Raw genomic sequence first — 72,089 nt, 5'->3', positions numbered from 1 at the left:
AGTAATGATTGAATAGTTGAGAAGGACCTCCAGAGAATCAACAGCTGAATCTGCAGCTCCTCTCAGCTTTAAGGAGCTCTGATAGTCATAGCATCATTTCATCCAGCAGCACACAGCAAACACACAGTTAGAGACCAGCTGGTGAACAAGCTGGAGTCAGATATTTCCTTCAGGGTTTGTGGAGCCCTTACATTTATCTGGAGCGCAGACACGTGATTCCAAATGAATGAATGGTAATATGTCTGTGTATCTGCTCTGCTGCCTTTCATGATGACTGAAACATCCATCACATTATCTCACCTTATGAGAGCACAGAAACACCCGTCTTCCTACATACCATAACTTAACTCACCACACCACTTTCTTCTATACATCAGGTGCTTAATATCATGCAAGCATTGTATCTCTAATAGTAAATGTCCAGTAATGTCTGAGTGAATTCAGAAGGAGCTTTAATGTAAAAGTTACCAGACCAGGACTATCCTGGCCAAAATAATTGTGATTCATGATATTATTGTGTTAGTTATCAAAATGTTCTTAAAAAGACAAACTTTAAAAGGAAATCGATATAGGACTGTATGTTATCGAGCCAGACAGCTTCTCCAAGTCACTTATGTGAGAATATTCTCAATATTCAGACTCACCATTATCACAATGATGGAACTTCCCCAGAATCAACTAAGCCTGAGAATTTTTATCCCAAACTGGGATAAATCTGATGTCCTCCCATCTCATCTCAAGAGACAGATGAAGGCAGCTGTGTTCCATAACCAGTCAGGGCTCTAGTGTCTGTCCTGTGGACACTAGCTGCTGCTGCTGTCTGAAACTGTCCTGGACCACTGGACCAATCAATCAGCTGGGCTAATATCAGCTGATATAAACTTGCTGCAGAGACGATATGTAATAAGAAATGTCAATACACTTTTTTTTTTTTTTGTTTTTCCACCAGAGAGCATTTAATTTGTCTTTATGTCTTAAACATGTTTCGAGGATCTTGATTAAAAATACTGAATAAACAGCACCAGTCAGGCTCTACTCACAAAATGTACCGTCCTGTTACTCGGATGGTTTCTAATCTGCCTGCAAAATCTATCCTTCGCCTCATTAACTAATGAGAACATAAAGAAAATGTTTTCGTGGAGGAGCTTCGGCTCTTAAGGAAACCAATTTTCAGCCTCCTTTTCGACGTCTCCTCCCAGCCTCAGCTCTGAGCTCCAGCAGAGAAATCTGTTGGTAATAAAGGCGATGTTTGGTGGATGGCGTCTTCCCACACACCACACACAGAGATGACATCTGTCCTTGTCATGTGTGATTGATGCCGGCCCCACGGGGCCCGGCGCCCTTAAGCTGGGACTCCAATTAGGAGCTCCATCAGGCTCAGTGTAAACAAACACATATTTATTCTATTTAGACCCATCTTCAGCCTGCTGTTGTGTGTCGGTGCCTGCGTTATACTTTTTATAGTCACGGAAAGAGCATCCACGCTTTATATAGATAAAATTAAAATAGATTCAACTTAAACGTATCTCAAAAACTGTGTAACATTAAACAACATCCTACTTATCAGCCGTTACGTTTGCCAGTAGAGTGGTAGCTGATAACTGAATTGATGAAAGTAGGAGTTTGGTGGCACATCATATGAGATGCAGGGGTTTAACTAATTGTTTGACCCTAAAGATTAATATACAAGACTAATATCAGGTTTGGCACAGCAGAGGAAGCCTGCAGGTAGACTGTGGCCATGACCCATGCCAACAGGCGTTCACCAGCGGAGCAACAGCCATAAATCTGCTTTACTGTGCTACAATTCTCTGCCTCGCTCCTCTCTGACTGATGGCTTTATGTCGCCATACTCCGTCCCTCCTGCCCCTTTACTGTCAGGCTGTAGGCAGGATACGGTATGCAGAGTACTGTAGAAGGTTCTTGACTCCTCTCTGACCCACGTATTGATGGTTCATGTGATGGCCATGACTGCCCGACAGATGCAGTACACATCATGTATGCTTCTGTTGCTAACACGTTCGGTGTGCACAGCAGGTTTTTATATCAGTCGAGCACATTCCTGTCATTTTTTTGTTCCACTTCCTGAATTATTTCTCCTTTTCATGACTCATGTCAAAACGCTTCCAGAGCCACGTGCACGTCTCTCCCTCTCCCATCTGCTCGCCCGTGATGAGGTGTTCAGTCAGCTTTACGTGCCCCAGATACAGCAGCAGAGAGTTAAAACCATGACCAATGAGATAGAGATGGACCAGAACACACTGTACATACAGGACTGCTCTTATAGCTGCCACTGCTCCAGAGTGTGTTTTCATCTGCCAGCTTTGTCCCCCTCTCTCTCTCCAGGGCAAAGAGCAGAACAAGCCGGAGGTCTCCCCGCTGCACATCCAGAACCCGTTTGAAACCTCTCTGAACGTCAGCAAGAACGTCAACGCCACACAGCTGGGGCGCTTCGTGGCTTTATGTCAGGAGAGCTCCTGGCTGCTCCACCAGAGTGAAACCACCAGGCCCGCAGGTGATACTGCAGGGAACACTCCCAGACCATGGGGACTCGCTGCCCTCCTCCAGCCCTCCCAGGTCGCAGAGATCAAAAGTCGCCATAAAAGGAGACGGGAGCCAGCAAGTGAGAGGATCAGGAGCCTGCTGGAGTCTTTGAAGAATAACAAACAGCCAAAGAAAAGCTAGGACTCTTGGGAAATCTCGGAAATCAGCTCCATCCTCGTACTCTTACTTTAGCTGTTTCATTGGAGGAAAGTCTCACTGAGGAGGCGAGGAGCAGCTTCTGCACTGGACTTTAGTTCCAAACATGGACACTGGAGGGTGTTACTGAGGCCTGTATGTGCATATGTCTGGGACCTAAAATAAGGGATTGATTACTGTGTTCTCCACTGTAGACTTCCCTACCCTGTTGTGATTAAAGTCAGTACTGTGGAAACTGCCAGATGCTCATGCAGGAGCTGAGAGTGAAGATCTGTCTGTTCATCTGATTCAGAATCTGTACATGGATATTATCATTTACACTGATTACCAACATCATGTGTTTACATCTCAAACAACATCACTTTGTATATATGTTTTGTATGAACGGTATAATACGGATGGAATAATCAAGATTGTATTGCAAACACTGCATTTGGTTATTATTGCACCTCAAAACTGACAAAAGGCACTAAAAGGCTATCACATACATCAAGAATCAATACAGTACTATTAGTTAAAAGTGAGGAGTCTGGAGAGAAAGTGGTAAAGAACGTTAAAATCTCTCCTTTACCTCCAATAACTTGATAGATTTAATTAAAACCTTATTTATTTTACTCCTCTGTTTGTCTCTGACTCATTTTATTTTGAACTCCTCATGTGACATCAAACTGTAGTGCCACTGTGCCAACAGTTAGCACTGGCTTCAGTGTTTCGGGTGTAGGGCCTCACACTAACAGACCATTCACTAACCCTCTGTCTTCATAATGTTATCAATCTGTGTCATACATTAACGATTAGAAAAAACTTCTCTGGGCGCTCCTCGTTTTCAAAGCTAGCTAATATCGTCAATGTTAGCTTGCGGGCTAAAATGTATTTGCTGCTGTTACCAGATTTTATACAGTAATGCTACAATAGGCTAGCATAAAGTATGGATGGGCAACATGACCTGCAGTGGTTGGTTAAGTTTAGCTAAGTTTTAGCTCTAAGCTAAGTACAGTAGCCTAGATAGCTGAAAAGCTGTCTGTGTTTCAACAATCACTTCCTGTTCTGATCTGATGCAGGTCTAAACATGAGTCAGATCTGGTGTTCAACCTCAAGTGCTTCTTGGGGAAAATAGAGAAACTGCGGTGAGATGGAAAAACTTCAGGAACTCGAGTAACGTTAGCTTAAATAGCTTAAAATGAGCAACTGAGAGATACAGTTTGAATTTATTTGCTCAATGTATTGGTGTGAAAGGAAAACTATAAAGCCTTATATTTGTTTATACATTGCATATGAACTATTTAACTAATAGTACTCTATTGTAAAAGTATTCACTCATATCTTTGACTTGGTCTGTTAACCTTTAACTACCTTTTGTTGTTTTTTTTTAAAAACAAATGACGGTAAAATGTTAAGCCTACATCTGGATTAAAGTTTGGAGAAGCAAATGATATAAAACAATGACATAATGGTGGTAGCATGTGTTAAATTGATCTAGAAGCAGACAGCACATCAGTTTGGTCACCAGTCTGTTGGAGTCAAAGTGAGCCAGCGCTGTGGTGAAGTCTGTAGAATGAATTGACCTCACTGGAAACCCACTGGTTGATATGTCATGCTAAATATGTGGAAAGAGAAATGTCACTTCAACTCTTCCTCAGTCAGTTTCCAGCTCATAATGCCTCATAATGTCCACTAATCACACTGTCTGAAATGTGGTTCAAGAAGGAAGCCGGTAACAAGTCAAAACGCCAAAGAGGTCATTAACATCCATTTTTTTTTCATAGTTACATAGCCTGAATGATGTATGCGTCTATGAGACAGAGGAAAGAGAGAAGACCTGAGGGTGCATGTGTTCAGAGTGCATGTGCAGGTTCACGTCCTCTGAGTGTGTCTGAGTGTTTGTCTCAGGCCCATGGGACAGTGTTTGAGGAGCAGGGAGTGTGCAGCCCACAGCTGCTTTTCCCCTTATTGCTGTGGGAGGTCAGAAGGGTGAGAGGATCAAACTTTTAACTACCTCCCCCTCCCATCCTACCCTCCGCCACAGGGCCGGGAGGACAGCAGCGAGGCAGAAGAGCCTCACACCCCCTGCTTTTGAACTTCACCCGGTGTCCCTGCCTCCTCTCTTCTCGCTTCCATTCCTCTTTCAAATTCATCGTGCCTCTCTCTCTATCTCTGGCATCTCTTTCCTCTCCCCTCAGAGTGGTAGCGTTCTTTGAGGTTTGCGGGGTTTGTTTATTTCCATGAGTGAGTTTCTGACTGGATGTGCGCTGGTGGAGCCACAGAGTGGTTATGAAACGCGGTGGTTAGAGAAGCACTGGGTGGGGAAATCAACACCTCGGGAGAATTTGATGAAATAGGACTGCTGAGTGTTGTAGGGTTCATTTGAAGGAGCTAGACGTCAGCGCTGTGGATCTTCTGATTTGTATTTGGTGGTTTAGAATGTGCTGTGCTGTTTTTCTAAATTTATAGACCCCTCTTTGATGGCACTCTCCATTTATTGAGCACTTTTATGGGGTAATTACAGGCATAGATAGAAACCGTGGCCACTTGCCAAAAGGTGCCACAAGTCAATGTCAAGGTTAATCAAATTTTTTTGTAGCTCGTGCCAACCCTTGCAGTGTTTTTATGTGACCATCTCCAAGTAAAGTTCTAAAAGCACCAAGGTTGTGTTTGGTTAACCTGCCCAGCAGTGACCTTTCTCCAGAGTGTTTGCAGGCGGCACACTGCGGGCTCTGATTTATTAGGAAAACTGTTGAAAAGTCCAAGATGGATTGGCCCTCTCTCAGGAAGTCCAGAGGTTTTAGCGGGCCTGTGGCCAGAGTTTATGTTGCTGCCTTTTTTCTGGCTCCTAATGCGCCTTCAGAGCCTGAAAGAATGTAAAAGGGTGGCCTGAGGGTTTGACAAACACGAGAGGGATTTGAGGAAACACGTTGAGGGAGGAAAGGTAGGAAAAAACAACAAGAAATGAAAAAGACCTCAGCATGCATGTTAGGTTGAATGCCCCTGAAAAATGTGAAAGTCTGGAGCAGAGGCTGTTGTTAGAACTCGAGGAAAAGGCTCGAGCTTCTGGGGCACGTGGTGTTTGATGAAAGTGCTTATCAGTTGGAGCACTTTCAGAAGTTATTTTATCAAGCCATCCGATCACCCCGCCACTCCTTCTACTTACCTCCACAAAGACCTGAGAGCAGTGTGGAGAACATAATCTCAAAGCACTTCCCCCCCACAGTTCCATGAATTGTCCCCAGAACATTGTGAGAGGTCGTTACGCTGGTTTCCATAGTTGAGCGACAAGCGTCCTGGCGTCCCCTGGGGAACCCAAACTTCCCTTTTCTCCCAGGCGTCCCACCCATCAACACCAGGGTTTGCTCGGAGGGAGCAGGGAGCGCTGGAGGCCACATGTTATCACTCTGTGTATCTCTGGCTGCAGACTCACTGCAGAGGTGTGTACTGGCTGAAACGTGTGGTTATTGACAGATTCATTCAAGTGACCCCAGTGAACATGCAGCAGACTGTGCGACGTGTCTCCACGTCTCTCTACGATGAAAACATGAGGTAAACTATTGGCGACCAACTAGATGAGCTAAGCCGATGTGTTTATGCTATGGGACTGCCTGGGACTTACTGTACCCACCAACAGTGCCATTGTTTCAGTGGAGGATGCATGGCTGCCTAATTGGAGCCTGGCACAGAGTTAATAGCAACCGAGGCGTCCGAGCGTCAACAAGCGCCGTGCTTTGCACATTCTTCCTCTCACTGGACAGTAGAGAGGCTACCTCCATTCAGCGCAGGCCAGATCGAGCCGCCGTCACATGGATACACCACACACAAGCACACATGACCACCGGGACATGGGTGTGTATCCATGGAAACGCACCCCGCTCATCTGCAGCACTCCACCAAGCTCTCCTGGGTGCCTTTGGAGAATGCATGTGCGATGCCACGTATATACATGTGACACAGTCCCAAAGCTCCGGCTGCTGCGTTTATACCATCACATGTGCTTTGTTGTTGTGTCAAAGCTGCCATGAAGAGGCTGACACCCCTTTGATGTACACTGTCTTCACATAGGAGCTGAGTTCAGTTCTTGCTTGATCTAAACATAATCAGGGTGAGGATTTATTTTACAGGTTTGCATTTTGATCGTTCGAAGATCAAGGTGATTTATTCATCATTATACAACTCAAGGTAACATCCTGCAATAAAGGCTTGTAAACTCACTTCATGCTACACAAACAGAGCATATATACAGTTATTTATGTAAACACAAAGGGATGTGCATTTTTTAAATCTGCGTCCGGGTGAATGTAAACAGCAGCAACAAGATGGTGATAATACAGTGGTCAGCATCCTCACAATAAAAGTTTGACGTCTGGTTAACACTCGTGTAAGCATCAAGCATCAATGATGTAAACACAGAGTCCACCTCTCCTCGTCCAGCTTTAGTCCTGCACTCTGTCCATTCAGAACATGCCTGATCCAGGATATTATGGTGGAGACAGGTCTCTGTAAAGATGTGGACACAGCAGTCTCTGATTTCCTGTTCCTGAGTCCCATTTGTCCATTTCATTTTCCCGTGAGGAAAATTTGTAGAACAAAGTTCCTCATTACAAAGACGTCCTTCATCTATACCCAAGGATCATTCAGGGTTGAAGGGGCTTAAGACTGTCCCAGCTCTCCTTGGACAAAACAAAGAACAACTTTAAATGTCTTTATCTCTCAATATCATAACTTCGAACGCATTTACAATTTTATTCCTCAAGTCAAAGATTTTTTTTTCATCCCAAGAGTGGCAACACTACCATGTTGTATTTGCAGCCAATGAGCTGTCGTAGAAAGTCGGTATCATCACAGTTCTGAATTATAATTGCAATGTGAACACAGCTCTTAAAGACAGAATTTTAACTAATTTTCATCTACACACTTATCTGTGCAAAACATTTGAAAGCATATTCATGAAAATGAACTGATACGATAAGCCTCTGTCAGCTCAGCCCAGTGTGCAGGATGTGGACCCTGCACTGATCAGCAGGCCTGTGTCCAGGACGTTTGGCCATCTGTGGGCGTCCCCTAAAGGAGGGTATAGACAAGGCTGTTCCAGGGACAGTGTTGGGCTGCGGAGATAATAATGTTGCCGGGGGGGTTGATCACTAACATCCCCCTCTCCCTCCTCATGAGCCAGATTTCTCCTCCCTTTTCTATAAGAGCTTAATCTACAGTCTGCACTGCAGCCAGAGAGGGCCTTATCAGCTGTGTGAGAGCCGGCACGTCAGCTCCAGCCTTGGCTCCCCTCACTGAACTGAGGAGATACACACTCACTCTTATGGATTCACATGTGCACAGCCACAAGACTAGCTGAAGTTCACACTCGGCTGTGAGAGGACAACGGCAGTGTTTAAGGGGGAATAGGTGTGAAGGCTGCAGAATATAAAACAGTATGAGATTACTGAGTAGTTTACAGCTGTTAGTCTGCTGCTTCAGAAATACCTCAGTAACTTGGTGGATGGATTGCCATGAAATTGGTGCAGACGTTCATGTTTCCCTCAGAATGACCTTTTCCAGTAGCTCCATAATCAGGTCAGAATTTCGCTTTGTCCAGATACCTGCAGAACTAATAGCATTCTCATCTGCCCCAGCTGTACTTTGGGTTTTATGTTAATAAGACATTTTGAAAAAAAAAATCACTTCACATCCCCCACAGTTACACACATTCACACCTGGAGCAGTCAAGGTAATGACCTTGGTCAAGGGCACCTCAGTGGTGGGAATGAGGAAAGGGCAACGCCGCTTTTTTTTTTCACTTTCCCCACCCAGGTTTATCCTGTCGGCCCAGGGATCGCTCACCTTTAGGCCACCACTGTTAGCTTGCTAACTTGCTTAACCATGATGGGGAACATGGTAACATGTAAGCATGTTCTCTGTGAGCATGTTACCATGCTGAAATTAGCATTTAGCTTTTAAAAAAGTACAGCCCCAGAGCCCACACCAAGCTCCAGGAAGCGCGCCAGGCTTTGAAGCCAACTTTCATAGCGGTTAAACCGTATTATGTCTCGTGATGCACTGCGGCCCAGAAATACTTTTTCCCAAAAGTTTACATTGTGAAAGAAGTGTCTATAAAACGGTGGATACATTTTTTTTTAAATGAAAGACTCGTGTCACTGTCAGAATTTGATCCATTCGGTCCAGTAAAATTTGGAAAGTCTAGAAGAGCCGCACGATTAAATTATTTTAAGTTAGCTGAGCGCTAAACCGGAAGTTAGCCAGCTCGGTTGGCAGAAGTCTCTAGTGCCCACGCGCTATGGGCCGCCAACACAGAAGATCCAGGTAATTTCGAGGGAAAGTCGAGTTTTTTAAGCTTCATGCAGCACTGAGCAGCTTTCAGGAATGAATGGGGCTCCGCCTCAAACGCTGTGTCCAGATTTAATGCGTATGCCTTTACTGTCCACTGTCTAATGGCTGTAGTGTGAAATCACAAAATAAAACTTTGTATTTTACATTAAAGTATCTTGTTTGTTTGGTTATCTAAGTCACGTCATGATTAGTGAGTTAGCCAGCTGGTCCGCCACACACAGCTGCTCCCTCCTGAACCGTGCTGATCTGTTGGTCGACAGTTGTTTTGCTCCAGGTGGCCATGTCACCGGAAACTATTCATATATTGCATGATCGATGAAAAATGACTCGACTTTAGTCATTTGCTTGCTTTCCTCACTTTTCTCACCGTTTCTCTCGTCTGGTACTGATTCACCTACACAGCGCTCAGCCTGGCCGACGGACGCCGTGTGTCGGGGCCCTCACAGGACTGTGAGCGTGGCTGTGCTGTCGACTCTTCACTGTGTTTTCTCTGTAGCTCTGTGGGTATTGATGATTTTTGCATGACTTAGCACTGAAAGAAAGGTGTATTATTGCAGTCAGTAAAACTAGACTATAAAGTGAAATGGTGTGACACCTCATCTGAACATCTTATGGCTACAACAGTTCTGTCAGAGTGATATATCCTGCTGATGGTCATTAAATGGTTCTCTCCATTTCCTCGTTTTCACACATTTCAGTGCAAATTCAAGAACGCTGAACTGAGTTGTAGCAGAGTAATAACGCATGTGCATATGTTAAAATTGGCAGCATACCCCTTTAGCATTTTTTCAGTCCAGACTCTCTTCTGTGTTTGGGTTCCTTTGGCTCCACTCCATTTAGACATAATGGCATTCATTCCAGGAAATCATAAAGATACAATTCAGAGACTGTTTTTATAATCAGGAACCAGGGGCTCCTCTTTTTTCTATTATTTTTCCAATCAAAGCCGCAGTATTTCATTCCCCCTCAGTATAAAAGATTGTTTTCCTTCAGCCGTATTGCTCATGCAATGTAGACTGCGACCTCCACGCGTTTCACTTGTACGGAAAACATTTTCCTCCCTCTGCTCCTCCATGCACAATTAATTTCAGATGTCACTTGTAGGTGGCTGGTGAATTCCTGAAATACTGGAGTGTTTTCCTTTCTCCGCCTCACTGTATTCCAGTAAGTACAAATTGGAGATCTGTGCATCAGAGGGAGCGACGGAAATGAAAGGAGACAGACTGAAAACAAGCCTTGTGCTGCTGGTGCCCTACAGAGAGGGACTTATTCAAAATGCCACGCTCAACTTGGAGCTACTTCTGACATTATTTTGGTTGCCTCCCCGTCCTGAGCTACTAGGACAGGGCGATCAGATGTTAGTAAAGGCAGACACAGAGAATCCAAAGTTTTCAGGCTAACCCTAACCTGGAGGATGTAATGCCTTGATTTCATGTCTTTACAGCACAAAGTCATAAACCTGCGGAAACACTTGGAACACGGAATATGAAGAGAAAACAGGGTTAGCTGGTTTTGTTGGTTCATGTTTTAATGTTTTAAACAACCATATACAGGGCCAAAATTGTACATATTGCTCCTTTAATGTTGAGCATTTGGAAATGGTGTGTGTGGTAGAACAACATTGTGTAATCTTAATTATTTGTCACATATTTGGTGGTTAGAACAGGCTGTTAGACCTTCATCTGTAGACTATAAATGTAGGACAATTGCAAGCAGGAACGAGACAGAAGAATGAAACTCATAATGCACATGGTCTGTGATCATCCCTCGCTGCCTGCCAAAGGACAAACTCATGTCTCATACTTGTCCAAGTTTTTCCTGCCAAGACTCATTTTAAAAGATATGAAAGTAATTCTTTTCATCTCCCTCATACTGTCTCAACCTTTAATGTCCATGAATAACTCCGTGTTACAGTTGTCCCTGACACAATCAAAATGGTGTCCAGCTTTGTAACAACATCAACATTCTTCTAATGATTTAAGAATGTGTTTTGTGTTCAGTTCAAAAGCCTCTGTACTCTATGATGTATTTTGTGTCCAGTGTTCAAGTTTCTTGCCTGTTAACCTGATGACAGGTTCAGTTCCCACCAAGAGCCAATTTCTCATGCTTACGAAATCTATCTACAGCTACCTCCAGCTACAGCTTCTACACTTCCAACATGCTGTTTTTTTAAATGAATCATACATTTCTATTGATATCTTAGAGGTGCAACATGTAAATACTGACCATTTTTAAATTCATACTGAAAACGAAGAGGGGGCAGTGCATTGTTGGTGTAACAGCTAACTGCTGATGACTGTAGCTGCTGTTAATTAGCTCAGTTAACCATGAAGCTAGCAGTCCATACTGGGAGTACAGAGAACCAGGGGAGTGTTTGTGTTTACACCACTAGCACAGTTAGAGTTTTAGACTGGGACGGGTCAGGGCTATCTGATAAGCATGTTCAGTATATATCTCTGATGTCAGAACTGTTATTTACTTTCTGCTGATAATCTTAGTTAATTTTTGAAAATGTTCAACATATTGCAACTTTAACAAAATGTCGACTAATTGCTGCATTTCGGTTTTGTAAGGCCGCGGGAATCAGTGCTTCTCTCCTGTAGATCTGGAAGGTGGAGATGCTCCAAGGGAGGGACGGAAACAAGCCCTTCACTTGGTGGGCTCGGTTCAGGACAATATGGATGTGAGGGTGGAAGCCACAAAGGCAGCTCTGTGTTTCACCATGAGCTCCGAGTGGCTCTGCTGGCAAGCACACATAGATCAGTATTGTCTGTAATCCATGGGACCCAGTGTTTCGGTCACACCCCCACAGTGTCACATGAACTCATCCAGATGTGTTGAGCGTGCATCACAAGAGGGGAATCACATTTTTACTCAAAGAAAAACGCAAAAATAGGCAGTAGTACTCTCTCTCTGTTATCTCAGCTTCACTACCGGTGTGTTGTCACAAGGAACCAGGCCTACACCTCATATTTATCTCTGCAGCTAAAACTGGCAGTGCTACTCCTGTATCACCTCTTGCACCCTGACATGAAAAATCTACACTGAGAGGTTGGATAAATATAGACCCTGAACTAACTATGGAGGTATCCATACTTAGAATCAACCCAAATTCCTAAAACATCTGAAAAGTACCTCCCAAGCCTGCTTCTGTCAAACATCACAACTCGTCGCCTCTAACAGCTCCTGATGCCTGCCATCGGCACAACAGGATTGAGGTTAGCTGTGGAGGAATGAGAGAAAGGGAACAAACATAAACTCGTCCTCAGGAGTATTATCCTATTTTTGTGGCACATTTCTATTTATCTCTCCCTTCGCCTCCACCTCTGATTTCCTCAAGATCAGGGAGAATAGTAGAAAAGGCAGAGATGAAACGCTGTCTGCCGCCTCTCCTTTCTGCTCGCCCCCTCTCCCACCAACTCCCAATTAAACTGGCCCTGGTTCCTCTTGCGTAATAAACCCTAATAAAAGCCCCTATCGGCTTCCTGTGCAGGTTCATGGTGTGGTTAATGAAGCTGCTATCAGCTCACAGAGCGGGACAAGGTCTTATTAGAGCCAGTGGAATGTGGCGAGGCCCACTGGATCAGAGGCTCCCAGCTCATTAGAAGGCATCTGTAGTGGCCCACTTACTGTACATGGGAGACTGACTACATGATTGGCTGATAGACTGGCTCACCAGACTGACTGACCTGTAGTTTTTTTATTCATTTTTTTTTTTTTTAATGTATCAACATGCATCAAGAGAAACGGAAGCAAACAAGACACATGGAGAGAGCTCCATGTGTCTTGTTTACTTCCGTTTCTTTGGTGATGTCAGTCGGGGGCCAAAACAATTAACTAGTTAGGTTGTTAGTCAAAAGTCCACAAAGGTTCCTTTTTAAAAAAAACTTTATTAAAAGGCCTCTTGTGTAGAACTTTAGTTAAATATAGCTTCTCTGTTAGATCAAATAGATTTCAGTTGTCAAAACAGAGATCATAACTTACGCTTGGAAACAGCTGAAATAAGAAACGAGCAAATCCTACAAATACATTAGCCAGTAAAATTCAAAATGGTCTCTGACATATTTTACATATTAAATATAGGCTGCATTACTGTTTCCACTGCTGGGGACTTCATCAAACATCTTATTACCTTATAAAGCTGATGTGGCAAGAAATAGTTTCCCTTTTACCAAAACTTTCACTCTCCCTTTAGCTCTGTTTAGGTTTCCACCACCTCCTGAGGGAAAGCTGTGGCTGATAACTGTTTCATCATGCCGGTCGCTAACTTTTACTGTCCACCAATTACCAAATGACACTGCGTAGGTCGAGTGCAGTGGATTTATTAGAGACTTTTCAATAAAAACAGGTGCCTGCTGCAGCTGGAGACGCTGATTAGGATGGTTAAAGTCATGGGCCATAAAACCAAAACAATGAGCTGAAAGCCACTAAAATGCTCCATACAGCTGAAGGGGACGGCAGAGTCATGATGCCACAGTGTGCAACCCCTCATATGAAGTATTGAGTACAGTATCTGGCAAATGGACCACTGCCCTGTTTGGACAGGTCAAACCTTAGTGTCCATCAGTCTACAGCTTCTTTGCTCCACTTTGTGTCTCATGTGTCATCATTAAGTTCTTTGAAAGAAAGAAGCCTGACAATCTTTGAGAACCCGGAAAAGTGTTTCACTTACTTGCTTCCTTTTTGAAGACCTTTCCAGATATGTCACAGATTCTTCAAAAAAAATAGTCTGTAAGCTTCATGATTATACAGATTTATTATCCCATTGTCCACCTATAATTCCTAATCTAAACGAAGATGATAGTTGGAAAAAAACATTTTCACAAGACCAATACTAGAATCGCACTTAGTAGAGTGCATACCTCGGCCAAGGCCAAAAAGACCCCTTGCATATTCACTCAGACACCAGTCACAAAAAAAATACGCCTCATTTTTTAAAGCAACATTATGGAGAAATGATCATGTTGTGTGATGAGTGCGACACCACTGTGGTAAATACAAATCCCAGGTGTGTAACAGTTTGTCACATGTAATGTAGTTGCTAACTACAAACAAAACGCATGACAACATCACAGTGTGATGTGTTGAGACACAATCTATGTTAAGGTGAGGTTATATCTTAGGACCCAAATGCAGACACACACACACACACACACACACACACAGGAGGCAGGAAATGGGGGGGGGGGGGGGGCAGGGGGAACAACAGCGAGCTTTATTACCAAAAGCTGACTAAATACAAAAACCAAGGGATCCTAGACCAACAAGCAAACAAGACAAAATGCAAAGTAGCAACTTAAAGGCTCAAAAAACAAAGTGCAAAGAAAAAGCAAAGTTCAAATCAAAACGAGAAGTAGGAAACCAAAAACATACCAAATGGGAGACACAAGGAACGACATACCAAGACAGGGTAACCAGGAACAGACAGAGTAATGGGGGACATCACAAACAGAGGCTGACGGATGAACTGACAAGAGGGAGGACAAAGACTATATACAGACACACTAATGACAAGACGAGGAACAGGTGAGGAGAGTGAGGAGGGAAGAGGACAGGTGAGGTAACGACAGAGGGAAGAACACACAGGAGAAATTGAAAAGGAAGAAGAGACACACCAGGGCCTGATTTCAAAATAAAACACAACAAAAAGACACTAAATCATAACAATCTACCATCAACATGACTAGTTTAAGTAGAGATAGGTAGAAAGATAGTTTAAGGTCAAATGTTTTCCAGTGCAGGAAAAGTGAGAGCGGTGCCAATCACTCCAAATATGTCTTGTGACTCCATATTCTGCAGAGCACAGTGCAGACTGGAAGGCAGCACCAGTGGAGACATTGATACCTGCCTCTTTGATGGATTAACAACTGTTGAACACTGTAACAGTTTTTAAGAAAAGTGAATTATTCCTTTAACTCCCTGAGGTGGGTGATGCTGCCCTGTAATAACCAACGGTTCGGGGAGGCAGTGCAGGAACATTGCTCTTTAAAGATTATGCCTCAGCAATGAATCACTCAGTGAATCACTCAGTATTTTATGTGCTTCTAAACCTTTAAATATGGCGGTAATATCACGATACTTAAATATTTCACTTCATGCGCTGCTGTGTTTAATAGTAGCAATCAATCTCATGCGTTATTTGGCCTTGCATGCTCCCCTCAAGCAATGTCAGTAGGTCACATGGAGAAAGGTTATGAGGGTCAGGCTCTCATGTCAAGCAAACCTATTAACTGGCCCATTATAGTTCATTTCAGTCCTTGGCTTTACGTTATGTTTATGTTTTGCATGTCTAATACCTTTTAGCCCGGTAGCCCTTTGCATGAGGAAGCATCCCTTCATCCCATCATCCGTCCGACGGGGCCCCTGACACAGAGCGTCATTGTCTGAGTTCGGAAGAGGCCAAAGTTGGTTAAGACTTTGCATTTCCTCTGCTGCCGGGGTGGAGTTCATTAGAGGTCTTCTCTCAGCAGAAATGGACAGAGAGGCGCTGGAAAAAAGGGAATGAGAAGAAAAGAAGACAAGAAGTGAGAGGGGGGATTGAAGCCTGACTGGGGGCCTGGGAGAGACTTTCCTCTACGGGGATTCATTATGGTAACACGATAGCCCTGTCTAGGATAATGGAGCGGAGGGGAGAGGAAGAGGCCATGCGGGCGAGAGCAGCGTGATGTTGATGCTTTTTTCCTGGACGGAGGCCGTTCTCCGCAAAAATCCAGCCTCAAATACCCTGTAACAAGAGCTGTGTTGTGGTTCGGAGAAGGCCCCAAAAGCTTTTGTGTTGAGGATGGAGGGTTTTTATGAATTCAGCTGATGTGGAGGCAGATAGGAGTCCTTGGAAAGCAGTCAGTCTCTGGATGTCGGAGTGCACTGAAAGCTCAATTGATCCACTCATACCTAAACAATGGATGGGTTAAAGTCCTGTGCCTGTTTGACCTAACAATCCGTCCTCCTCCACCTTCCTACGCGGACTTGTCGTTCCTTGTGCTGCCTCACCTGACATCCTCCTTTGCGCTTTAGTAATTACTACGGCCACTAGAGGTCACGCTGAGGCAGATAAAATATTTGCACCAAAATAGATTTTTTATTTTAATTTTTTTTTGCCGTATTTCATCCTTCTACTTGCATGGATGTGGAACAAAAACAATTCTGTGCAGCTATTCATTCAAAACTGTCTTCGACAAGAATGTGAGTCAAGAGCCATATTTTCATTCGGGTTCATTTTGTCAAAGTGAATGCAGGAGCCGCGTGCAGGGCGTGCCTTCCCCTGCTGTGTTTAGGTAGCTGGCGTGGGGGTAAAGAAGCCTCCACTCTCCAACAGCAGGTTTCAATTCTCCACCAGCGAGGCAGGTTAACTTATTCAGACACCAATATGTGAATTTGGCCAGGTTTATTTTCTTTTGATTAAATAGGTATTTGGTGCATGTGCAGGCGGGCTCGAGCCTCCATAATGCCTTTATTCTCCTGGCCCTCTCTGCGGGGAGGGGAGGGGTGGGGAAAGCTGCAGTGAAGGAAGACGTGGTAGTAGCCTCCTCTCTGACATCTTCACCCTCTTCTCCATCGCCCTCTCTCCCATGTCAAAAGCTCTGGCATTAAATTCCACACATGCCTTTAATTTGGAAACGAGGCAACTCAGGAGCGAAGTTATCTTACTGCTGTGGAATTTTCCACTCTTGCCTCTGACGTGAGCCCAGAAGCAATTAAGCAAAAAAAAAAGAAAAAGTGGAGTGGGGTGTATTATGGGGTTGAAAAAGCGGGGCGACGGCCGCCTGTGAATGAAAGCACATGCAGCTCTCGCTTCTGTTTGTCGGGGCCAGTGTTTACCGGAGAGCGTGAGCGAGAGTGGCAGGATGGAGAGATAACGACGAGGGGGTGAGAGGTGACAGAGGGATAAATACTGCAGTCCTCTCCGGGGTCCACGAGCACCGAGGACGAATTGAAAGAGGATGGATGTAGGAATATTTATCCGAACCCAGATGACCCCCGCTCGTTATCTCACTTTCCCTCCTCACTCATTCAGAAAATGTTTGCCCATCGCTCCTTGATGGTGAGCCGAATCTCTACTGAGTCATGCCTTTTAATAGGCTTCAGCCCCGACAGAGTAATGACCGCTGTTATATAAAAACGGAGAAAGACAACATTTTCTACATCCCACAAAACAGCTCCTCTTCCGTCTCAGCCGTCCTCCTCTGGGGAATCTGCGAGCCATGAGTAACCCAATCACTGGCTGCATGATGGATCTGTTGGATATGTTAGATCTGTGGCTCTGCGTTTGACCGCCTGGCCTGCTTTTGTGCTCACGTCCTTGGTTTGGTTTTTCCGCTCCTTTTGTCTGACTGCTGACGAGAAAGCCGAGTTATAAAAAGACCAGTGATGGAAGGCCTTTGAAGTTTTCTGCGAGAAATTGCGGAGAGGAGTGGGGAAACAGTTAGGTCCCTTCTACTTGAAATAGTAATTATGCTAACGCTTTGATATTTTGGATACTGGGAGCACACGTACAAGCCTCCTATTCTCAGAGCTGTAATAGAGAGAACATGTTCCCATTCTCCTGAATAATAACCACATTGATGTTCAGAAAAGATCTTTATTCCAAAGCGGCTTCGGAGGCGTGCGCTGCTTTTTGTCTCTCGCGAAAATCTGAGAGAAAAATTCCTTTTCAAGCGCTAATTGAAATGGAATCTAATGACCAGCTTCTTCTCCTCTCTGTCCGCTAATGGCACTACGCCTGCTGCACAGCTAAAAAGAGAATTCACAAATCAGCATCATAAGAAATATAGGCTACGCTCAGGCCCTGCTCTACTTTCTGTTTGTCCAGGTCAGAATCTTAAAACAGCTCTCCATTCAAAGGGATTCTATCTTGACTGATATATGTTAGAAGCAGGAAGGGGATCCTCGGGGTGCAACGACACTCTGGCGCTCAGTCATCTCCTCTGTCATCTGTGGTCAGGAGAACGTACAACTGTGCTGCAATGAGCTATTAGCAGGAAGTGGAGAGAGTACGACTCCGAGCCCTTTGCACCAGTTTCAGTTACATGAAACCACCCCTGCTGTCTGTCTGGCCAGCTCCGGCTCTCCGCCCTGTGCTGCGAATGAAAACATGGGTGTGTGCCGGAGAAGGAGGAAGGAAGGAAGAAAATATCCCTCTTTTTTTCTGAAATCTCTCTTTCTTCGTCTGGCTCTCGAGGATATCCACAGAATTAAAAAGAAACCTGACAGAGTAGTGTGACGACAAGCCAGTTTTCATCATGGAGACAGAGAATGAGATGACAGTATGAAAGGAAGACAGTAAGAGGCTGAATGAAAGCGAGACAGAACAAGAGCCAGCAGACGTTGAGAGTAAAGAGAGTCTTTTCACAGAGGAGAGGTGAGCAGTTGTGCAGTGGTTTGTCTGCTCCGGCCCAGCAGATCACTGAGAGTCTTTGTCCTCTGCCTGAACTCAGACACAAGGAGGTGACGCCGCCTTCTGCCTCTCAACAGTCAATATCAATAACCACATTGGACGTGACTGGAGGATGAACTGAGGTGGAAGGAGTGGATGCTCTTTATGGGTGTGAAACCTTCACTTTCTCCATTCTGGTCATGTTGTGAAAAGGAGGTTTATCGGTGGGTCAAACCGGTTGGTCCAAAATGAGAAAAATGGTCTTTTAGAGACGCTTAACAACAACCAGCAACTGTTAAGTTCATTAGACAAGCACGCCACTGTTAGCATGGAGTCCTGGATGAGGAGGACACATTCAGAAAATAATAGCACATTTGTTTCGTTCGAGAGGTGGATCGTTTATTAATATTTATTTGTTTATTTTTATTTAAATTGTGATTTCTGCCAGCAGCCACAATCCACTGTGTTGTCTTTGTATGGGTGCAGTGATCAAGACCAGTGCTTCGGCCATACAAGCTCCTTCACTGACTCTCAAATACAATTTCACTGGTAAATTGTCAACAATGCTATTTGAGCGTTTGTGGTGCACATGGTTCATTTCCCTTCATAGAGTTATTCTATTAAAGTGTGTCAAACATTTTTCCTTGTCTACTTTCACTGTGTCGTGCCAAAATGGCTCTTTTCCCATTACCAGTAGAAGAGTTTACCTGTGGTCTTTGTTTGTCTGGTGTGGCATGTTCAACAGTGGAGAGCAGCTGATCATTCACCTCATCAGACATTAAACTTGTTTTAGTCTTCATCAATAACATTCTGCATTAGACACATCGTTTCTCCAGGGTTGATGATGGAAGGAGATAAGGAGACATCTCATGTGTTTCTCTGTGTATCTTTTCTGAGAGGTGCACATGTGCACTACTGATCTGGTTCTGACCTGGTACTGATCTGATACTGATCTGGTACTGATCTAGTACTGATCTGGTACTGATCTGGTACTGATCTAGTACTGACCTGGTTCACTGAAGGCCAGTGATGATGCTACAGTGGTGACTTTTATAATATCTTTAACTAACCCTCTTTGAAACTGAGTGCTGACGGAATGATGTTCCAGTGCTGCTTGAAAGGAGACAGATGGAAATATATGTTAAAAAAGCAGTGAGAGTTACGTATTGTAAAACCAAAACAATGAGCTGAAAGACACTAAACCGCTCTGTTGTTCTGAGGTGAGCAGCAGAGTAGAGGTGACAGTTCTCTCTTGATTCATCAACTCTCACATTACACAGTCATTTGATCCATTGTTAAAATAAAAAGTTTGATTAGTGCTGCTTTAATGTGGACGACACCTGGGTCAAAACCAGAACAGTGGAAGTGGATGCTCAGGTCTCTCAAGACTCTGCTGTCCACTTACATCTAAGGAGAAAAATCATCCCTTTGAGGACAACAATGTAAACATCTTGGCCAGAAAAGACAGGTGGTTTGAAAGAGGAGTAAAAGAATCTATCTATGTTAAACTGGAATGACCGTTTTGAACAGAGTAGGTGGCCTAAGACATTACTTATCATCCACCTACAATGCAGTACTGAGTTCCCTCCCCAGACAGCTTAACAACCATTCACACCTGGGCTCACCTAGCCCTAACAACCCACATGAAGGCCGGTTGGGTCAACGACCCACAAGTGGCCCTAATGACTCTGAAACTCAGAGCTCAAATGTGTCCTTAACGACTCTGTAAGGACACTCCCACTCAGAGTTTAAAAGTCTGCAGCTCCGCTCCAGGTAGTTAGAACTGAAGAAGCCTCTTGGATGAGAGCTGAAACGTCTTCAACAAACTGAAACAAGTCCAGCTGCCTACAATACAGCACTTAGAATTGTATTATATTATTTTATATCATGTAACATACATACTATATATGGTGGTATAATGTACCATTTGACAATAGAGCTGACAGACTACATTAGACAACATTACTACACTACTCTCATATACCAGTAGGACTGATAAAAGCAATTTTCTAACTTTAAAGATAATATCTTGCAGCAGGGTTTATGCTAATGCGAGTAAATGACAGAATTCTTCTTTTTCATTGCAAAATAGGTTACCTGACCAGTCCGGGGCACGCCACCCCAAAAGAAAATCTAGCACATTTTAAAGTTAAAGGCAATCTGGTGCACTTTGAGAGATCTCATACTATCTCCACAATATATATATACAATAAGTGCATCTGACTGAAGGTCTGTTGGCTAGACTGTGTTGTTTAGACTGAGACTGTTTTCCTAAAAGGAGAAATGTCACTCTGCTCACCTTTAACATTTAAATGTTCATTAGACTCTGGCAGAGGGACACAGTGATATGTATACGAGGGTTCGAGCTCTGGAGAAACGGCAGGTTTTAGTGGAAGCATGTGGTTTTGGGAGTGAGGGACTTACACACATAAATATCTCCAGGCGCTTTTAAAACCAACACATCAGAACTGAAGTCTTTCGGCACTCAGGCTCACTGAACTGTACCATTCATCTTGCCATGTGGCGTCCATCCAGATTCTGGCCCGTGACCCGTTTCAGGGCCCGGACTGAAGTTGAAGAAGTACTCCGCCACCAGCAAAATGGAGATGGCCATCGTTGTTGATTTTGGAGTCAGGAGTTACCCAGTGTGAACTTCACTGGTTCAGTCCAGACCGGGCCTGCTGATCCGTGCTCTGGCTGCCTCACCAGACCCTCACTGCTCGCTAACTCGCTCGCCTGCCTGCTGGGCTTCCTGTGCCGGGGAAAGAGAGTAAGAGCGGGAGGCGGGTGGCAGGCAGCCAGCAGCCAGGAGCATGTGTGAGCAATCTGTAGAGGCAGAGCAGCCGAGGATGGTGTGTGTGTGTGTGTGTGTGTGTGTGTGTGTGTGTGGAGGCTGGGGCTGCTGTGTGTTTGTGAGGGAGGGGAGTGGTTGCCATACCTGCTCTTTGACATCACGTCTTAATCATACCTTCCCATGTCGCTCCGCACTCAGCTGCCTACACGTAATCTTCCAGTGGAGAGTTGGTGATGAGAGGTTTCACTCTGCTGCTTTTTCTCTTATCTGCATGGGGAAAGAGTCTCCCTGAAATCTCATTTGATTTTCATGTAGAACACAAAATGTACAAAAGGCGGATTTCTCTGCGGAGGACCTGCTTGTTTGTTTTCCTAATGCCCAGATTAGTGTAAAGAGCGCTATTGCGCAAGCACGCAAACCAGTGACCCTGATCCCTCAGTGTCCATCCCCACCACCACCAGCCCCGCGGCCTGGAGAGCCTCTGAGCTCTGACCCATGAAAGTGACCGCCCGCCCCTATGGGATTAACCCCTGACCTCTACCTTCACTAATGTTTGACCCTCGTCTAGCCCCCACAGAGACACAACAGAGCCCCATTCAGATGACGGACTCCCCGGCTGCTCGTTAGACACACACACACTGTGGGCTCGTGTTGGGCCTAGACCAAACACTGCACTTCAGATTGCTACCCTGAGATGCACTTTACGGTTAACTCAAGCATGTACGAGCTGCAGCGTTAGAGACATGACTCGGCTTTGTTTGTCCCACAGCAATTTATTAGTATAATTTCCTCTCCACCTCTGGGACAACAAACTCCCTTCATTTCATAACTTAGAGAAGCTGATCCAGTTCTCCCCATAAATAAGGAGCACCGACAGCCTGTTTGTGGTGGACGGTTCTCTGAGAGACAGAGGGGCCTGTCAGGGACTGGTACGTTGTTTTTACGGAGATGCTTTTTTCATCAGGAGGACGCTGGATGTAGCGTACGGTTGCCAACTTGGCCTTGGCTCATAGCTTGAACTCCTGAAGGCAGTCTGTGTTTCAGTAATGTGTGGAGGTGTACTGCTAGAAAGTTGATTACCGGATCAGCCTAAAACATCACCTCCCTCCTCCGACCTACATGGAAGCCCATTAAACTGACATGACAAATGGAATTTCTTCGCTCTACAAATAATCAGCATGTGGGTGTAAACTTAAAAGCTCACGCTATAATTATGATGGATGCCTTTTGTTGCCGTACTTCTTCAGAGTTACTGTCAGTGGAGCGCTGGAAGGCAAAAAACTGCTTCTTGATGGAATCAAGCCGTCTTGTATGAAGTCTTGTATTTATAGTGTGTTATCAGGTTTGTTTTGGAGTACTAACACAAAGTTGTGCTATCGGCTCTCCCATGCTGTTTATCTCGTGGAATGTTGATTGTCACTGGCTGGTTTCCCACAGAGACGGAATGGGTGCGTCTCCCAGCGGAGACACTGTCCAGAGCGAGTGAGGACGCTGCAGACATCTCAGTTTCTCTGGAAATCAAGAGGGGGCATTGACATGTGGCTGTAGAGGCTGACTCCACTCAGTGTGAGAGATAAAGAGGGGAGGAAGGACTCACTGCAGAGATGAATTCATCTGTAATTAAACCGCATTCTCAAATTGAATTACAGACACTGTGGCAACTGAGTGTATCATCAGTGTGCGATGCTCAGAGCATTCTATGAAAAACATTCAATAATTCAAACCTATTAGTAGCCGGGGTGGAGGGAAAACACAACCACCACCCCCTGCAGACAAACACCAAGCAGGTGGTTACATTTCTGTTGAATGTTTCCACATTTAATTCATACAGAAGATCAAACATAATTTTTTAATACATTTTATCATTATTAAAAGCAGTAATGCAGAATAACCCTGCATGTCTAACTGCTGCTTTCTGAGAGCACTCAATATTATCTAACTGTTATGTTATTATCTATCTATCAGCCTCTGATGATAGCACTGTGTGTGAAAAACATGCCTGAATTCATTTCTTGTCCTTGTTGGAGTGTAACAAACCATAAACTCTAGTCATCTCTAAACATCAACATGTTATCACCTCACTGTGGCAAAAAAAGTTCCCTCTTCACATTATCTAGGACACACAGAGAAAAGTCAGGAGTTGTTGAAAGTGTTTGTGTCCATGTGATTTACATAAGCCAAATAGTTACCGTCATTTTAGCTCTGATCTTGATCCAATCAGCTTCTGTGGGAAATAACCGGCTCTTTACCTGCTAAATGCTCCACTATGTCCAGCCAACCTTGTCGGCAGTTTAAATGTTGGCGATGTATGTTTCCCCAAACCACAGATGTGGAAACTTGGAGATCTTCATGTCAAAAATACCTGGATTTTGTTGCCACAAACAAAAAACCTGAAGTTTTCCCAAGGTCTCCCTAAAAATATCCATTAGTGTCACACTTACAAATGTTGAAACACAATCCTGATCTGTGGTAAATGGCTTGGCAGCCTTCTCGCCTGTAACTCCACCACCATCCCCTCCACCTTTGGACATGAAGGTCAGGTCATAAACATGTAATGTGAACATGATATGACACGTTTTGTAGAAATGTCAGTATGTTACGTAGCTTTTGACATGTACAAGTGCGCCGGTTCGCTAGCTAGTCTGAAATATGTCAACGATAGCTGATAAGAGCAATGACACTGAATCAAAACAAAACAACTGTAAAACAAAACAAGGAGCTGAAAGACCCTAAAACTCAGGGGATGGACAGGGTCTGCAGAGTTGGTTTGTCTGGAGTGACATCTTAAACATAACCTAACATAACTTCATCATAGACTTCTCTACTTATATTGGTTAGTCCAGCTTTAATTTGTATGTAATGTCAGCTACTCCTCACGATGCTAAAACCCCCCAAATTCCTAGAAGAAAGATCTGAGCGTGGGGGAGATGGTTTTTCCAGGTGAGAGCTGTAATTCTTACTCAAAGCAACATGTGTTGTGCATTGCATCATGGCCACAGCTGTTAGGAGAAGTGGGATCGCTCCCTCTTCTCCAGTGGATTTCGCCCTTTGTGATTACTGACCTTTGGTGTTAAATGATGACTCAACAAAGAGGATCTTTGACTTTGATTCATTTAAATTTGATGAAATCAGATTGGGCACAGACGTGGACATGGGTCACCAACAACTGCTTCTAACAGCAGCAAAGTGTTTAATGGAGGAATCCTGCTTTGAATCTATTGTTTAACCTGCAGGTGTCCAAACATTCATCACTGGTCCACATTTAAAAACAAAACAGCTCATTAATCTGCAGGAAGCAGCGTTATCATAAAATCCACCTCACTGCCGACCGCGACATCAAACCACTTGGGTCAATATTTTCATAGTTGTCTTTTACCTTGTCTCATTTCCGCAGACATCAGCGAGGATGATGCGGCCAGAAGGTAAAACTCTGTTATACCCACTAACTGAGCGAGGGTGGGGAGGCGGGAGAAAGCGACCACTAAACGGGCCTCACTACGTTGGTGGTCCTCCCCGCCTCACATTTTATGGTACAGTCTAGGCAGTGCTTTCAGGGCTTTCTTGGACGGCAGAAGGGGGCACGTTGAAGTGGAATGCAGTAATGTATTACATGTGGGGTCGATTCCTCTTCTCTTAAACAATGATGGCACTGGAGCTGACTGTAAAGCTGACACAGGGCCAGTAGTTGTGGGAAGTGAAATTAATTCCGTTTTCTAAAGGTGAAGAAGAAGAAAACCAAGAATAGGATGAGGAGGAAAATGTGTTGATAATGATAATGCTGAATAAGCTGAGACAGATTGGGTAGCCGTCACATTATACACAATCTCATCTCCCCTCGCTACAGTGTCGAGGCTCCACGGCCGCCTCGCGTCCCTGACTCCCACCACTGTCCCTGAGCTGCAGCTGGACTGCACATTACTGTTGTTTACAGAGGAAGAGGGAGGTGGTGGAGGTGGCTGCTTAGATAGTTGGTTGCTGGCTTCACATCACAGGTTGTGTGCGTATAAAAAACCCTCAGAGCAAAACAGGCCGTGCCAGGCAGCCCCAGATCTGCCCTGCAACATGACCGGGGCTCCTAACCTGCACTGCTCCATTCATGCTGTCACCGGCACACACATCACTGCATGTATGAGCGCAGGGTCGCTGGCTCACGACCAGAGGAGCAGGTGAAAACGTGAAAAATGGGGAAAAAAATGTAATTACTTTACAATGAAAGCATATTTTTAAAAAAGCAATTCTTACCATTCTGCAAGCTTGAGTTGCAGTTCAAGCATCACATTAATCACCAGTTAGTAATGAAACATTTCATCTTTGATACCCATTAAATGTATTTTATTGTATTTTCCCATGCAGCACATTTAATTGATTTCAAATGAAAAATTCATGAGCACTAAGTATGTATTCAGTATGTATGACCTCTCCATGCAGATGCACGCTGTAATGCAATCTCCTGCACTAAATTTAGATTGCCCGCACTCAAACGTGATGGTGCCACTGCTAAAATGTTGTTTAGTGGTAGCCCTCTGCACATGCATCCCCACTGCATTGGTGGGCTAACCTCATTCAAACCAATCAGAGGGGCAGGGTGTTTTAACGCTGGGCTACAGTTGTTCTCAGCATTGCCTTTCTGCAGCATCCCACCTCCTTCTCAGGCATGTTTGGACTGGCTGGGGCTAGACCAGGCATGTCTGTAACAACTGCAGGACACAGAGCAATGGACAGTGTAATTTAGACAGAAGGTTACACTTATTTTGGCACGCAGCTATCTAAAATATTCTATATTTCCTTAATTAGAAGTCAATCAAATGCCTCTCACTCAAACTGGCTGACCTTGCAATGACTGGTGTTTTTAATCAGACTGAAACCAGCACAAAAGGCACAGACACATCTCACTCTGGTTCCCATTAAAATGAATGGGGAGTGACCGTGGCTTAATCATAATCTTCAACTTGAAATAGGAAGGAGCCAAATGCACAAACACAAGATCATTTCTTGGATATTGACAGAGAAACACTGTTCATTCATCAACAGATATCAGGTACTAAACATTATATAAAAAGGAGAGACATACACTGCAGATACAACCCTAAAAACATTAATTGGACGCTAGACATCAAGCTCATCTAACGACTGAATGTAGATACAGCTGATTCACAATAAGTGCACTGTATTTAGTGTGAGTCAATACATTTGTGTATTTGTTCTGCGTCAGTTAACACAGCCTCTCCTTCTGGTAGCTCCCTCCGCCATGATACATTATGTAACACGGCACTCTGTGCCTGTCGAAGAACAGTAAGAACAAAGTACAGTGTGGTGCACGCTCACCCTATAGAGCAGATTAAGTGATTAGATACTGAAGCACCTAGATGCATACATTTGCATACTAATGAAAGCACTGTGTCCTCTTAATGCTTTAAGATCCATTCATATTAATAGTGGCTGTGCACTAATAATTGCATTAATTTGCTGAATTAATGACCTCTGGCACTACAGATTCTGTTAAATATATCATGGTGATTAGAATGGGGACGGTATGCTGCTCAAGTGCCTCTACATTCTATTGTGGAGCTGAATATTTTAACACAAATTTCAGGCCTCCCAATTAAGTTGTGCATAGATAATACTGTACACGCACCTTAAAAAGCTCAAAGTGAAGAGTTCAGCTGGAGACGGAGCAGGTTGGGCAGCAGTAATTCACTACCGCTACATATCTGTATTCAGCAGCTTCACTCCTATGACTCTGAGTAAACTCTGGAAGACTGATTCAGTGGTGATGCACTGTGTCTGACCGTGCGTGCTGCCTCCAGTCTGCGTGGATGGACTCACAGTGAACCGGGCAATTGCTGATAATGTTAATAAATGAGTTGCTGGAAGTCAGTGGAACGTGACGAGCGCTGTGTGCATATGCAGCTGCGTCGTACAGGCTCGACGCGATGATGATTGGAAGCAGAGCTAATCGGGCGGGGCTCGCAGCACAATGGAGCATCCATATTTAGTCCCAGAGCTTCCTGTTGTCCTCTGTTATGTTGTTTACATGAACACAAACTTGTTAGATGCAGATGCATCGAGCTCGAAAGAAAGGAATCTGTCTGTCTGGATGTGACTCACGTATCCCAAGAACTGTTCATCCGATCTACTTCACACTTCACACGTTTGCTGCTGATGGCACAGGGAAGTGCAGTGTTGAATTTGGTGCAATTTGGACACGCAACATGTTCAATTTTCTCGTGTGATCTCATGGGGAAGCAGACGTAAACAAAATGGAGATAAGCATGGTGCAACGACTTGCTGTACTGTGTTGCTGTGAGAAAAAGAAAACAAAAGCAGAAGGTTAAACGAGTCTGAATGAGTGGGGAGAACGGTCAGCACTATTCTTCAGTGAGAACTGGATGTGAGATTTTATGTGTCTGTCAACAGCAGTGTGCTAGCAAACGTTAACCTCAAGTGCTAGAATGTTTACTGTTGCTTGGCAGTACGTACTGTTCGCTGTTCCAGGATGCCTCTCTCATTGGTTGTTGTGGTCCGGCTTGGAAGGTACAGATGTTTTACATCGAAATATCAAACATGTTTGATATTATCAGGGCAGCTCCAATGAGTGTAAATCAGTTCAGGAGGCTTAAAGGAGACATATTCTCACAATTTTATTTTACTACTAGAACAGGTTTGCATGCTTTGATGTTTTCTCATACTGTCTAGTGCTGCAACACTGTACATTCCCTCCAACTAAAATGCTTAGTTATAGCTCCTGTCTCTTTAAGACCCCCCTCCTGAATACCCAGTCCTCTCTGATTGGTCAGCTCACACATGCCCGAGCCAGTACCGCTAACAGAGCAGTTGTGCTTATTCCATTCTTATGTCAAACTAGCTGCTGGGAATAAAAAATGAATAAAAATAAACAAATGTGGGTGTGTAATGCAGTGTGATGTCATAATGTCACGAAATTAAAGGCAGGACTACTGACAGGAGCAGTGTTTTCTGTTAATGCAGACTTTGATCTTTGTAATTTTCAAGATCTTCCACATGAACAAGAACATGTAAAACAGTGAAGGAAAGGAAACAAACAAAAAAACATTATAGGCAGGGCCGGCTCTAGCCATTTTGGTGCCCTAAGTGAGATTAGGCTTTGGGAGCCCTGATGATAGGGCTCCTTTAAGACTGTACACCTCTCACATTCCCAGATAATCTGTGCTGAACAACATGTTTTGAATGGGCACTTCACTAGTGAATTTATAAATCTGACACAGAAGACACCTTCACCAGCTCCATCCTCATGCCAGAACTAAAATAGTGAGGCAGCGACCGGTCCCTTGAGAGTTGTGAACTGAGCCTTTAGCTTCATCCTTGAGCGACTCCTCGCCGCAGACCTCCAGCGTTGCACAGAACAACACAGAGAGGTTAGATTCCACTCAGGATCAACATGCTGAACAACAACAAACGCTTTCAGTCCTCTTGGCTCAACTTCTACACTCAGTCTTTACCTCTCATGAGCGCTTGCATTGGAGCTCAACAAAAATAACACTGTGTCATATTTCCCTCTCCCAAAGTGATTTAATGTTCAATTGAGCTTGAAAAAGGCGGGTGGTTTTGTTTGGATACACTCACGACACACCTCTCCCACTTACTACTTTCCCCACGCTGCACCTCTCTGTGTCTTTCCGCTTGTTTCTTTTTCTTTCTATTTTCTCTCTTGGCTCACTTTCTCTCAGATTTCTGCATCAGATCAGGCAACATTTGCCAAGAACTCCAAATAATGTTCCTCGGAGGAGAACACACGCAGGTAAGCCTTTTAAAGTGCAGTGGGACTTACGTATTGTTATCGGAAGTGCTTCTCATGCCATGGGCTCCCACTCCACTCCCACAGAACCCAGCCATTAAAATAAAGTAAGGAGTTCGTAAGAAATATGAGTTGTTTCCTGCATCTAGTAAGAGGAAAGTTTTTTTCCTGCTATAGGCGAAGGCCAGGGAGTGTGTGGAACAGCTGGGTGTAGGAATGGGTGCAGATAGGCTGACACTGTAATTAGTCACTGGAAGGGTTCTGTGAAAAGCTAACAGTGGCTGCTGTGAGTCCTCAGGGTGGAGGAAGAGAGTTTCTTGAACCCTGAACAACATGTCAAGAGAGGGAGGGAACCTGCGGAGGAATCTCAACCATGTCTACTCTCTGTGCATGTGTGTGTGTGTGTGTGCGCACTCTCCATCAACCTTTGTCGTTCATCCATCTCTCACGCCTGTTTGCCCCCACCGAGCGAATCATACTGCTAATGTCTCTTCTGGGAAGGATGGATGTCGTTCTGTGTGTTGCTGAGCCGAGCTGTGTGACCGAGTGATAATGGAGATTCTGGCGTGTGCTCGGGAGTAAATCATAACTTTTGCAGATATACCATGAAAAGGGTTGCAGGTTTTAGCTCAATAAACATGTTATCATCACCCTCAGCTATTTTGGAATTCCATTTTAGTTTTGATAGGAAAGACTTTACAGACATTCTGCAATCCTGTGGTTTTGGTCAGTTTCAATGTTCCCTCTCAGCCTCTTGTTAACTGAACCACTGCTCTGCTTTCACACTAGCAGAACAGTGGTTTTCAGACTACACGGAGAGTTTTCTCAGAGTATAAGCCGACTCAATCTGATTTTTTAATTTCTGCCTCGAGCTGAAGTGAAATGGGAACTTAAGAGTTTTATTATAGAAGTTTAAAAAAGAAAAAAACAAATCACACTGACCTTCGACACATGCATATGACTAAAAATCATTACCCAACACTCACTAACTCACTAAAGGACAACATACTTGCCAAGGTCTATGATGTGGTTCCAGGTTTAAATCTAGATAAGAAAAAAAGTTCTTATTCCTGTCTTTTTCCTCTCATAATTACCAGCCTGTAACAAACACCGCTTGACAAAAGCCCAAGACCTTCTGGGAAATGTCACCAGATCTGCTGAAGAGGTGAGTCAAGTGGCCTCGGCCTGGCCAGATATGCCTGTAACAACAGCCAAGACAGAGAGGGCCAAACAGTCAGGGTTGCCAGGTCTGTGTGACAAAATCTGCCCAATGTTCAATAAAACAAGCTGAACACCATAATGTCTCAAGTCAACTCAAGTCTGTAGCTTCCACGTCGAGTGTCGAGTAAAGTTGCAAGTCAGTGACAGTGACTTGAGTCAATACTTTTTAAAAAATAAGTAAAAAATGAGTCAAGGCCACACCTCTGCAGCAACATGTTTACATTTTTTCAGAAATACAGTAAAAGATTTGGACTTGGATGGATTACATCAGCCTGGAACAGCTGCTGGCCTGAGGGACATCAGGACTATGGCGGTCTGAATGGAATTTGGGTCATAGTGCTTAAAGCATGGAAAACTCACATTTACAATTTCTTGGTTACTCTGGAACACAAGAACCATTTTTATAGAATTTTTTCAGTAGATAATGTTTCTAATGAAAACCGTTGGCTGCTGGATTATTGTGACATTCCCTGGAAAGACACACTGCTGTTGATTTTTTTTTTTTACAATAAAAATACAAAATAACAAGGACACACAGGAGTTAAGTGAGAAAACGTGGGTTTTTGTAAGACGCTGTGAACAACCCCTTTAAACCTCAGCAGTAGCCTTCATACCATCCAGCACTTGGCCCTGAAATAATGCACTTTCACTGCATTGTCAGACTGATAATTACACTGGCTGTGGTGTAATTATGCATTACTGCAAACCTACAAAAACTTTTTGCAGATTGGAAACACTGGGCCGTCTACACGATAAGCCTGTATTTTCCCTCTGGCGCTCTTCCGTCCTTCTTCCCTCACTTTTCCATGTCTGGCTCACAGGGCTGTCTGAGTGTCTGCTGTACTCAGTCACATCCCAGGAGAAATCGGGGACAGCCTGTATTCCTCTGACCATGTGTGTGTGTCTTTGTGTGTGTGTGTGTGTGTGTGACTGGGGTTGTGTGTTTTGCCATATAACAGGCCAGTGATACTTAGAAGAGCAAGGAGGAGTGCAAACAACACACTGGGACGGCAAAATACACACTGAGTGATTCACTGAGTCGTCTACCAAGTCTGGCAAGCATTTTCCAAAGGAGTGATCTGTCTCGGTGAACACACTATGAGTCGATCTGTCATCATAATGATATGTGTGGTGAAATGAATTAATCATTATGATTAATGAACTGTTTCAGTATCCTTGCCACAGAGGGTTAATGTGACTCTATCACCGCAGTATATTTGGTCTGGAAAAGCGCAGAGGACGACAGCCGTCAGTCACACCGACTTTCTCATGCGTCGCCCTTCTGCAAAGTGTACTGATGTCATCTCTGGCATGAACAGTCGCGAGGTGGACATATCAAATTAGCCACGGTGTCCGCATGAAAGCACTTATCTGTATGACTCATATACCAAACAGAGGTCAAATATCTGGCCCGTAGGCACCTCATGTCCTGGCTTCACAGAACATCTATATCTTATCCAAGTGAGATAATGGAAGACATTCTTTTGCATTCTAACAGTGTGACGTGTCACAGGGGGAGCAGCCCTGTGCTTCGTCACTTCTCCCTGGGTTGCAAGTTTGATCAGATGTGTCTTCCCTGTTGTGCAAAGAAATCACCCTCAAGGAAATCACCTTGAGCCTCAACAGAAGGCTCAAATGTGAAACGAAGACAGAAAGTTTACATCAAGTGGGGTCTTGTGACCTTGCAGGCTCCTTAAGGAGATCTCAGGCTGGCAACAGCAGAATGAGGGGTGGATTAATTTCATTTACCAATTAGCGCGAAGACAGAATGGGTGTATCATTACTTCATTGGTTCCACTCCCACCAATTATTTCACCACTTTTGAACACGTAGCTTAAACCAGATTAAATGAAATCTTAGTACAGCAAAGAGGAGAGGCTGATGAGGTCCGCAGCCATATGGCTCACTATTTTGCAGTGCTTGGCTAAATATCCGAGAACCGCTGAAACGAGCAATTAACTACAAGGGTTGTATTGATGCAAACTGCTTCCTCAGTGCACTGCTGTCTTTTTCCCAGTCATGCTCAAAGGTCTGTCCATTGACAGAAAGCTGCTTAATGGAATTTCTTTAAAAAAACACTGGAACAAATGTAGAAACAGCTTTGGTAGGGAAGAGTAACTGCATTCTTGACGGAGCACTTTCTCCACCCATAGAAGCAGAAATTAGACCACAGTGAAATGTAGCTACATGTCATGCTAAAGTCACTTTTTGTCAGATAGAAAATAGTTATTGCCACTCTACTACTCTTCTCCCTGTTAAAAATGCTGTTCTGTTGAACTGATGTTATCTAACGCAAACATGAGGTATAACCCTTCTCCATACAAGGTACAGTGATCCTATCCAAGTTTAGGCTTGATCTCTTTCAACTGCACTCCTACACCTTGGGAGTAGTAGAGGCTCAGCATTTGAACCATTTGTCCGTTGATTTTAGATATCTACTTCTCTGCTCACTCAGTCGCAGTGTGAGGTGTGAAGGTGTTGGTCAGAGGTGTGTCCTTTGAAGTCTGCCTATTGTTACTGACAGTTCATTGTTTACTGTGACAATTAGAGCCAATGAATCCGCGGAGCCAATAAACTGATATTAGCTGGTCTGGTTAGGTTTAAGCAAAAGAAAGAAATCATCTTGTCTTGCCCTGCATGGATATGTCACCACAAATATGACGGGAAATTGCCAGGATGTCTCCTTAAAAAATATCTGGGCTTCTGTTGCAAATTGTCCCAACATCTTGTCAAAAATATCTAGTTTTGTCGGCTGGAAAATGTCTCAATGTCTCATTAAAAGTATCCAGTGGTTTCTTACTTACATGTTGGAACAGCTGTTAAACATCCAGGGCTTTAGTGCTTACAAATGTAGAAACGTTGTCTCAAACGGTTGTCTCTTGCTTGGCAGCCATCCCACCGGGCTGTAACGCCGCCGCCGTCCCATGCTCCTCCATATACATGTAATCTGAACATGATATGACATGTATCGTAGAAATGTTAATATGAGATGTATGAACCGATTTCTTTTGTATGAACAAATTTAACATATGTGTGATTTAAAGAAAGCATAATGTAAACATTTTATTCTGGCAAGTGGGCTGAATGGGAAGAGCCTTTGTGCCTTCTGATTTATACCTCACTGTTATTAATTATTTCACAATCTTTAATATTTTAGTTGATGATTTACTCCCATACCGCACATTTAAAAATAAACAATGCATTTAATTAGTTTATAAACAGCTAAGGGAACATGGGGCTCCATCGGGGCCCATAGCTCACTACTTGCCCCATGGCCCTGCAGTGGGTTAATCCGGCCCTGGTGGGAGAATATTTCATCTAAACAGGTAGATCACAAAAACAGGTAGATGAACATGCAATTTCCAAAAGCAACTCCCTCACAGAACATGAACACAGTTGTCTTCATGAATGTGGATCAAGGTGGATCAAAGTGAATCTCTGCATCAACACGAGGCAGCTGTTCACACTGTGGGTTCAGAGGTGAGGGGGCTTTACATGATCCTCATGTGTTGAGAGTGGCCTGCGTGCCCTCTTCCCCACAGATCTCTTACCTTACAACAATAACCACAGTCCACGACCGGACCAAAACACAGAAAAATCCCCGGTCGGTACCTCAGATCTCCTGAGCAGATGCCTGTGGGTGGTGCGATACGGCCGTGGAGGCTCAGACCTCTTACAGTCAGGCCCTCTCCACATCTGTCCTGAGTTACAGTAGGCACTTTACTCCGTCAAAACCCAGCTGTTTAGGGATTTACTTTGTTGTTTGCAGAGCTGGTTTGATCACGGCTGTGTTACATGGGAAGAGGCCTTAAAATCATATTAGAGAAAGATTGGCTGCTTCTGTGTGAGTGAGTGTGATCAGTATGTGTTTGTTAATGCGTTCAGTATCATCGCTTTCCCCCAAAACTTCTCCCTGCTGTTTCAGCGAGTTGCTGACCAGATCCTTGGAAAATAAACACTTTCCACAGGAAGAAACTGAGTAGATTAGATAACCAATGTTAGGATATGATGTAATGAGCTCACTCCTCAGTGTATTTGAAAAGTAATCATCCCGGAGCATGTGATGGCTGAGTAACATGTTTTGTTTTCAAATGACTTGTCTTATTCAGACAGACAGACAGACGGACAGACAACAGTGTTAGTGAGCAGTAAACAGGGAGCACATGTTCATAATCACTGCCCAACAATAGCCCAAATGTTGACAATGGTTTCCTGCTGTTGATTCACAGTTTCATTGGAGGCGGTGGTGACGGACAGAAGAATGTAACACAGAATCAATTTTGTGTTTACGTTGGACTGTGGCGCAATTGTTTGGGCTCAGGGCAGCTCCTGTGGCTCTGTGAGATAGATTCAGAGGATGCAGTGACCACTGGATACCCTGGCGTTCCTAAAATAATCCTAATTATAGGTCTGCAGATGGATTCTGATGGGAAATGGACAATTTCGGTCCACAAGGCCCACAAATGTGCAGTTATTATAGCCGAGCCAAGTTTAGCACATTCTTTCTGTAGGAAAGAGAATCCAACTTCTGAAATCAGCTCGATAGACTGGAAGCATTCTCTTTGAGAGCGAGCCACCAAGGTGATGTTAAATCAAATCCATCTGGAAACTGTTTCACATCCCCTCAATGGTTCAAATGGCCTGGTTCAAATGGTTTTCTTTTTTGGTTTACAAGAACAAAGTTGAAATCATCATCAGTTATTTCTCAGAAGAGAACTCAAAACAAATGCTGGGCCTGAGAGCCAGCTCCTGCTTGGGTGACCAGTAGCTGTAAATTACAGCGATCACAGAGAGGATGGTGTTTGCCAGGTGGCACCGTAGCACCCTGATGGTAATCTGTCTGGCCCATGCCAAGCTTTAAAAGGTGGCCACGCTCGCTACATTAGGACCGCTACAATTACAGCCTTCCAAAGCCCATTACCTGCTGATCTATTTAGAGCTACTGTAGCAAGCCTCTTTCCCGCGGCCGCCTTTCATGTGAACCTCACCTCAGCAGGTAACTTTCACAACACACCAATACACTGATTGAACATAATGATAGGGACGTGCAGACTTCTCACGCAGGGCTGTTGTTAGAGTCATTCTCCTCTATCTGACTTTCTATTTTTCCTGCAATTTGGGAATTCTAGCTCCCTGCAGTGGGAGTTTACGTTCTTAAATTATGTTTTTTAAGGCTCCCTTCAGTAGATTTCAGACTCAGTATCTTTAAATTTGACTGCTTATTTGAGGCCTAATAAGTAGTGATGTGCAGATGGATATGAAAATATTGATACTTCAGATCCCAAATGTTTCTGTTTTAGGATGGATTCACATGAAAATATTGATATCTAAACCTTCTATTTGATCATCACAATAGAAAGTAACTACGCTGTCACCAGGAGTACGATGAGGTAACGCAGCCATTACACAGAGTAACAGTATGGTATTGTATTGGCAATACAAGCCTGGTTACTTGGTTTCAGATAAGAAATCAGTGGTATCAGACATTACTAAAAAGTTCCACAGCATTGAGTGGGGAAATAACTTAAAAATAATGTTAAAGCTAAGTTATTAAAATTAATAGACAGAATAAATCTACCTAACGACCTAAGTATCTGCAACATCCTGGTTATGGCCCTGTAGTCAGACATAAAGTGTCTACTTATGAACAGAGTAGTTGTGTGCAAGGTGAAAAGGTTGATACAACTCTGTTCTGTTGTTCTCTCTGCTGGTTCAATATGAAGCTAGGGGATGGTTAGCTGAGCTTGGCATAAAGACTAGAAACAGCTAGCCTGCATCTGTCTGAAGGTAGCAAAACTTGCCTACCAGCACCTCCAAATCTGGTATGTTTAATGTGAACAAAAATATAATGTGTAAAAACAGCTGTTGTGGTTTAATGTGCTGGACGTCGGCCGTTGTCGAGGACATCAGTGAGCGTCTGTGGCTCTGGTTCTTCCACACCATTGGCACTAGTCAGCCCTTGTCTGAGACCTTTTTAGCGGACTGAGCACATTGAATCTGAGGCGGAGCCTGTTGGTGAGAAAACGCACTACCATTGGCTGTTCGGCTAAGCGAATCAGTGCATTAGAAGAGAAAGAGAAAAATAAAGGGAAAGTCCCTTGAGCCTGTCGCTGTCGCATCTTAGATTTCACCCATTCAGCACAGTTTCTCCACATTTAACCTCTGCCTCTTCACCACTGCTATGTGTAACTTTTTATCATAACAGCGGTTGGTATAGTCACAGTTTTCTGGTTTCTCTTTTTGATCGACGAGTACAGACTACCGCCACTTGTTTGTATGAACAAGTATTTCCTCTCACGCAGGTGCAGAACGCATGAGCTTGTCTGTGTTGGCTGTAGTCTTTGCGGTGCATTTGAGTGCAGCTTCTTGGCCCCAGCAACAGTCAGCCTTCAACGTGGCCGGTTCTTGGATCTTGATTTGGTGTGTGTCGGCCCTCAGACGTATGCTGTGTTTTACCTCCACCGACGGGGCTAACTGCTTCCCTGCTTTCAGTCTTTGTGCTAAGAGAGCACACACGAGAGTCGTAGCGGTATTCTCATCCAACTTTGAGGAAAAAAAGCAAAAAAGCACATTTCCCTAAACAAAGTCCTTTTAAACTGCGGCCTACCAATCACAAAGGAGGAGGTACACATGTCAACAAACACAGAGGAGTTAGAGGAGGTTTTTGAACCTTGAAACAATTCAAATGCGGTTTTTGCAAAACTGACTGCAACTCTATCAAGATGTCCCAGATTTAGTTTTCATGCATATAAAATGTAGCTACGTATCAAAAAAATTGCCTAGACTGTAATATCCTGCTCTGTAAGAAATCCAGCTACTGCCCTTACTCTTAAGATTCATGAATTCATGCTACCCCCCCGCACACACACACACACACACACACACACACACACACACACACACACACACACACACCTACAGAGTCAAGATGTTAGCCCAGAGTTCTGCAGCAGCCCACAGCGGGCAGCACTGCTCACCCAGCTCACAAACGCTCAAACTCTAAACCACAACTGGCAAACAGTGACATCAGCGTATCTGCACCACATTTTCAGTGCATTGCATATGAGCTGCATATGTAGAACGGCACAATTGGAAACAGACGAGGGGAGATAGTGGGTGCAGTGCAGCTACTCTCTCTGAGCACAGGCAGCCGTGTTGACCTTCAGTGAGACGCAGCAGAAGCCGAGAAAGTCACAGGCCAAATGAAATGATATGCTGTTTCAGACTACTGTAACACAGCAGTTACAGTGTCTCATATCACTCCCATTGTTCTTGTCAGGTTCCTTTCACTTTTCCCAGTTTCTCCATGCCTTAACATGTCGTGCAGTCCAAAGTCATAACATCTACTATCTAAATGCTTCATTCTATTGGACAAAGTGTGTAAAAACGCCACAGGGAACTGCAACACCACTGTCTGTTTGACTCCATTAAGTCATTATACATGTTTTTCTCCATGTACCAGTGGCCAGAGGATATGTAAAGTCAACAACTGGAACAATGGCTAGCTTTACAGGAAAGGAGATAATGATCGAGGAGGTAATTCAAAGTTAAGCTCACTTAATGTAAATAGGTCATTATTGTTGCAGCTATTGTCGGGGGGACACGTTTCCAGCCTCCATCAGCCAAAGTGGACAGTGACAGATGAAGCTGCGGACGTATTTCACTGCTCACTCAAATGATTTCCACAGTGGGAATACACAAGCCAGGCCGACACAAGCCTACCAGCCTCCATCACTTTCAGGGGAATTCACTTATATGCAACACCTGTGTCAATATTTTGGAGGTTTCCGGGTCCTCTGTTTTGTTTTTTTTCTTACGAGCTGGGAAGGGTGTACAAGCTTCAGCTCTGAAGGCCTGGAGCCAGATGAGCGTAAAGTAGGTTTTGGCAAACCTTACAGGAGAACCAACACAAAGGAATTGGAGCAAAATTTGATTAACTGCTGTAAATAATGTTTTATAATAACAATGTTATAGCTCTGAGAAGCAGTTTATAACAGATACATGTATAGTTCAACTTCACTTTAATCTTTAAGGGCTGAACTAACAATTTGTTTCATTACTAATGAATCTATTGGTTCTCTTTTCAACAAATACATCGTTTGCTCTATAAAACATCAGAAAACATCACATCACAATTTGCCAATAATATTTATATTTGGGAATGACAATAATATATCTGGTGATAGTCTTATACACACAGAATATATACTGTACATAAAATCACGTTTGGCTTCAAATGTGGTTATCAAATATATATAATATCATCGATCATCAGTCCGCCTCAACAAATGTTGATCTGACCAAACACAGTCCAGAGCCGAAAGATATGTAGTTTATTATGATGCAAGAAGAGGAAAAGCAGCAGCATGTCACAATTGAGAGCAACAAACAACCAGAGAACATTTTTTTTGGTTCTAAAAATGATTTAGATGATTAATCAATTAATGATCAGACTGTTGAAGCTCTGCATATGTAAACGTCTTGGAGAGCGGAACAATACATCATCACTGTATTTATATAGGCAACTTGTCAAAATGCACACACACGGTACACAACATCATGATTACATCTTATATGCAAGTCATTGACTTACATCACTCACTGTGATTATCACAGTAATTACTGTTTGTACATCATGTAACAATTACATTCATCTGCTAATAAACAGTCAATGAATCAGCAGGCAGACAGACAGACAGACAGATGATAGACAGACAGACAGACAGACAGGCAGGCAGGCAGGCAGAGAGAGAGACAGACAGACGATAGACAGACAGATGATAGACAGACAGACAGGCAGAGAGAGAGAGAGAGACAGACAGACAGACAGACAGACAGGCAGACAGACAGACAGATGATAGACAGACAGACAGACAGGCAGACAGACAGACAGACAGATGATAGACAGACAGACAGACAGGCAGGCAGATGATAGACAGACAGACAGACAGACAGACAGACAGATGATAGACAGACAGACAGACAGACAGATAGATAGATAGATAGACAGATAGATAGATAGATAGATAGACAGACAGATAGATAGATAGATAGATAGATAGACAGACAGATAGATAGATAGATAGATAGATAGATAGATAGATAGATGTAAATATAGAACAGAGAGTTTGATGCCTATGTGTTGAAGCTGGCTGTGCAGTGACCTTGTGTGTCCAGCTGCCTGCCTCCTGTTGGTGTTGGAGCAGAGGGATGTCTCCTGCTCTGTGCTGTGAGCTGTGTGCTCTGTGCTGTAGAGGGGCTGTTCCCTCACAGATCTCAGCTCAGTCCGTCCAGAGCAGCGGCGGGGATGAGCGCTGGGGACTAGGCGGCAACGCAACGACGCATTGAACAGGTAAGAGCGGCTCCAGGTCGAGCTGTAACCCGCCTGGCACCCAGCCGTCCGTCGGGACTTGTGTTTTCCTACATTTCACGACACATGCGGTCGTCAGAGGAGGCTGAGAGCAGCTGCTGCGAGTCGCACACAGAGGTGGACAGTCGCATCTGCTCTGCCTTCAACATTTCCAGCCGTCCCTCAACTTGAAGCCCAGCCAGCTGCCTCGGCTGTCCGGCTGCCTCTGCCTCCTGTGGCGGGATCAGAGCGCCGAGGAGCGGGCTGTGGCGCCGCGAGGACGCGGCATCAGAAGGTGAAGCGGTGGGAGGATGGAGGTCTTCATGGCTTCACTTGAAGCGAGTGTGCGGTGTGACTGCCACTGTTTGCGGACGCGCTCCTATCAGCTGAAGGTTAAAGACTGCTGATGGAGCTAGCTGGGCTAGCGTTAGCCCCGTGTCTGCTGAGGAAGAGAGGCCAAACTCCGTCCAAAAACGCAGTTTTAATTGTCCGAGCTCACCAGCAGAGGTTTCTGCCGAGAGGAGCGCTGATTCAGGACTGAAGGGGAAACACTGCGACCCGGGCTTGTGTTCGGTAACATTCTGTGTCACTCCAAACACCTATTACTTGTATACTGTTATAAGTTAGAGAATTGCTTCCCCTTCAGTCTCCTCAGCAGTATTTCTCCCACAGTGTGCCGTGATGGGCGATACTTGCAGCTGGAGTTATAAAACAGAGACTGTCTCATTGAAATACAGTCTGTATAGTGGGTCATTCATCCGCCGAATTTACCCGAGCACCTCTTACTGATCCGTAGGAGGTCTCCGGGCTTCACTCAGGTATGCATCTGCTCACTACTGCAACGAAACCTTAAACGGACAGATGTTTGAACGGAATTTGGCGTGCTTTCTGCTCGCATCTGTGAACTGCGCGCATTTGGGGGGGGCTGCTAGGCTAGTATGCTACGGCAGCAACCTGCAACGGAACCAGCGGGGCTAACGTCACGCCGAGCCTGTCAATCATTTCATAAGGACTCGGTGACAACGGTCGGGTCCAGTCCCGCAGCTCTCGGTCCCGGTCGGTGCTCAGGAGCACCAAATGGCGATGAAAAACGAGCTGCGAACAGCTCTTGGCAAATGGTTCGCTAAGTTTAGATTGCTTTGATGTGTGCGTGTTGTCACTCTGTCACACCTGCTGTTCGCATGATGATGATGATGATGATGATGATGGCTGCTGCTCGACCTCTCTTCTCCTTCCTCACGCAGCCTCCTGACCTCAACTGTGAACAGCCATCCTGCTGTCAGTGGCCTGAACCTGGTCGACGAGCTTTATATTGTGTTAATATTGAAGGAGCTGGAGCTAAACAGGGTTTTTACAGTGTGGTAATATTTAAAGAGTGGACGGATGAGACAGTGGCTGCAGCTCTTTGCTCATACCCCTCATTATGTCACAGTGTTAGCAAAACGCCTGATGACTTTAATTTTAGAAGCTCTTGTCCATGATTTGTTTCTGTCACACAGGGACCTCTAGAGGCCACATTATCAAAGATTTCACCTGCTCTGTTCAACTTACAGATGATACTGTGTAGTGTTTATGTGATCTGATTGTTTTGGTAGTGTCACTTATTATGGAAGCACTGTCGGAAGTAACATTGCCTGGACGTGATCTGCTCCTTCCTGCCAAGACCTTTCAGAGCTGGGTGAGCTTGCATCAGAAGCTGTTAGTGAAATGTCAGTAAAGGAGAGGAAGAACTTGCAGATAACAGCAGCTGACGAGTTGAAAAGGCTGCAAAACAGAGCCCAGATCAGCTCCGGCTAATGTGCATTTTCACAGGGAAACGTACGAAGGATCTTAAGTGTGTTATGCATTAGGTCTTTCACACATCCTTGAAAATGGGATGGTGTGTGAACACAAGGCCCTGCTAGATGCCCTGAGGGGGGGTGGGGTATGGCGGGACGGGGAGTGTATTAAGAAGGGAAGCAGCTCATTAATTCCTTCCAGCAGCAGAGGAAAGGGTTGGTCAGCGAAACTGGAGGGGCCCTCCACGGTCCACATGAGATGAGTCATACCAGTTCAACTTTCAGGAGTGGTCCACACAGCCAGCGATAAGTGTGGGCTCGGATGGCTTCCTGGTGTTGCAGGCAGCCTGGTAATCCCGGGGCTAGACTTTCCCTTTCCAGTAATCATGTGTGTGCATGAGTTGTTTTCGGCACGCATGACAGTCTTCCTCTCTCTGTCCACTCCGCCTGTCTTCAGCTTCATTTTCTAGGCCATCAAGAAAATGAGTTTCTCTGCCATTGGGTAGCTATAAGCAAAGCCTTTGAAAGTCATCTGATGTTTGCCCGGCTACAGGGATCCCCTCGGAGGTCCTGTGTGATGTCACATGTGATGTCAGAGCAGAGGTGACGCAGGCAGGAGGAAGGAGGCTGGTAGATGAAGCCAGCCAGAAACGTGTGAAAGCTACTGACATCTGCCAGTGTGGCTCTCAGAGTGAGAACGCAGGGCAGTGAATCTGAGGCCTGAAATGCACGTTAGTCTTATATATTGTTGAATAGCCGGTGGATGTTCACATGTCAGGCAGATGGCTGCCTGCTTTGTGATGTCTTTGTGTCAGGTTTATGTCAGTGCTCTGATGGAGCCCTTCAGAAAGCCCTCGTGTTTACATAGCCCTTTTCCAAATTCATCAGGCCATCTTTCATGACAATGTTTCATTCCACCTGTAATCTGCATCACAGCCATCTGTTGGCATAATTCCTTGTTACATCATATATATTTATATTAGAGGTGTGGAATTTCTCGGTTATAAGATGCATCGCCATGGGGACGCGGAAGATTCTGCATCGATGCAGTGACAGAGCATGAACTGGGGATAGCAGCCTATGTTGATTGTTGATTTTTCGGCCTTGCGTGGACAATGAAGTTGTAAAGTTCTGCTGCAGCATTGCTCTGATACGTTAACTTGTGGACGAGGAGAAATCACGGAGGGAGGCAGACATCAGCAGCAAATGACAACAAAAGCACCCAGTATTTTGAAAGCGGACATCCAGACATATATGATGTTGTGAACTAGGTGAGCCCAGAACTGGATGAGACACACTGTGTAAAATCTGCGTCACAAAAATAACCGACCATGTTTCACCCAGAGCTAACGTCTGCAACCATGAAGAATTACAGTGAGCCCTGCTAATCAGCCAAGAACTGAGGAGGCACTGTCGACTTTGCTGTCCAACTCTGATACCCTTTTCACACTGGACAAAAACCTAACAGCCATTGACTTCTGGCTTTTGTCTTCAGTGTGAATGTGTACAATCTGCATTTAATCCTGCGTCAATCGACTCTGCAGTAGTCACGGGTTTATCAGCTCCGGCTCCGATTGGCTGTGACGGAAACAAAACACCTGGGTAAGGCCGCTGGCTTATACTTTCAAATCCGCCTCTGTTCAAGCAGCGCTCGACCATCGTTCTGTCGGCACTGAGATTGAAAGAGAGACTGAGTGAAAGATATTAAATAAGTAACCACAGTTAGTGGCAGTAAGTGGCTTTCGAGATGTCTCACTCCTTAGCAACTTCTGTTATCAGCTCCAGAAAAAAATGATGTGTCTAATTCAAAAATGTTTTAAAATGTCTCCTGGATGTAGTCTCACGAGCTTTGTGATCTGCTGCTTCTACTGTTCCCTGACAAAAACTAAACAGAAAGGCAAACTCAAACTCTTACACTGGCAATAGAAAAGGAGTCAAGCGCCTATTTTTAGCGGCTGTACCTGCTTTTAAAAAAACCTCCATATACAAGCTAATTTTGGTGTAAAAGGTGTATAAGACAGGTGCGTGCAGCAGAGTCATGTTTGTGATGTTTGCCATAGTCTAAGATCTGCGATGTTCAAACAATACTTTTGTAGATTTTAGAGCTCGCTTGGTGCACTGCAGACAGATTGTTGTGCTTCATGTTATGTTTATGTGTTGCGGTGGGTCACATGCACACTGGCATTGGGATTGTGATTATGAAGATGCCATACATTGATGCAGCAAGGATGATTTGTCATTCTAATCACTGTCAGGTGAATCATAATCAAATTGAATCATGGCCAGTGGAGATTCACACCTCTAATATATATACATTATTTATACATGACAGCTTCAGATATCTTGATGAAGCACAGCATCTTGGATTTTGTCTCGCTGTGTTTATGGTGGATTCTACCTTTCCTTCTATAAGACTGTACAGGAGGCATGCAGAGTCCATCTGATTAGCAGAGAGCCAGCGTGTGCTAACCCTTTGATCACTGTGTTTCTAGCTGATAAAGCGTGCCACTGTCATCTCTAGCAAGCCCTGGACCTTGATAGACACTAATTACCATGAAGCCAGTTTGGCATGCTCAGAAACAGCATGGCTTGGGAATAGTTCAGTGCAGGTGAAGCCTACTGTGCTTCATAACAGTGCCTCCTAATAACCTCTGCTTTATGTTTTTTTTTCTTCCTTAATGATAAGGTAATTGTCAAATGCTGGCAGTAGCTGTGCTGTTTGAATCTTCCTCCACATGCGAGAGTTGGATGCATTCAGTCGAAGGAGATCTCATGACGTCAAATTTCAGCTGACGTGAGTTAAGCCTGCTATACAATGGAAAATGAGTCCGTTGATATAATTACCCTCATTGTCAGTGTCTTACTGGTTGCTGCACGTCGTCGCCTTGTGCATTAATGAGCTATTAGCTGTACTGTTCTGGTGCGTAAGCTCGTTTGTTATTGAACATTTTCCTTCAAACACTGATACTGCATGGGATAAATGTTTGGCTGGACTACTTTGCGACAGTCTGAAATGAATAAGAACCAGACCGTACTGTTCGAGACTGTGATGTGTTGGAATATGGTGGAATAAAAACAACACCCCAACACCACAGCACCCCCACCCTGTCCCATCCTGCCTTTGATTTAGCTGCCAGCAGAGTCTGCCTGTAATAAGTTTTGGACTGAGGCAATGCAGCGGGAATATCTCAGCGGCCCACATGCTATTGTCTGTGAGCTGCCATTCACAAAAGCAAAACAACTGTTGCCATGGGATACGCTCAACAAAATAACGTAAGTGGGTGTTTTTTGGCTAAACCTTTCCACATGAGCTAATTGACTCACAATGCACGGGCCCAGCCTGTCGCTACTCTCCACCAGGAGGGCGTGGATGCTTGGGAAAGCACATGGTTTGCAACGTGGTGATGAGCTCTCTTCAGTGAAATCTTTTGTTGTTTGTATCATGCAAGCAGATGTTCACGTGATAGTTTACAAACCTGATTTTAAACCTCCATTTTCCATCGTCATAATAGTGATTTAATTGCCTTAAACTGCATGGCTCCTAAGCCCAGTGGGATTTTTCTGATGGATGGTGGGTGTCCAGAGGGCATATAGCTCCCTAGATAATATGCCTACACTTTATGTTGCTGAGTTACAGTCTACCTGAAGTGGAGAACATTGTGCTTCCTAGAGGTCAGTGTGTGGTAAAATATGGCCTGAGGTGTGGAGCTGTTCATTCCTCTGGCCTCTAACGTCTTTCCTCAGGACAAACGGAGAGCCTGATTGGAAACATTTGCGACACTGTCGGCTCTCCTCCGTCCCCGCAACGACGCACTTCCTCAGGAAGAGAGACGGCACAGTGATGTCACATAGATAAACAATGTGCGGACCATTGCTGCTTGCTGAATGTGATGGGCTGTCATCCCTGAGAAACCCCTGTGCGTGCACAGTCCTAACAGATGCGGGCCAGAGACTAGCCAAGCACACGCCCACTTGGGTCAGTTGTTATAGATCCAAGGTGACTGGGAACAATGTGGCGGCGAGGTGCGGCTCTTGTGGAATATTTTTGGAAGCAGGCTAATCGTCTTTTAGGTTCCAGGCTCTGGTGTATGAGATTTCTTTTGTTGTGGTGTTTTTATGCTGGAGCCTGTTAAATCCAGATTTGTTTTTGTCTTCACTTTTCGGAGGGATGTGCTATTTTAACACATCTGTGTCTTCTTCAGGACAACATTAATCACTGTTACTCACTTTGTTTTGACCACAGGGCAAAAAAATCTGTTCTTCTACTTTTTGCTTCTTTTTACACGGACCTTCACCACTACTGACTATTTATAAAGTTTATTAAAATAGCCTGTAACCCATGCTTGCAATCTGGACTATATACTAACACCCTGTAACTCTGCAGTTCTGTCCTCCCTGAGGCCTGATCTAGGTTTCTGTCCTGCATTGTCTGCCATCCATGCTGTCCCTCTGCTTCCTTTCCTCCCCACCTCCCAACTATGCCCTCATCTCAGTTGGGCCATGAATAAGGAGCTGACACCAAACTGTCAACCTGCAAGCTGTCATGCCCCTGCAGCCTGCCGCTGGTGTAACCCCCCCCCCCCAACAAAAAAACCTGCAAAAAATGCTTGTACCTGTTTTTAATAAACAAGGCCTTGACAAAAGTTCACTTGACCTCAAAGGCAGTGGCCTTGCATGTGTGACTAGGTATTAAATGTAAATGATATTACACTAGTAGTGTAGAGTGGCTGATTGGAGAAAATGCGGAGGCTGGTGTGAGGGTCGTCTGTAGGGAACCGACAGCCCTCATGTGGTTCTATTTATTTTTAGCTTACTTTGCAGCATAAGTTATCCATAAACTGTATCATTAATTTCTCTCTTTGAGTGAGCCATGTCATTAAAATGCAGCAGATCTGCCCTTTTTTTCCAGTTGCCAAATTCAAGAGCCTGTAATGCCAGTCTTTTGCACACAAGAAAGCATTGTAGCGAAACACAATGTTGTTGTGTTTGGGGGGATGAAAGCCGGCCATTGTTGCATACCGTTGCTTGAATCCGAGGTTTTATTTGATATAAAATGGGTAATTCCATTGCGTAACGGCATTAGCAGTATTTAAACCGAGCTTGTCATGGGAAGGAAGGAGCGGGGCTGGGTTATGGGTGGGGGACTGAATGAGGGCAGGTCACTTTACCGGAGGAAATCCTCACTTTTACTGACGATGGATATAATCCTCATTTAGTGATGACACCAAGAGAAATTGCCTCAGATTAAGGGTTTAGCTAGATTAGATAGCATATGGATGTGCAGTTAAGACAGGTTAATGTGCAGCTATCATAACGAAAGTGAATTATCATATTAATAAACATAACCCTTGACCTCAGGCTCACTTAATTAAGCCTTTGCCTGACTGGAGGGATAGTCTTCATCTACAGGAAGGAAAGGTGATAATGCCAATCTGACTGATCTTTCAGTATGATACTGGCTTCTGGTGTTGGTTCTTCATTTAAAATATCAAAGATGTTTCTATTGTAGAGAAAAATCTTTATCAGGTGGCTTTGGTTGAATAATCTGTAGTGACAAATGGCCACAAATATTATCATCTTTACTTCCATTTTGCTTGCTTTTACAGATTTTAAGGGACACTACATGACATATTGAACATGGTCACTGGCCTGCTGCCCAGCTCAAGTTCAACCACAGTTCATGGAGTAACACTCAATGAAAAACTGTATGTCCCAGGTCCACATGCTCATCTGGAAGCAAATGACGTAAACTGAAAACCCCCTTTTTTTGGCATCGACATTGTTCACAAGAACCCTTCTTTCAAACGCAGAATTAGCCTCTCCTTGAGGAGATTACTCAAAACGCAAATGGAAAGAGTTAAACTCAACAAAAGTATTAACTGGGTAAGCGCCAAGAGTCAATCCTCCAAAACTAACAGGTTTAAGGTTTTAAATGAAAAAGATAATCGTATTAGAGAGCCAGACATACAAAGAGAGCGGCATTTCACGGTCTTGGATCCCGTTAATCACCTGGTAGGCTATCCTAGGGTTCAGGTACAAGGAGGAGGGGGGATGGGAGGAAAGGAGGGAGGGAGCAGGAGGAAATAAAGTGGGGTAGTGATTCTGCCCTCTGAGTCAGGACTCCTTTCCTAGATGGATTTTTTCATCTCTATGGGACTATCATGGCAAAACAAACGCTAAGAAGCTAAACAAATGCAAATCTGTTTGCAGCTGAATACATTTTGGTGAGGCTGTGTTGGCCGTCTGTTTTTCAGAACTGAAAACAAGCAATTTGGCTCTGCCATTCAACAATCATAGTGTGATTGGCTTTTAAACTGTCTGAACAGCATTTGATTCTGGCAATGAGTCTCACGCTGCTGTTCCTGAATGCCATTTCTTATTAAGGACAGCCAGGTTGTTGGCAGTCTGTTTCAGTGGAGAGTATTGAATGAGTGGGCTGCAGCAGCATCTGTCCTGTCGACAAGGCAGCAAGCATGACTTCATCAAGGGCATTACATCATGAGCAGATGCACCCCGGGTACCATCAATTCGATTCCTCACCAGTCCTTGATACTAACACTAACAGTCATTTCTTGGGAAGAAAGCAAAAGTCATAATGCTAATTTACCTTTAAATCACTGTAGAATATGTAATTGCAGTGTTCCTTGCTCTACTGCTTTGTGGGAAGCTTTGTCAAAATTGGTGCCTGTAAAGAAAACACATAAAAACTGCTATTGTTTAAATTATTGATTCGTTTTGTTAATTATTTTCTTGATTAATTGTGAACTCGAAAATGTGAGAAAATAGTGACAAATTTTCATCACAGTTTCCCAGAGCCCAAGGTGACTTCTGTACGTTTTGTCCAACAAACTGTCGAAGCCCTGAATATACTCAGTTGGCTATCATAGAGGATTAAGGAAACCACCTGAATATGCAAGAAATATGCAAACCCTTATCCAAGACGGAATTTTTTTAGGGCATATAGCTGAGAAAAAAAAAAAATCATCCTCATCCTTTTAGACTCTAACCATAACATACTTTTGAGATGAGCAGAAGATGTCGAGAGAGAGGATGTGGAGGTGAGCAGAGAGGAATACAATCCCCCAGCTGCCTCATTGATGCAAAACATGAGCAGTGCTTGGCTGCGAACAGCTACCTTACAGCCACTGTATGGAAGTCTACAGGGAGCCCACTGTAAACAGTGACATTTCACTGCAGCACCAGCAGCCTTCTGAAAGTCTTGTCGCCACTGATCATCATGCTATTGACGGTTGCTTTTGAGGGTGTTTTGTTTACCTCCCAGTCCTCCTCAGTACTGGACATGGATGGGTTTGGTGCCGGTGATCGGAGATGGAAAGAAGGTTGTTGCTAGGAGGACTAGGGCAGACAGTTAGGAAGGCGGGTGATCTCGGTTTTGTCGTCGCGGCTTAGAATTTGGGTTTGGGGTCCTTTTTTGTTTAGTCCTCTCAACTGTCTATATGGGTTGGGACCCTTGACTGGACACGGGTAGCGGGGATAATGGTTTTATCGTCACCTTCTTTTCTCTGTCTCTCTTCCTGTCTCTTCATGTCGTCCCCCTCTGTCTTTTTTTCCCAGTGATGGCCTCAGCTGCGCAGCTGTGCCGGTGATCCTGCCGCTGCATGTAGGGAAGAAGCAGAGACGCCTTGACAACCGACCTACCTTCCTCTCTCTCTCAAAAAAAAAAAAAAAAAACGTAGAGAAAGGAAAAAAAGAAAACACACCAGCATAAACAAATGCGACCATGTACAGCGTGGAGGACCTCCTCATCTCTCATGGATACAAGCTGCCCAAGCATACCACCTCCTCCTCCACCCCTACCCCAGCCCCAGCATCCTCATCCCGCCAGGCTCCCTCGTCCTCACCGCCGTCCTACAGCAAACACCATGAAATCCTGGAGAACATGCCCGGCCCCAGGACAGTGAACGGCTATGAAAGAGGGCCCATGGTGCCCTATAGGAATGGTGGCGGAACCAGGCAGCCACAAGCGTATGGCGGTGGCTGTCCCAACAACAACAACGAACCCAGGGACAGGAGCCAGTCCAGGCGGGAGGGGGAGAACCGGAGCCAAATTGACACCCACTCGTTGGGAGAGTCGCTAACCTCAGACAGCGGGTAAGACACAGTCTGGGCTGCACCTTGAGAACAGTGATGTGCTCCAGTGTGATCGACCCTTTTGCATGTTCTGTCCTGGTTATGGTAGCCCTCACCCTTTATTGATAAATGACACAGTCATTCATTGTTATGGTGCTTTGATGGAGCAGATTAATGAAATTAGATAAATCATCAAAGAGTTTTGCATGGGGATTTTGCAACTACCCAATACTGCCGCTCAGCCCCTTTTGCCATCTTTCTCTCTTTCCCCTTGTGTATAACTTCCTCTAATTTCATCGCTATTTCCCTCTGTCCTCCTCTTCTCAGTCAAGTCTTGTTTAGAGGAGGAGGGATAATGTGTGTTGGAGTCTTAATCTGCCACACGGGACCGTGGAGTTGTAATCAAAACAGCTTTTCGGCAGCCCTGTGTGCCCCATTTTAGTATGCCCAGTTCAACACATACAAGTTGACAGATATGTGAGGATACCCTTTTCCCCATTGTACCCCCAAACATAAGCAATATGCATAACCAGCTTCCACTGTATCACAAGCATTATACCTACTTATATAAGGCATACCCCATCAATAATACAGGATTCTTATATGGTTTATTTAAATATGTATATGGAGGATAGGCTATATTTAGCTTAGTCTGGAGTTATGCAATTGAAACCCTCTCGGGTAGGGACTGTTAGAACGTATGATGCTTCCAGAGATAGCGTCAGGCTGCAGCCGATTTATTTTTTCCTGAAAATAGGAATGTTTAGTTTGCCTATTTGCACCAGTTCAGGGGGTTAGTGTGCTGTAACTGAGACAAAGTCAATACAGCTGTTCCCATGTCCACACAATTAGGCAGGCTTGTCAGATTTTTTCCCTTTTTCTTTACATTTTGTTTGGCTGACTTTCTTTTTTTTCCTCTAATCCCTTTTGCCACCAGCCAGTGACAGAGCAACTGAAAATAATCAAATGACCTTGAATAATGTCAGTGGTTGTGACAGTGTTTTTTCACTTTTGGGTTTTATTCTTTGAGACCAGTAATCCGCATTTTCATGTCGCTGCTCTGCCAGTGCTATCAGAGCATTCTATTGGGAGTGTGGGAATTGCTAAGACATATGTTCTGTGATTTCAGTCTGTTGTTTGTTCATCCCTCTTTTTTCCTCTGATCCAAATCCGTTTTGCCTGGCAGCTTGAGTTTAGATAAGGAACAGGCCTATCTTGGCATTCCCATTAGGCAGTGCTACTTAGACCCAATTAGACTAATGATGGTAACCCATCTTACATGAGATGTCCTTAAATTTAGAGGATTGGTATTGCTACCCCCCCTTCCTCCAGCAAACATCTCTGGCCAGTGATGATCATGGATGGAAATGTCAAGGACACTCAGTGGCCTTGGCCTCGAGGGGTAGTACACATGTGCATGCGTCTCGTTTGCATTGTCAGTCAGTCAGTCACTCCACAAATAGCCTGAAATGAACAGGCTGTATGCAGAGACCCATTGCGTCTTGTTGTCAGGTCTGCTATCAAACATCTTCTCAAAGACACGGCAGGAGCTTTCCCTACATAGGTTTTGTGAAATGCTTCTCATTTTCTCAGATTTGAAGCTAAAGAACAGTGCAATAGAGAGATTGTCAATGAAATGTCCTCTAAATTGCTGATCTGTCTTGGAGGACATCCGGGACTAACAGCCACAGTGTGTCATTGTGTAATGTGTTCATTATGTCCCATAGGAAATCACAATTACCAGACACTGCACTGCTACTCATGATCATCTGTCTCCATCTAGTGGGAGATTTTTTTAATCTGTCCACATTGTAGTCCACATCAGTGATTATTTTGCCTCTTATTCTTTGAAAGGTACATAATTGTTTGCATTTAGTAAATGTGAAAAATATTAAAAGTGCTTAGCTTCACATTGCACATTGCATTGGCTCATCTTTGAACCAACAAAAAAAACCCTCAAAGGATCTTAAAGGTCAGGTTATGTTCCAAACGATCTAGTTAATTCAAAACATATTTGATGGATACTTGATTGATGGTAAAAGTGTAATGGCTGTTTTGAATGGCTATACACCGAGGCTGGCTGAACTGCTTGCCATCATCGATCAAATACGAGGATAGCTGCAGACAGTTTTGAGCAGTCTTTCATGGATAGAATTCATTGTTTTGAACATGAAAAGGGACAAATGTAACAGAAGTAACAATAAAAAATTAAATTAAAAACATTTAAATAAAAAAGCCTTAAGCCAGTTCTGACATTGGAAAGGTGTATAGAGGAATGGGGTTTGAGACACTATTTGACCATCCAACAGGCGCTTAGATTGAAGTGTACCAACAACTTTATTTGTGTGTGTTTCCTCACAGATTCTGTGATGGCACCAGAGGTCCTCAGTCACAGTCCAAGGACGTGTCGTACTGGAGGAGGAGAGGCCAGGACTTCACTGTGTTGCTGGACTATGCTGACTTCAGAGAGCCCCATGGAAGTGGGCAGGGGGTTTATTGTAGGCCTGAGGGGTCTCAACAAGCAAGAGGCCAAGAATTGTCTGCAGAGGAGCGTCAGAGGGCGGCTCAGGAGAGGCAGCGCTGGGCAGCCCAGGCCCAGGCTCAGGCGCAGGCTCAAGCGCAGGTCCAGGCTCAGGTACGCTCTAGAGAGAGGGAAGCTGCCCTCCATCAGTGGAGGATGGTGGCTGAGAGGAAGTGCCAGAGCCTGGGGACAGATGAGTGGCGTCCAGCTGTGAGCTTTGGCCGCCAGCTGTCACAGAGTGAGGGTGAGCGTTGGGCACAGGAGCAGCAGCGGCTCCATGCCAGGACACCAGAGGGCATGGTAGTCCACCCCAGGACCAAAGCCAAATCCCAGTCCCTGCCCAGGATGCTGCAGCCTGAGAGCCTGCAATATGTGGACATAGCCTCCTCCGGACAGGAACTGTACAGGCGGGTCAATGGCCACCCACTGTCACACCACGACCTGTACAGGGCGCCCCGCTGTCCGGAGAATGGCAGGCCGGCTAGTGCCAACCAACTCTCAATGACACCAAAGCCCCGTTTCACCCGACCCCCAAGACCTCCGTCCTATGAGATGCACCAGCAGATCAGGGGAAGCTGTGAGGTGTTGTCTGGGAGAGACTCAGTGATTTCCCAGTCCAGGGACAGAACGCCTCTTCCCATATCAAGGACAGTTGACCCCCAGTTGGACTATTTTGCACAGGACTCTGGACCTCCAGGATACATCCCTCCTCCATCATATAAAAGAGCTCCAATAATGGGAGGGGGGCGCCGGGGATATGGGGAAATTGCTGTTGACTACAGGTAAACCGCTGTTTTCTTTGTGTTAAGTTGATGTAAGAAATGTGATAGCTCTGGGAGTACAGATTATTCAGATATATCTACCATTTCAAGACAAAGGAATGCTTTAAAGGGACTACTTTTTTTATATATATATCAGGCCCAATCCAGATTGGGATGTATCTCTCCAATTGGGGTTTGTGTTATCCAGTAACAACAGGGAGGCTCAAAGCTTCTCTAGATAATTTACTGTTATAAGTTCTCTGGGGATATCTGTTAGAGGTGGGTGCAATTCATCGATGTGGCGATGCATCGCGATGCTTCACGTGACGATTCGGCATCGATTAATTAACGTCGATGCTTTGCTAGGTCTGCACATTTAGACAGAAGGCGGCAAATTGGCGGTCTGTTTTGGTCTGCCAACTTGACGCCTCTGAGGGTACACTTACTACCACCTCCATTGCTATCTAAATCCGAGGCGTCAATGTGCCGGCAATTGCGGGACATGGGCGGAGGTGTCGATAGCGTGCACTGTTGTGCGACCCGCAGCCGGGAGTTTTAAAACCAGGAAACAGCTGATCACAGCAGTCAGTTCATCACTTCATCCGCGGATGTCAAGATGAGCAACTGGAAAGCCGCTGAGATCCGGGAGATGCTACCGTCTCCTCGGTCTCTGTAGCTGACAGCTAGCGGACACAACCAAACAGCTAGTAGCTGCTGACTGTCAGCTGTTGTGTAGCGGCAAGCTACGAACGGTCGCTACTTTCAAATTAAAAGCCCCCCGCTAAGAACCCAGCTCTAAAATCCAAGGGGGTGCAATGTAAAGCTCTTATTTTGAAGACAACTTTGTTGTCACTGATCACTGCCCAACTTCGTGCTTCACGCCACGTCACGTCACATGTTTACGCCTCATTAAATCCAGGGCTTGACTGTTTTCAGTGTTTTCCGCCCATAGAGGGGGCTCTCCTGCAAGTGGAGCTTTCCCTGGTCAAAGTTAAGTAGGTCAAAGTGCAAATGTTTACATAGTCATAAAATAAAATATTTTGTGTCTTTGAAAAATACAAGTCAAATGTTCAAAAAACCTTGTTATTTACTTTATGAGTGTAGTTTTAGAGGAACTGAGTTAATTGATAGGCTATTTATTTACAAATATAGCCACAGATGAAGACAAAATCAATCTTGTATGGAAAAAAGCATTAAAAATTGCAATAATCGAAGAATCGTGGCCAATAATCGAATCGAAGCTCCCATAATCAAAATCGAATCGAATCGTGAGGTACCCTTGTTGGAACACCCCTAATATCTGTTGATATTTATATCTCCTGTGCAATGAAGGTATACCCTGTGTTGTATTCAGGAAATAAGCTCCAATTCTATTGAGTCCATTTGCTAAAGTAGTTGCCAACTTGCTAAACAGATACTGGAGTATATAAGTAAAATTTGCTTTATTAACATCACTTAAATCTTTTCTTTAAGCCCTCACTCTTTATGTATTCCCTTTGTGTTGTTGAAGTCACTGCTGCTTAGATAAAGTGCAACTGTGCTGTTTTTACATAGGTACAGAGGGGATGTGTACCAGCAGATACATGTGGCTCCAGATGGATCACACTGGTTCGCCAGACATCCAGCTGGCTCCTGGCCTGATCCCCAGAGAGAGAGGAACATGCCTGGGCAGAAGCAGCTTTACCCGGTGTATACAACCCAGGAGCACCCTGGTGGAGGGATCCAGTATATCCCCTTTGATGACCCCCGCATTCGCCATATTTCCTCAGCCCTGGGTGGCAACTCCCTGACGGACGCTGACAAGATCCGCCACATCCGCAACGAGCTTCCCAGCGTCACCGTGTCGGAACCTGTATCCGACGACAGTGCCTTTTTGCCCCCGCCATTGGGGCCTTTCATCGCTGCCAAACTGGCCAATGATCCTAACCAGACGTCTTCTAGCAACTTCGACAATGACAATAACAGGTGGCACAGTGATTTGCACAAAGAGACTGTCGATAACTTCCCAGCAACTGACCAAAACTGCAACAACAGATATCCCAAAAACCAACGTCCTCCTCCATCTCCCTCTTCAGCTTTCCAGGCCCCATTAACAAGGACGTCTTCTCACCAGGGGTCCAACTCAGATCAGGTCTTTGCAGAAACCATCACCCAAGTGAAGAAAATTGCCCCAGATTCAGGGCCAGAGAACAACAGAAACACGAAGAGAAGAGTGAGTGAGACCATCTTCTGCCTTGTGTCTGTCCCTGTTCACACACCGACTAACATTAACAAAGACTTAGCGGCAGATCAGAACAACAATGAGACAATGCCAAGCCTGACTGTCACCAGTGCAGACACTTTCGCTGTGGGCCTCAAAGAGAGCCTGAATGTGCGGAGTAAGTCTGTGAATGAGATGCCCATCAGACCCCACTACTCTCATTTTCACACCAGCAGCACATCCTCAATGAGGAACTACAAGAGGGCTCCTCTAAGGAAGGAGATAATAGATGCCTGGGCACTTCAAGCCAATGAAGACAAAGAGTTATGCTATGCTGGGTCCTGGCCTGGAAATCAGTACCGTAACCAGGAAACACAGACTGGATCACCTTTGACAGTGGTGAAAAGTCCAGAACCACAGAGTCCTCCTGGGGGTAAAGAGCCTATTCAGTCTGTCTCTGACATAGCCACAGACAGTGGTCTGGGGACAGACACTAGCTCCCCTTATGGTTACCCCATGGCAGGCCAGAAAAACCTTCATCTCTCTAGCAACAGCGCCTTCTCCCGTCTCAGCCTCAGCCCAACACAACCGTCATCACTTCAACCCTCACATCAAGACCCATCCTTGCCATCAAAAACACAGGATCAAGAGGACCAGCAGCCATCATCTCCCAGGAAGAGCAGCTCCAGTCCCCCAGAGAGTGCAGAGCAAGTGGCCTTTGGTCAGTTCCTCTTAAAGCCAGTGAACCGACGACCCTGTGATGCCATTGGTGAACTGGAGAGCATTAATAAGGAAATGGAAGACACAATCAGCAAGAGACCCAATGTTGGTCAGTGCATTGACGATATAGATGGGTTGAATAAGAGATTAGACCAGTTTAAATCAGGAGCACATTTCAATGCTGGTCCAGAACCAGGCAGAGAAGCCATCAGTCTTCCTCCAATGCACATAGAAAAACCCAACATAAAAGTCAGATCAAGATCCTTGGCTTCTACCGCTGATCTGGACTCCATGGACATTAGGAGTGCTTTCTCCAGGCCACAGGCCAACAGCATACCACCAACAAATGAGTTATCATTACTCCTCAACCCGAGTCCCAGAGACACTTGCCTTCCACCCTCATTACCCCCACATAGTGAATCAAACCTGCTCTATAGACAGGACATCCCAGTCCCTCAGGAGTCCTTGCTTCGGGATGTGGGGTTAACAGTCTACACAGAGACTCCTGGTGGTCCTGGGGAGCCAATGCACCGCTCACTCTCAGTCCCATCTCCACTCGATCATAAGGAGCTTAGTCAGTCAGTGCAGCTGTTGTATGAGTGCAAGACAGCTCCTGTTCAATATAGTGGTAGTCCTGAGCACAATACAAATAAAGAACTTCAAGCTGAGGTAAAGAGAAATGCTAAGTCAGACAACATTCCACCATCCAGGGGTGAGGTGAATTTAAGGATCTGTAGGAGCAGGAGTGAAAACAGCAGATCACCTCAGAAGGAGGGGTCACCACATATCACTAGGTTGACCAGGGAGGTTTCTTTTGTGTTTGGGATTGATGATGGTGATAAGAGATACGCCATGTCTGAGCCTATGACCTATAAGAATGAGTCAACCATAGCAGATAGGCACCTGGAGAACTTACTAATCCAGGAGAAAGCCAATTCTTTACCTGCAGAGGATCTCAGCAATCTGTATGAGGTCAAATGTGCAAAAGGTATCCCTGAAAATGAATCCATTGAGCAAAGGGCTGCTAGGATCCTGGGTATATCCGTCCCAGTGGAAGCCTTGGGTGTGGCTGACAAAGAGTCAGAGGACAACCAGGACGATAAAGATACCACTGTAAGTGAGAAACTACAAAGTCAAGGTGAAGAGACAGAGCAGGTGATAGAAGAGTGTGAGCAAGTCATAGAAGAGAGCCTGATTGTCGAGGAAGCAGAGACAGAGGAGGTCAAGGAAACAGGATCAGGAGTGGACCATGAAGAAGGAGAAAGACAAAAGCACAGTAGCAACCACAGTGATGGTGACGACAATGAGGACACAGAGATTCAGTCCCTGGTGGTACTGGACATGCCTGAGTTCCCACCCAGTAAGCTCCACCTATCCCTGCCTGTGACCCCTGATGAGAAGCTAGCACTTAGCATGTGCAGTGTGGAGAAGAGGGGGCGAGGTGGAGCTTGCAAACTAATTGAAAACCTGCAAGATAAGCTAAACACTTCCGCTCCTTCATCTGCTACATCTTTGGGCAGGTCAACCACAGACAGGATGGCCCATCTGAAAGAGCTGGACTCAGTGTCTCAAATGAGACGCCTCAGCAAAGGGTCGGACTCTGAAGAGAGGGATGGTAGCAGAGAGGAGACTGAAGATCAGGAAGAGACAAAGGAGGAAGCTCTCAAGCAACCTGAAGAGGAAGAGGCTAATACCGTTGAGGCAGAAGGAGGGAAGGAGGATGAAAACCCTGACGAACACAAGAATGCATATGAAACGCATGACAAGTTGGGAGATCCTGAAGAAGCTTGTAAACCTAAAGAAGAGGTGAATGAAGAGATATGTGAGGAAGAGCAAAGACATGAAGAGGAGACAGAAGAGATGAATGTTGAGATTACACTAAAAGCAGAAAATGAAGGGAGTAAAGAAGAGGTTGTTGAATTAAAATCAGATGAGCCAGAAGAAGAGGTGGAGCTGAAATGTGTGGAGGATGACAAAGAAAAGCCTGTGGAGATGGGCAGAGATGGGCAGACTTTGGCGGACGTCACTAGAGCTGAGGTGGCACAAGGCACGGAGGGAGAAAAGTTGCCCAAACCAAAGCAGCGCACCAGGCTCAAGAAGCCTCCCCTGCTTCCTAAACCTCGCAGTGTTCCCAAGAGAGAAATAACGCTCCCACTCAGCTTCAGCACTGGGACCTGTGGCCCCTCGAATATGGAGGATGAAGAGATGCTCCCTGTCTCAGGTAGGCACAAAGGAATTAAGACATGAAGCTTATATATGCTTGTTTTGCCATTAGAATGAGCAGTATCACACTATATTATGGCTATTAGCTATGTATAAAATAGGTTAGACTCTCATTCTGTTGGTGATTGCTTGATCTTTTGGAAAAATTTGCTTTCTTTCTGAGTGTGAGTTAGTAATAGTGATATCAGTGTTGTGTCTTTGCATTAAGTGCTGAGCTTGAGTGGGTATGGGGTGTGCCTACCTGTGCACAAGCAGAATGTAAAGACTTCATGGATATAGATTGGTTATGTGTTGGAGCGATTCCTTAACATACTCCTATGCAGCACCTCCAGCTATATTGTTGGGTTTGGTATATCGGTTTTGTCTTGGTTTTGCTGAGAAGTAGTTCGAGCACATAACTCCTAAAATTACAAATTGTAGTTTTTACACATCTGTGTGTGTACTGTATGTATTAAACAAATGAGATACAACAGGATCATTAGTAAAGAGGTGTTTGTAGGTTTTTAATCAGCAGGTCTTGAGCCATTTCCTACCTGCTTCCAGTCTTTATGCTAAGCTAGGCTAATCACTGACTATAATAGCTCCATATGTAATGCATAGACACGAAACCGCTATCAATCTTCTTATCTCATTCTTAAAAAGAAAGATTATAAGCATTTTTTCAAAATGTTCAGTTATTCATTTAAAGGTGCCCTGTGCAGTTTACAAAGACAGCCAATACTACGTTCCTGCAGTAGCGGAGGCTGCACTTTCAGGACCACAGTTTCAGGACCCTAGTTTAATACTTTTTGTTAAAGTTTTGAAGGTTTATTCCACCCATGTGAAATCATTGACAGAATAATGTCACCTATGCAGTCTTTGTGCATTGGCACAATACAAACCAAACAGGATCCCACATCAAAAGATTGCTCTGTAGTACTGTGTACTGTTGGCTGAAAACTCCACAGCGAACCTTTCATTTCCACCCTTTTCAGGGCAAATTATATTGTTCTGACTTGTTTTGGATTGTGTTGTCTCATCTTTTCAATCTCGCTTTTCTCATCAGACTCCTACGACCCCAGTCGAGTGGAGAGAGTGTAACCTCTGACACTGCCTTCACCACTGTGGAAATCTGTCTTTCTCAAGTTAACAGCTTTTTCCAACAACAAAGGCTTTCATCTCACCTCACGACTTAGTCAGCTGTGACCCCTCCAATATTGTTACACATTACTTCTCACAGAACTGACTGTCCTGGTGCTGCGAGAGCATTTTTACAGCCAAATAAAGGCACTGCTGGTGCCAATTCTCCAGGCCTTTTCAACCTCGGCGTCCTCGTCCTTCCATTCTCTCCACCTCTCAGAAAGTTAATTTGCTCAAGCAAGCAGACTTCCTTCTTTTGAAGTTGTCTTCTTTTGCTTTTGGAGAAATGCATGTCATTATTCCCGTCTGCACTTGGGCTCCTTCTCGAGCTTGGGTGTTGAAATATGAATGTAAAAGTGCTTCTGCTCAACAAACAAAAGAAATGTAACAGATAAAACAACAAGAAGGCAACAGTATTGCATTACAATCAGTATTATTAACCACACCAAATGTAAATAAGAAAGAGTTATAAGATTTTATGAAGAATATAAAAAAATCAATTTAAGACATTTAATTGCTGAAGAAATGTATATTTTCTTATCTATGTTAAGAAAAGACTAGATTTTTGGAAGTGTAGTCTTTGGGTGTGCTACTAATGAAACCCTGTGCTCTTTATTCTTATACTTGTGTGATAGAGAATGTACTCAGAGAGTCTGGATTGCAATGAGAAACACTGTGGTCCTTGAATAGTTTCACTCAAGAGCAATATAGTCGTCTTATACGAGATGTTTGTGACATGATTTGAGTAGTAAGTCTCCATTTCAAGGAGCTGATCGCATTTAAATGTCGTGCTTTAAAGCTCTACCTTTTGGTACAAGTGTTAGGTTTGCACTGCTGAGATTATTGGCTTAATGTTACCAGTGAGCACCTGATAATCTCTTCAAATACTCAGAGATTACAGTTGAGGGATTCATACTTGCACCCTCCCTGTTCCCCGGTGCTGTCAGTCTCAGTCTCATCATCAGCAGTCGCAGCGTGTATCACAAGCGTCTGATTTAAGTGTTATTTTTGTTAATCCTCATACTGTTGAAGAAGAAAATCTATATTTTGTGGCATTAACAGAAGTCTATATTTAACCGTGGAGTTTATTCTTTGTTCACATCTTGGTTTCTGTGTGATTTCAGAAGTGCTTTTTTGCAGGAAACGATAGATGTAGCTATATTGATCGCAGTGTGCCTTGTACACACTGTTTCTGTGGAGAACTTCATTTGTGTGTAACACATCCAGTGTTGTTGGTTTTATGAATCCTGATTTAAACTGGACATGAGTAACTCATTTTACTTTCATGAAAACAAACATTTGGAGTTTTTTGGCAATAATAATATTAATGTTTAGCTGAAGAAGCTTACTATTGATGCTGTACAGAACATTGCTGTTTGGATACTAATAGCAGTATCTGAACACGTTCAATAATTTAATGTTGACATATCAGTGCTTTATAAGTTGTGGGCATAACTGGCAATTGGTTAACACTCACTTTACTTATGGGGTAGCAATACGAGAAATTAAAACACATACCAAACCAAACTTTATGCTATGCATTGGACATCTACATTCACTGGGTTTAGCACCAAAATTCAAAATTAAAACTGCAACTTCTGGTTTGCTTGTTTGACTCTGTCACTCTTCGATCCAGCTGTATGTGATGTTGTTGTTGGATCTGGATGTAGACTTGCGTGGCGGTGGCTCTGACCGGAGTTCATCAGTGGAAGCTCAGTGCGAGGTTTTGTCTTTGTCCTGTTACCAGCCCAGTACCCATACCTCTGTGTTCCAGGTAATGTGTTATCTGGTTGTTCTCGTAGGTCTTTTTGTACTGCAAGTTCTTTGTAACATGATATAGACTATTGGTGCACATCTTGCTTTGATATTTTCTATTTTCATACAGAAGTATGTACAGCTTCTTTTGTATGCGCAGCATTTTTTTTTTCTCTCTTTTTTTGTGCATGAAATGCGTAAGAAGTCACACAGAGAAGGTGTATTTGCATATAATTGCATTTGGTACTATATAGTCTATCCAATAAACAACTGTTATATTTCATATAATGTATATTTTATTTTCAAAAAGTTATGCTACATATTTAAAACAGAACAGGTATTTTTAGATTATTGTGAAAAGGGAACTGTTTGTGAAGGCACAATATTTGTCTACATCAGATATGATCATTAAGAATGATCAGAAATAGAGACAACTGTGTGCTACTGTACAGTACTGCAGAGTATTCATAAATAAAAGTCTTTGCATGAAATATGTCGTCTCTGATTTTTGTACATTCATGAACATCATACATTATATGATGCAAGAGAAAGCTTGGACAGTTCTGCTAGTATTTAAAAATAGTAACTAAAAACTAAAGAACTCATTGCATTGTATACTCTATGCCCCTGGGTTCCCATTAAAGAAACAGTTCACCCAAAAATGAAATTCCAGTCATCAGTCCCATGCTGAAACAATACCACTTGGCCTCAAGGTTTCCGTGTGACAAGACTTAATTTAAGATTTTGCACCATGTGAGCACAATATACACAAAAAACTACCTGCTCAGCACCAAACAGCAATCAGCACGAGATGAGCTGGGGAACATGGAATGAAACATTTATCAGCTAATGAACCACATATTTCCCTCAGGAGTTTCCTAAATTTAATTTCATTTTATTTCCTGTATTTTATTTTGGAAAGTTTTCTCACTGATTCTTGAGACTTTGGCAAAAACATGTCCCATGAAGAAAAGTGATAATAAAATGAATAAAATGTTCTTGTTTAAAATGACCATGGTAGATCATCTGTGTGTCTTTGAGTGTAACATTTTTACATGTTTGTTTGTAATTTTATGATTTATATGATTAGATGCCAGCCCAGTACCCACAAAACAAGTTGTCCCAAAACAAGAGAATAACATTTAAATTTGATAAAGAACTGGAAAAAAAACATGTAAAATGTATAATACACACTCCAGATGAAAGAGTAGAAGGAACAACATCTATAAAACTAAAAGCAGTCCATATCAGGGCATAAATGGATTCAGGGTATCAGAGCATTCATTGATTTACCAAATGTTGTTAATAATTACAAAAGGATTAAATGAGCCTGAGATATTGTCATTTGTACCAACCTGTTGTATAAAGTTATTAATCAATGCAACATTGACTTGAGTGCTGAAACTGTTGGACTTGTTTGTTGTAATTAGGCCTCAGTCACCACCTACAGCTCCATGTGAACACCATCAGATGGACATTTTTTGTTTGTTTTAAATCTATTGTTTACAATCTGTTCCCCCAGTGTAGTTGATTTGTTAAAATATTTCTCTATTTAAAATGAAAAATGTTGTTTTCATGTCGTACATTCTTATTTTGTATATTTAATGCTAACTATGAAAGTTGCATAATGTAAGAGTTTCTAAAGGAGTACATGTGAAGTAGTATAAAAACATTTACAAAAATGGATATTCAACATTAAATAGAATATATGTGTACTTATGGTCTAGACATAATACTTTATAAGCTCTGAATCTATGTAAGAAATAGGAATAATTAGCTTTTTATGGTGTCTGACGGTGTCAGACACAAAACTGAGTAATGACAGGGAGACACGTATTTAATGAAAAAAGTACAAACTCAGGAGGTTACACCAAAATACTTCATGATTGCTGAGACCCTGCTCTATCAATTTAACACTTTCACTTTTTTCTTTTCAAAATTGGAACCTGTTTTACCCAAATTCTCAAGAATCTGTGCTCTCTCACCAGTTATAACCTGGTGATAAGGATTTGATGCCAGATTTAGTTCCTGACAGTTTTTTGCTCAGTGCTACAGACACTTTTTGTTTCGTTATAATACAGCACTGAGTTTCAATGTCTAACCTTAAACAATGCTGTAATCATTCCGTCTCCCATCGGCTGAATCATCACCACAGATGAATTCTAAGAGAGAAGAGACAAAGTGATTCTTTTAAAGGTATTTGCACAAAAAAGGGCCATAACAGAGGATACCCCTGAACAGTTATTGATGTGTAGGCTGTGCACTGCCCTCTCTCCATAAAACCCACCTCTTCCTAAAATGACCTACTTCAGTAAAAGTAATTGCAATGTATACTGGTTTACATCAAATAATAGGATCAAGGAATCCAATATACAGAAATGATGATCCAAGTCATTGGACGTTCAGATGGCTCCTGGTTGCATTCCAGCACAGAATGCATCAAAATATGAATCACTGCTTTGATTCTGACATTCAACATGTAACTTTGCTTTAGCGCTTCATTTACATTAAAGCACAATTAGTTCTGCAGCTAAATTTGACGGCGTTGTTACTGAAACTGTACTGTAACATGTTGAGGTGGGTCTGAACAGAGCCTGTTTTGTTAGTATTTCTGTCTCTTATTCCTCATATCAGTGCAATCTACAATGAATATTTCTACCTTATCAACGAGCCTATCATGCAGTTTAAGTATTTAGTTAGTTCTGAGATGAGTTGTTCTGATACAGAACCCAAATACCTGGGCTGAATAAAACACCACATGGACTTCTTATATATTTTTCTAACTGCTTTAACACTGTAATTAAGCTGTATTATATATAGTTACTAAACATACCTTTCAGAAAAACATTTAAAATGACTCCATTGTTTAAACACTGTAATAATGGGGATAATGATCAACTTACATGGACACAGATCTAGAAAGATAAGCTTGCTTCCACTTTTGGCCGATAGTTGTTGCAGAGGCCTGTCAAGCATCAACATCAGTCCAGCCTCAGAGCATTTCTCTCAATATCGTCAAAGATAATTGTAAAAAATTAATTAACCCATTTCAATTGATTAAGGAACTGACTTCTATCGAGTGAATCCTCTGGGATCTCTCCATGAAGCGAAAGACTTAATGGACTAAATATACATATATTAAGTTAAAATGAAAGCATATTATTTTTTTCTGTTTGGGAATTTGTCTGGGCACAGGGTGTTAAATGAACAGTTTGCCCAAAAAGTAAAAGTCAGTCATTATATCTTTTTTTTATATCATTCTTTTTTTAATCACATTTTTTCATTATTCTAAAACCAAAGGAGAAGGTAGTATTCTTCTGGATATAGCATCCACTGTATGTTGACCTGAGAATGAATAATGAGGTGTTAGCTTGAAGCAGAAGAACATACCTCATCATATAAAAACATATTCAGATATGTTCATCATTTATTAATTAGTCTGTAGTCTTTGTTTACTGTGTGTAGTTTAGGGAATTACAACAGAAATGTCATTATGACACTTAGACAAAATGTGTCTGTATCTCCAGCACAACGGCATCTGAGACTCAAGATAGTTTGTCTTCACTTTATTTGCCTTTATTTGGTTTTCAATCTTTCTGCAGTGCAGGTAGCCCTGAGTGTAAGTCGTTCATCCAGTAATGTGACAGTGTTAGAGCGCCATCTGCTGGAGACAGCACACAATTATTTGACTTTTAAAAAAAATGTAATACTGTAAGTCAGGCATAGAAAATGAGGAACATGTATTTTGAGCTCTCACAATAAAACAATAACATTTCCTGGTCTGTTAAAAGAGTGTGTCATGAGCAGAGGGCTCAGTGCTGTTCTACTCGCTTCTCTTTTCTTGTCTTTACATGTTTTTTGTTACTTTGCACTACAAGCTACTCACATATTGATCTGTAGATTCAATGTGGTGCATTAAAGCCAAGACTTAATGATGCAATGGTGGTATAGTGCTGAGCATAGCTGCTTAATAGTACATTTGCATACAATCACAAAGACTGTGGCACTGTATAATAAAGCAGACAACTTCATATTCCTGTTGTCACTGGCTAATCACAATTTACTGAACTTTAGGTGCTCTTTTAAAATGTGAAACTTACTGCAGTTAATCTCAATCCATGTGTTTGGATCCACATTAGTAAAAGTGCAAAACCGTCCATGACTTTTGAAAAGCAACATTAGGCGAGATCCAAGAGTTCAGAGAGCTGCCACACAGCCATGAAACCAAGTTCAACTCTAATGTGGACTGAGCTGCAGTGGCCAGGAATTGAACCCAGATCAACTCCCGGGAAGGAAGCTATGCTCACCACTATACCACCATCACTGTACTGATGTTGAGACATGTCAAGGAAAGTGGAGTATAGGGAATTAAGAAGGGAGAGGATGGAGGGAGACGAGGAGGAGGAGCAGAGGAACGCCACATCAGCAAGAAGAGAAGTTTAACTCTGAGCAGTGTGACCACTGTACTTAGTGAGAAGACCAGGATCGACTGAACTATTCTCATATAAACTACTGTACTTACATGCACCATACAGTCTTCTGTTCACCACATCTGCAAATAGTTTCCCTGTGGTGTTCTGGCTCTGGAGAGGTGAACAACTCTTTTTCACACTAATGGACAGAGAGGACACTGAGCTTTATTATGCAGAAATGATGAGAGAGGCTGCTCAATGCGTCCAGCGGTTCCCTTTGTCTTGGTATTACAGAGGTCAATAAGTCGCATAATGATTTGAATCTGACCAGGGTTTGGACCTGGTGCACTCATGTAGCCTGTCGATGATCTGACACCAGATCTTCACACAATAATCATGCACAGTATCACAGTATCCATCTGGAAACTTTGCTGCCAGACTTTGTTTTGTTTTTTTACAGTGGTATTATTGTTAATAAATGCATACATACTGTAGAAAAACAGACATATTATATCAAAATACATTAAAATCAGAAACCTTTCAGGTTCATCTCTGTCAATTTAGGGTATGTATTAGTTACTTTATGAAACAGCCCTGTCTATCTACAGTAATTTCCTATCAAAATATTGTTTTTTCATATACAATAGCAACAAAATAATGTATAAAAATGCAAAGAGTTCATAAAACCAAGACAAATGTCTGTACATTTACAATTAATTATGAATCTGTCATTTTAGAGAATTATTTGATTTAAAAATGTTCATTGGATAGTGAAAAAACAAGCAGAATACATCAAAAATACATTAAAAAATGGGCACATATAAGGCCAATCTCTGCTTGTTAAGGGTTTTTAGTAGTAATTTTGTGGAATTACCCTGCCATTTTTAAAAAGAAAGTCCAATTTCTCTTATTCAAGCCTCTCAACTCTGGAAACGGTGATTGACATGTTTCACCATTTTCTGATATTTTATGGACCAAACAACTAATTGATTCATCGAGACACTAATCGACAGACTAATTGATAATAAACATAATCTTTAGCTGTAGCCCTAATAAAATGCAAACTACTTTTGGCTATCTGGCTAAATCCTAAATAGGGCAGCAGGGCAGCAACTCTGATGAAATTACAAAGGTACAAACATTTATAAACCCTTTAACTCTAAAACTCTGAAATGTAAATTATTACATTAACAAGTATAAAATGCACAGTGTACTTTGGTTCAGGGCATCTGTATCGGATGCCCCCTGGACGCCTCCCTCGGGAGGTGTTCCAGGCATGCCCCACCGGGGGGAGGAGACCCCGAGGAAGACCCAGGACACGCTGGAGTGACTATGCCACCCGGCTGGCCTGGGAACGCCTTGGGATCCTCCCGGAAGAGCTGGAGGAAGTGTCTGGGGAGAGGGAAGTCTGGGTGTCCCTGCTCAGGCAGCTGCCCCCGCGACCCGGCCCCGGATAAGCGGAAGAAAATGGATGGATGGATGGACTTTGGTTCATCTTGCTCAGCCCTCAACGGTCATTTACATTAGCATAACATTAAGTACAAAGGCACATTGTGTAGTTTGGACCACCTGGCTGAAAACCTGCAGAGTAGAGCATTATTTGAACAGAGGGAAAGCACTTTGAACTGGAGGGCAAATGTCTTCAGTGGTGCCCCATCCCACACTCCTTTTTCAGACAAATTTCTACACATGTATCATTCAAGTCATTCTTGGGAGTCTGCAACCTGGGCGACAGTTTACCAAGTAAAACCTTCTGAGTGGTGGTCATAAGTGTTGGTCAGTCCTTTGGGATTCTGAGGTGTAGTGCATAGATCAATACAAGGAAGGCAGGAAGGCATCAGCAAGTCTGGGGAGGCTGACCACCATGTCACTTTCAATGACGACAGAGATTTGCACGGGCTGGTGGTGAACTGGACTAGTGTCGTTGTCATTGATGACTGTAAGGAGGACCACTACAACATCTCCAAGCTCTGGCATCACACTCGTCCTGAATGAATGAAAGAGATAATTATCACAAACTAATCTGTGGTGTCTACAAATATCACAGTTAAATTTAATTCTTTTCTAAACCCATTTTTATGATTTTATTTTCAATTAAGAACATTTTTTTGTGTACAAATGTAACAGGTATTCACACGCACATCTGAGCAGGTGTTGGGTTGAAAAAAGTCCAAGTAGTACAAATGAAGATTAAAAAACACACACACACATACACACTTTACTACACAATACCTTTACCAAGTAAAGGAAAAAGCAACAGGAAAACCGCACCGCTCTCTGTTCCCCTAAAAAGGTTGGTGGTGAAAAAAATAGTCCAATAGTTTAAAATTAAAATAGAGAAGTGTGCGTTTTTTTCTGTGCTTTTGAGCAGATGACCTACACTGTTTTGGGTTTACCTATACTGAGTAACAAGGTTTTACCCGACTTAAAACATCAGCAAATATTATCTATCCGCCTCCTAATTCCTCCTCATTGGGAGTGGATAGAAAGAGTTTGTCAGTACTCTGGGAGAAAATAGTGGCCAACTAAAGTCTTCACCCCATAGGGCTGTGGAATAAGACAGCTATCTGTAATTCTTTTAGGATTTTTCTGGAAAAGAGCTTGAAAGAGTTGAGTAGCACATTTGCCTTTAGATGTTGTTGAGCTCAATATAAGTCCATCTCCTGCCACTCAGGCTCACCAGGAGCTCCACTGTAGAACACAGATCTTCCATCTTTCAGATCTTCATTCAAAACGACTCTCAAAAACATAGTTTTAACTAAAATATGAACAACTTACAAACATGACTCAAAGGGGATCTCATAAGGAAGCTGTGGCATGTATATTTATTTTAAATGCTGACTGTAGAATTTTCAAAATATAACTCTTTGAATGAGGAAGTGGATGCAATTCGCTGGATTTACTTTCTGGGTTTTTCCAGGTCACCAGATGTACTTTCTCATTCAAAAAGTTATATTTTGAAAATTCAACAGTCAGCTTCCTTATTTGATACCGACTGAGTTATAAGAATAGATGTCAGCCAGTTGGTTCCTTTGGGTGTTGGTCATGCACAGGAGAATTTCATGTTCAAGTCAAAGAATCTTGCTGCACACCGACAAAGTTCTACCCAACAGGATTTTGTGGCAATATTTTTTGACTCCAACTCGTGGGAGTTACGTTTGTAAGTGGTTCATATTTTAGTTAGAACAATGTTTTCGAGAGTTGTTTTGTCAACAGACTACACATGAAGAGGTGGAGAACAGAAGATCTGTGTTCGTCACACAGGAATCAGCTGAGCTACCAGTGAACTAAGTGGCAGAAGACAGACTGATACTGAGCTCAAGAACATATACAGGTAAAAGGTTCTACTAAACCTCTGTATCACTTTGAACTAAACAACACCAATCCAGTTCATTTGTAGTGGGGTGAAGGGAAACAGACCAAATCTCTCCAGATCACACAAACTGTTGACCTGTTCACTTAATATAGAGTGGTACTCCTTGTGCGGGTTCTGAAAAATCCAGACTTCCTCGCGCAGATGCACAGGAAGAGCATGGAGAACAGTGGTATGCCGGGTGTCGATGTCATGTAATTCCTAAAAAAAGTGTTCATACTGTGACGTTTACAGAGCAAACCTGATTTTAAACAGTCCAATCAGAACATATATCAACAAATAACCTGTGTTCTGGGTGGTTTCCTGGACAAAGCACTGTCACAGTTCTGTTTCATGAACATCATTCAGGTATGTCAATTCTTGATTGATTGATTGATTGATTGATTGATTGATTGATATAGCCATCTTTTTTTTGTAAAATTTAAAAAATAGATCAATCTGAATGCAAGACAACTGGGCCCGTGCGCAAAGTGTGCCAATGTGTATATCTGTATGTATCGTTGTCTTAAGCATTAAGTTTAATTATTTAATTAAGTTCAATATTTGTTAACCAAGTGTACAGTATACCCTACTTAACTTGAAATACTGGCCTGTGCAGTTTCAGACAAGGGGAATTTGTTTACAAAATATACAGTAGCTTGAGAATAATTTGCCCATTCACAATAGTTTATTTGTCATGAATACATCCTTAAATAAGTTCTGATCTGTATAGTTGAGGAATATAGTATGTAAATGTGTAAACCATTGCTTTGTGAATGTGTAGCGTGACATTTGGTTGCTGGATGTTGTCTATAGCAGCTTTTAAGGAAATATAAGAAAAAAGGAACAACGAAGGATAATGTTAATTTCATTTCTTTAAATACTTTCCTTGAAAAATAACTGATGCTTCAATTGCTGTGACTTCACACCTGTAACATGCAACTATGTATTACTGTAAGACCTTGAGGCGAAAAGTTTCTGACCGTCTACCTCTGGGTTTCTCAATGTATCATGTGTTTATAACTGCAGTCGGAGACTTTCTTTTATGAATAAAACATCTTGTGTAATAACCATACATGTACTTTTACCAATTTGGTTCCATTTCTACACTCTAGAAGTACGGGATATAACCTTTAGTCAACTTTATACTTTATCTTCATAGGAGACACCTCCAAACCCTGCAGATGTGCTGGTTATATTGTATTAACACACTACCATTCAGACTGGTTAAAATAACATGTAATTAAAAAACGTCCTGGATTGCAGCTTTAAATGAAAACTGCCCTCTCTACAGCTGTTCTTGGAAGTGTTTGTTTTAAATGCCCAGGTGCACCTGATTGATGTGAGTGGCGTGGGCAGAGTAGAGAAATGAAGAAACATCAATATGTCATATGAAAACTTTAATTACATGTATTTGCTGAGAAGCTTAACCGCATTCAAAACCATGGTAAACAACATTGATGACTCACCTTTGTATACACCAACACATACATATAAATCCTTTTTGTGAGATGTGTAACTCAAAAATGACACATAGACTATTGAACAAAATCAGACTGCCATAACTACTTTAAAAATACATGCCAGCTGATGCAGTAATGAAAACATGAAAAGCAATGGTGAGCGATCTTTCTCCTGATTTCATTCAAAGCAATACTTTTCTTGGAAAAATACATTTTACAATAAGTACCAACTGCTCACGTGCAGTGTATATGAGACTGTTTGTTTTTTCTTGACACATTTTAAAGTGCATTTTTAAAACTTCCAGATTTGTACATATTTTCACTTAAACAAGAGACAATAGAGATTGACCAAGATCCGTCTTTATTAAATTTTACCAAAGCCCAGTGACCCACGAACTGCATCTGTGAGGATGTGTGTCAGTTCTTCTTCAGACTGAACACCACTTGGAAGGGGAAAAGTCAAAGCACACGTAGAGGCGAACAGAAAGCGTTTGGTACCATCCTCCTGTTTTTCTGTTTCCTGTTTTTTCTGTGTACACACACACACACACACATTACAACACCATACATAAAAATATTCTCTTTTATCATGTACTGCTCCATCATATTGTAATGTTTCTGAAATATAGTGTCTAACATGTATTGTGAACATTTAGTTATTCTGCCATGTTATAGAAAAAAAAACTGTTCCCTTTAACAAGAAAAATATGTTTCATAATCTACATTTAAGAACTAAAATGACTGATATTATTAAGTGAATGAATTCTGATTTATATATGAGGCATCTTCTCTCCAACACCACCTGAGTGTAGCATGCATCTGGGTGATGGCACGACAGCCAGTATGCACAAGTAGGCTCATCACACACAAGCATGATCATGAATGCAGCCATTTGAGATAGGGACAGTCAGGAGCATGTGATAGAATCAACTAGGTTGGGGCCAGACACATTTGGGGAATCCCATTCTCTTATAAAGGCTTGAACCTACAGTATAACTATCAACCCTCAAGTTCATATTTGAATTTGAATGAAAACACTGTGTCCTCCTCAGCATCTCTGTGGCTTGTCCCCTCGTCAATCCTCCTGTGAATAATGCCCAGAATGCTGATCTTGTCAGTGGTCCCTCTTCATGTGTGAACACCTTCTGGAAAGCCTTCCAGTGTCTCTTCATAGTGTCCCATAGCCTTCCACACGAGTTCATACCTATGAACTGGTTCATCATATCAGCTGACCTAAGAGTAAACAGGTGTTATTATGTAAATACAGGCAGGTTGACACCAGTGTTCATGCACACAGTTTATAGCACTAAGCCAAACAATAGTGTTTGTCTGCATTCATCTGAACTATTACAGTAAAACTGGAAAGAAACCAAATTTTGGAGTAAAACACTTTTTAAAATCTTTTTTTCCATTTTAGCCCCTTTTCTCCCAATTTAGTCATTATGCCAATTCCCACATGTTCCCTTCTCTTGTAATCCCTGTCACTGCTAACCCCTACGGTTGGTCATGTGGGAGGGTGTAGACAACCACGCGTCTCCTCTGATACACATGAAGTCACCAGACGCTTCTTTTCTCCTGACAGTAAGTGGTTTCACTGGGAAGATGTAAAGAATGCGGAGGAACACAAAAACCTACCTAGTTCCTCTCCCTGCTGAACAGGCACCTTGACCAACCTGTAGAAGTCGCTAGTGCAGTGTCAGCGATTCCTCTCCCCTATCAGCTTCGCACCCTTGAACACGGCCAGTCATGTTGCAGTAATCTCCCCATTTTCTTTCTATATTTGAGTTATGTTTTTGGAAGAGTGTGTATGTGTATAAAATAAATCATAATCAATGTCATACCCTAAACGACTAGACTTTGGTGGCCAGCGTTTTTTTTCTGGTCGCTGGAGTCACAGAAGAAGAATCAACAGTTGATGATTATAAATTGTGTTTGAGGTTGTAATTATTAATTAAAGTTGATACTGAATTCTTGAATTGGCTATCATTTCCTTTGTTCAAGGGTGGTGCTCCCAAGGAGATCTTATGTACATTAGATCTTATTATTTATTTTAATTAATAATTATCCCTGATAATCATTAATTATTATAGCCAAATTTAACCGAAATTCCCTATTAATGTTGCGTAAAACCCAGACACTCAGCTTTGAAATGG

At 43.3% G+C, this 72,089-nt stretch overlaps 2 protein-coding genes across 6 annotated transcripts in view; both read left to right on the top strand.

Annotated features, from left to right (window-relative positions):
• Positions 1-3,320, top strand: part of mtpap (mitochondrial poly(A) polymerase) — a 12,264-nt gene extending 8,944 nt beyond the window's left edge. The window contains exon 9 of the mRNA XM_084341217.1: positions 2,347-3,320. Coding sequence (XP_084197343.1) covers positions 2,347-2,685 — 339 coding nt within the window. The 3' untranslated portion in view covers positions 2,686-3,320. The remainder of the gene's footprint in view (positions 1-2,346) is intronic.
• A 35,936-nt stretch (positions 3,321-39,256) lies between these two features.
• Positions 39,257-59,135, top strand: jcada (junctional cadherin 5 associated a). 5 transcript variants are annotated; one of them, XM_084340230.1, is made up of 6 exons: positions 42,365-42,590; positions 44,006-44,113; positions 48,895-49,431; positions 51,772-52,713; positions 54,247-57,833; positions 58,881-59,135. In XM_084340230.1, exons 3-6 carry the CDS (start codon positions 49,061-49,063, stop codon positions 58,913-58,915), a joined length of 4,935 nt encoding a protein of 1,644 aa, XP_084196356.1. In that variant the 5' UTR covers positions 42,365-42,590; positions 44,006-44,113; positions 48,895-49,060; the 3' UTR covers positions 58,916-59,135. The 5 variants fall into 5 exon arrangements, with proteins under 5 accessions (XP_084196354.1, XP_084196357.1, XP_084196358.1 ...); XM_084340228.1 differs by lacking the exons at positions 42,365-42,590; positions 44,006-44,113 and adding an exon at positions 39,257-39,544; XM_084340231.1 differs by lacking the exons at positions 42,365-42,590; positions 44,006-44,113 and adding an exon at positions 39,562-39,836.
• Positions 59,136-72,089: the final 12,954 nt, after the last annotated feature.

This window comes from Pagrus pagrus (genome assembly GCF_965226575.1).
Source record: "Pagrus pagrus genome assembly, chromosome: 20".
NCBI lineage: Eukaryota > Metazoa > Chordata > Actinopteri > Spariformes > Sparidae > Pagrus > Pagrus pagrus.
This window is presented reverse-complemented; position numbering and strand designations above follow the sequence as displayed.

Excerpts from the sequence above, each read along its gene's own strand:
- jcada (XM_084340228.1), top strand. The coding sequence starts at position 49,061 with ATGTACAGCGTGGAGGACCTCCTCATCTCTCATGGATACAAGCTGCCC. Across the intron at positions 52,714-54,246 it reads GAAATTGCTGTTGACTACAG|GTACAGAGGGGATGTGTACC; the intron begins GTAAACCGCTGT and ends GTTTTTACATAG. Across the intron at positions 57,834-58,880 it reads AGAGATGCTCCCTGTCTCAG|ACTCCTACGACCCCAGTCGA; the intron begins GTAGGCACAAAG and ends TTTTCTCATCAG.